The sequence below is a fragment of the Xylaria bambusicola genome (genome assembly GCF_022495145.1).
Source record: "Xylaria bambusicola strain CBS 139988 unplaced genomic scaffold F5B22scaffold_5, whole genome shotgun sequence".
NCBI classification, from domain to species: domain Eukaryota; kingdom Fungi; phylum Ascomycota; class Sordariomycetes; order Xylariales; family Xylariaceae; genus Xylaria; species Xylaria bambusicola.
Window position 1 is genome coordinate 768,962 of NW_025953558.1, and position 64,582 is coordinate 833,543.

Sequence of the window (64,582 nt, forward strand, 5' to 3'; positions counted from 1 at the left end):
ACAGCAGAAAGGTCTAGATATGACTGCTGACTCGCCAGGACGACTATGTGAGGTGGGACACATGCAGAGCCAGACTGCTTGTTTGTTACCTTGCCAGTTCTACCCAGAACCCGTGGGATATCCGGATGCTAGGATAGTATACTGTATGCGGACGTAGGTAACCTGGGATGGCAGATCCTTGGACTGTGCGTGCAGGCGTCTGGCCCCGGCATACAACGTTCATACCAAGTCGTATATCCAATTCGACGAAATACCTGCAAATCTCATAGTTATATATGTATTATGTATTACCTATGTACGTACATAGATAGTATATACCTATGCGAATCTAGAAACCATGTTAGGATTGAATGTATGTAGTTGAATGCAAGCTTCGGTATCTATTCATCTACCTACACATCCCCCGGGCTAGGATGTTGTAAGGATGTGCGTCCTCGACACTCAATCCTACGGATAATAATATGTCATCCCAACCAACCCTCGTCATGTCGAGCATGGCTTGCATGTCAGCAATGCACCTCTGATCACGAACGAGGGGAGGCGGTCAGACCGATTACCTACTAGTACTTACTTATCAACCCACGATGGAGTATCTGGGAAAGCTTCGGTGCAAGGACGTGAATTGCCTCATGTGGCGCAAGTCCATCAGCGGGGGCTTGTATATCACCAATGCTGAACCTGTGATAGATCGCAAATAGATAGACGATTGAGTATTTACCTATGATAGCGGTAAGAAAAATAGACCGCGAAAAGCTAGGTATGTAAAAGGAATCGACCGATCAACATTCCACCACAATAACTGGTCGACATGACAGCAGTTCCCATCACCCCACCAAACCAAACCCGAGTCTACTCACTCTGTAAGTACTCACCTTTGCCCTCTTCTACTCTATGTAATAGCCCATCACCTGCTTTTTCAAAGCCGATGCTCGCCAATGCCCTTGCGCCATTAGCCAATGCGCGTGCTCTCCCCTCGATAGAATACCCACAACCGGTGTCGCAGACGGGCCAGAGCCATTAATCATCATCCAATTGACCACTGGCCATCTCTGATCCATTCACACCGATCGTCACGGAGTGCAAGGGAGTGACGATCCCCTCCACGCGATTGATTCTCGCTACTGTCTCTGCCCGTCTCTGCCCGTCCTATGCTGATTGTGTCAGTGGTTGCACACCATCTCCTCTCCCTGCATCTGCCTGCAGCATCGTTGAGATCGCAGGCTTCGTGACGATCTCGACGTGTTCAACTGATCCATTTCAGCCAAGCTACCCTAGGTAACTCATATAGACAGCGAAGCCAGAGCTACGTGCGTAATAGCCCCCTTCGAAAAGGTCTGCTGATTACCATTAATTTAAGGTGTCTGGAAGAAATTCATCATTGATCTGAACGGATGATGTCACAGCCTGGGCCAAGCAACTGACCGGCGTCAAGGTCACTGAATCGAGACATCATGGTGTTACCTGTTGTGCCAGTGCCTGTACCTCAACCTTCACATACTTCGTAGATCGACATTCAATACAGTACTGTTACCCAGATAATCTGAGTTCCGGACGTCTCGATATCATAACGGAGTTCATGGTGACATTCGGGTTTAGCAGTAGACTTCTCGCAGCATAAAGCTGTGATGCCCCTCCTCTCGTCACACACGTGCCATTTAACTAGGTTAAATGGCTTGAGTTTTCCGATTGAACCACGAGACGTTCATTTCCTTTGATACCTTTCCCATTAGCTATCAACTGCATGAAAACTAGTAGGATTGGCCTGGACTTGATCCAAAATGGTGTGTGCACCACTCCAAGAACATCTGCAGTTCCTAGAAGTTGAACCAGTTTCCCCCATGTACCCCAGAGTTGTAGCAGCATGGTCTTTGCAGTAGGGTAGGTACATGGCTTGACTGCACCTTGAAGTGAGGTGCATAACCAAGTCACGGCATGAAAGGCGAACCGCGGCTTTAGGCAAAAAAAGAAACAGTGTGGTGTTGACCAATTGTAATGTCACCGGTACCGCTGAGTATTGCCAAGTTGACTTGGAAGCTTGTAGATAGGGCTCATACGACGTCTGGGTATGGAGTTTATCTCGTCCAATATGAGGAACGGCGTTCGCCTGTCGACGCAGCATCACATATCGTTGCAATCTCCCAAGCGGATTTCTCTTTGGGTCGCCACTTTATTCTCGCTTCCTTTGAGTCCATCCGACCCTACCATACATTGGTGTTGAAGCCCATATGCTGCCAAGTTACTCGTCTATTGTCGCAGATGGCTGGGACGCGGGCGCAAGGCCTGAGTGCGAACACGATATCCACGATTGACCTGGTATTGTTAGAAGCCAAGAGCATGTCTCGATGTAACACGTCCTTGGAAGGAGTCTGGTGGTAACCTGCAATCGCCCAGTCATCTTCCACACGTAAAAAGTCCTACGTATGGACAGCACAATTCTGACGACACTCATCGTTCATGAATAGAGATGTAGCCACTGTAGACGACTGTCCATCTTGCGCGATACGTCTTGCCTCTGAGTGGTTATTGAGGTGAGTTTGGTTGTTTCATTCACCAAAACCTCGTCGGCCTTATCCAATGTCAGGACGTACGTTCGCGACGCTCCCTATCCTCAGTATTCATGGGCTGGCGGTTTTCACCGTGAGGGAGACTCAGGAGCCTCGTCGAGTCACACAACTCATGTCCAAATGCCACCGTGGCTGCGTACCTATAGACACCGGCTAGCTGAGAAAAGGAGGAAATTTCTTGCGATCTCTTGGACACACCGGGAACGTAGAGGTCAACCAATGCGCCAGGCCTCAAAGCTGCAATAACGAATTAGTTTCGAGGTCGCGAGTATGCTCGGTTTAGCATTTCTCGATCGATACAAAACACACTAACCGTATTGTTCCAGATGTCAAATGTGACACTAACGAATGACTAGAGCGTCACTTTTCAGTGTATGCGAAGGCGCTTGCTGGCCTTGCCATTGTGAGGTATAATGCTGCCTGGCATGAAGGGCTCAATGAACCTGCGGGCACTTGGACATCAACTAGAGGTGATGGATACGCAATCAACCTTGCTTGATGAAGACCTACAGAAGTTCGATACTTCAACGAGACACTAAATCTTGTCAGTCACTATGAACGAACAAGATTAAGAATACGGGTGTAACAATCGAAACTTACATATAAGCTACCCAGTTGCTAAGATCTATTCGACACTCAATATGCATGATTACGCAGGAACGAAGGCGCAGCCACTACACCTACGCGTTCATCAGCAATCGACGAAGCGAAATCTCATGCCACAAACGAAAGAGGACCAGTTGGATATGTGAGAAAGAAGCGCATTTACTTACATCGTTCAGTCACCTGAGGCTTCGACTATGAGAGAGAGCTCGGAGAGAGCCTCTAGTCACCAGTAAGGAAAACATCAGGTAGTCAGCATTGTTGGTCACATCTCAATCATGTGTTTCCACTAGCCAGCACACTACATATGGTTCTAAAAGACATCTAAGCTGACGTTCGACGATCTGACCCCGAAAGCAATCATCAGTCACTTCTTATTGCTTCGCCTCTCTAACATGTTATGATTTGACCTCCCCCACTCACCTCAGCTGAACGCGCTTAGGCATCACTCCTCGAAGACAATGGGACGAAGAGTCAACATGCAATTCTCTAGAATACCGTCATTCCACGCAAGTCACGCAATCTATTATTACTCTACACCACTCGACTCGCGGGGGTTTGCTGACAGGTCGGCATTGTTGAAGAACCCCAATGTTCGGCACTCGCTAAGCCGCAGACGGTGTGTCGATCGCAACCTTAAACCCTCGCAGACTCGAAGTGCATGACAGGACTGGTGGTTTTTCTAGAAACGGCGGAGAAGGAAATTAATGCTACGACCCTGCGTCCGGCATTGAGCTGGAGTGTAGTGTACTCTCACTCTCACTCGCACTCCTCTTCAACCCCCGTAACCTTCCTTTCTCGGACTGAGCCAGGGTAATCATCGCGTGCTTACTCACCCAGCCCCAAATCTCTTCCTGCTTGTGTCCTTCTGTGCGTCTGTGGGCTGCGCCCAACAGGTGGAGATGCCCCGATAGCGCTTTGCTGTTTCCAGACCGTTGATCCCTTCAATGCGAATATGTAGAGCCCGGGTGCGGCATGCGTATCCGTGTTTCAGGATATTCTGGAAGGAAGCGCATGGATTGAACCTGATGTTGATTTTTAGCACAAACGTCCGTCCACCCCATCCGCGCGTTAGGTCAGCGTTGAGAGCCGGCACTACTGTACATCGCATCTTAGCTCTTCTACCTAGCTTCCCACACGCTTACTTATTGAGGGCCTACCAAAGAAGACTTGATAGACAGGGAGATGACTGTTTGCATACCGCCCTGCTCTGCCTACATCATGATAGTCTATTGGTGCATATCTGATAGGGCTCTGACAAGCCTTGACAAGCATTGACTACGGCTGTTGACAGTAGCCTAAAGGTCCATAAGTAGGCAGCTAAGGTAAATCATTCGCTAGTCTTTGTTGTTGTACCACGGTAAGGTAAGCCTACACTAGCAAATGCGTGCAGAGGACTGCCGATCACTTATTCTTAGTGGCTTGACGACGCTGTAATGTGTAGTGTACACGTACAGACCACGTACAGACACGTACTAAGGGAGAATGAGGTCTGTTTATGCCATACCTAGGTTTATGCCATAGGTATCTTGATCTACCCCGTGTCTGCCCGTGGGCAGTTTGGCACTCAAAATCAGGTGCCAGGTCTCACGATGGCTCGATATAGAAAACTACACTACACCTACTACGTAGGTAGAACAAGGTATTCGGGTGCTTCTAGGTAATCCCTGGAAGATGACAATTAGTTACAAGACGTTTTCCCGATCCAGCTATTGTTAGGAACAAACTTGGGGAGCCGATATGGACGGGCAGGACGGGTGGCCCGTCCACAGGCCAGGCAGGCCAATGCTCGGGGTTCAAGCTTCGCTTGACAGCTGGATCTATTCCTACCCTACTCTAGGTAGGTATTAGACGGTACCCGTTGCCAGTCGACGGCAGACGGGTGAGACGGGGGATCTCAAGGCTGTTAGCATCCCGATCGGGTACCCCTTGACTCTACCCTTGGATGATAAGCTAACATCGCAAATCACTAACCAGAAGGAGTCAGCGGCTAACCCAGGCTCCTTCGCCTGAACTGCCTCTGATTGGTGAGGTGGTGCTACGATGAGACTACGACGTAGTGCGTGTGCCATGAGTACGTACAGATCCGTACTAAGGGAAGGGAATTGGGCCTTGGATTCTTGCTTGGAGTCGCCTGGGGCCGCTTTAGACCGCTGGGTCGATTCTTACTACGCAGCCCTCCAGTCGGCCAATGGCAGAGCAGAAGCCTCAGCCCATCGAAGGGACCCTCTCTCGCCTCTCTCCCAGGCCACACGCAAAACAAACCCACGAGAGGTCGGGGAGCGCGTTGACTCGACACCTCGACACCCTCCGCATTACACTACACTTACATAGTACACTTGCATTTGCCAGGAACCAGATCTGGTCTCACCTGCTCTTACTACCGAATCCCCTTGTCGCTATCGAGCGAGCGAGCGAGCGAGTCGGAGAGCAAGCCATGTACGCCATGCTCGCATGAAGAGGATTGCCTCCCGCTACACTAAACACGCCAGGCAGTGAAACCCCTCGCTCTATCCTCCTCTATCCTGCTTTGTCCTGCTCTGAATCTCCAGACTACTGCTCATTCCGGTATGGCCGTTGGGTGTTGTTGTGCGCGAAAGGACAATACTAAGTAGCCCCATCCACATCAACCCACCCTTGGCAAACAAGTGATTTGAGTTATCTGTCATCGTATGTACATTGTCACCCTTCTTCTGGCAGTTCTGGTCTACTCCCGGTCAGCAGCACCGCCACCACCTCTCTGGTTAGGTTAAGTATTTGAAAGCTTAACCGCCCGCCGTTTCCTGTCTAGATTTTGCCCATATGTCTTCAGTTCGTTGTTCATCGTGCAATTTGTTTGTTCTTTGAGAAGGGGAAAAAATTAGTCACACATCTACACACACGCACGCACTCACTAGCAACAATGGCCACCATGACTGCTAACATCGGGCCCGCTGCCAGTTACCCTTCACCCCCACAATATTCACCCCCCTCAGATAAACAAATGATTGATGGCAGCTACGAGCCTAATTCAATGTCGTCTTCTTCATCTCCACATGCCACTCATGGCAACTCTAACGACAAGAGTCCTCTGTCGTCGCTGAACCTCAACTTTCTCAAGACACTCAGCGAAAAGAGGACGACGAGGGATGGCAACCCCCCGAAGAGACGGGGTCCTAAACCTGATAGCAAGCCAGCTTTGACCCGCCGTCAAGAGTTAAACCGTCAGGCACAAAGGTATGGGCAGATCAACATGACAATATTCAGGCTGGGTTGCTCTAACAGTCCTGGTTTATAGAACCCACCGTGAGCGTAAGGAGCTTTACATCAAGGCACTGGAAGATGAGGTGCTGCGATTAAAGGAGGTGTTCAGCAACGTATCACAGGATAAGGATAAGCTCGCCGAGGAGAACCGACATCTGCGAAGCCTCCTGCAGCAGAATGGCATTGCGGCGTCCGGCGTCGGAGCCATGGACGATGTCATCAGCAACCCTAGCATGGGATACACATCGAGCGGGAGCATCTCCGGCAGCTACGCACCCGGCTCCAGCTCCGCATTCACACCACCCATGACAGCCATCTCATCGCTCCCTTCGGTGGCCGGCTCCGCGCATATGATGGGTGCCCACATGGGCCAGCAGCACCCTGTTCAGAGCGTAGTGGACTACGACCAGGCTGGGATTGATTTCGTGTTAGCGTACGAGCTCCCCGTTGACCCCTCGAAGGCATACATGTCACCTCCGCATCAGTGAAAAAGGTAACCAAGTCCCGCACTTTCGACGAGAGGAAGGGCTGGTTTCTTTCTCGCTTGATGAACAAGGAGAGAGTTTTCCGGTGTTTTCCCATCGTGTGAACCAAAAATAAATATAAATCAAAAACCAATGGGAACAGTGTCGCTAATTAAAGCGGTCGCGTTGGACAATGTAGTCTCGAGAAACCCTGCATGGACCACCTACCGTGGTTGCTAGAGAAAGGCAGCGATAACCCCGGCGAGCCCTGCGGCCACGCGCTGATGGCCTCGTGCCCCCCTGAGCCATTCGCCGAGCTCAACAGCGAGATCCCCTTCGGCCATTCCCACAGTGCCGCTGCCGAAGGGGGCGAGGCCACGACGAAGAAAGGAGAGCAACAGCCTCTGAGGACTTGGGAGCTTTCCAAGGGAGACCTCACGACCCTCCTCGACCTGAGCAAGAGATTAGATCTCGACGGAGAGATCACCCCCGTCATGGCCTGGGGCATGATTCTAGGGCACCCCCGCCTCACAGAATTGACCCACAAGGACTTCAAGAAGATCACCGAGGACCTCAAGGACAAAGTCCGCTGCTACGGGTACGTCAATTGAATCAATACATCTTTGTTTTGCTCTATTCGACTAGATGCTAACCAAGACATGCAATAGATTCGGCGCCGTCATGGAAGAATTCGAAGTGCGTGACTCTCTCACCGCCGTCTTCTCCGCCAAGCCAGAGGCGACCATGGGTGCTTTCTAAGCAAAGCAAGAAGTGCAGCGCCGCCCTATACAATAGGGCTGGCCCGCGGCTCATCCAGCACACCCTTGTAACCTCTACGACTGTAATGACCCAAAAAAAATTGCAACCTTATCTGGGAGTGTAGACTGTATTCTCATTTTTTGAAGGATACGAGCGTAGCGAGTGTGCAGATGCTCCGACGCTCAGGCGAGAGATAGTACCGGAGTCGGAGCTATGGTGATATTATTATTTCAGGCGGCCCTTTCTCTGATTTATATACTTAATGGAAATACCATACCTACTGTAGTAGTCTTTTTGCCAATACAAATTTGATATTACTGCAGTTCTTCTAAGATGTGTACATTTTTCAAATTTTGTCTCTGGAATCATCAGCTCTCTATTGGTTTCCATTATTCGCCAATCTGGGGGATTTTTTAGTGATTTCGACATTAGACGTGATATCCAACCACTCGGATGTGTTGAATGGTGCATACTATCGCGACTGACTTGGCAGCGGCAGGGACAACCTGGTTTCGACAGTCCTGCATATAATACAGCCTTCCTACTGTGAGGATGGCAGACTACTGTATGTAATACCTACATTACACCGCATCTCTGGTGGTATATAAGTAAGTATCTTGTATATATGTATGACTGATCCCCGGTGTCTGGGTCCTTCACGACTTGCACATTAACTTAAGTACCTACTTAGTTTCTTACCTCAGCATTTCGCTCGCTCACGCTGCCATGCTATGCGAGCCGCGCAGATATATGTCTCATGTAAAGTAGTGTGAAGTGATACGCGTATTGTACGTGTATATGTAGTGTAGTGCAAGACGAGGCGCATATACCAGCCTACTTACTTAGGTAATTACTTACTTTCCCGAACCCATACACTGCAGCAGGCTTGCTTATTCTTCTTCAGCAGCGATGATCGTATTCGTACCTACATACATACATACATACATACATACAGACTAGGTAAGGCAAGGCAGCAAGTACATAGTAAGTAAGTAAGTAATTAAGTAAGTAATCCCCTACTGTAGCCCTCAGGCACAGCAGCCAGGTTTACTTACATAGGTAGATTAAACTACCAGTAGGTAGACTAAGGTGCACTACATATGTATGTCACCTCCCTACTGGTGCTAGTTTATTGTAGGTAGTACAGATAAAGTTTGCTGATTTGGAATTATTCGTACCGATGTATCTAGCGCTTTGGCCGGCCAATGAGGTGCGCGGTGCCGGGGATTCTACTTTGATGGGGCGGCTGGGCTGTGTTGATGTAGGTCTAAGGTACTCCCGTACACTACGCTACGCTGCGTAAGTAAGTAAGTAGGTGCTTCGATGAGACTGAGTATGGAGGGAGTGTGGTGGACGGACGAGTTACAATACCTTCTTTGAGGAATTTGGTCTGTGGGGATGGATATACCTATGGCGAGAGCCCTCTATTGAGGGGTTTTTTTTTTCATTGCTCTTGGACAAAGGCCACAACAGCAGGAATGCGTTTTTATCTTATCTTATTTTATCTATTCTTCCAATTTTTTTATTCTTATTTTTTCTCTTTACTCCTCTTCTCTAGGAATATATGGATTGGTGAGCAGGACTTGTTTCATGTGATGCTCACTTAATGCTCAATACCCGGAGGAATACCGAATGTTGTACAGTCTTGTGGCTGTGGGGGGGTTTTTTTTTGTTAAAGTCCCACAACTGCAATTCACATAGATCTGCCTAACATACATAGCGTATCGCTCTGGAGGCGTGATGCCGGTTCTCGGCATATCTGCTTGAATCTAGATCGTGGTGCCGAGATCCGCTGTTTGCCGGCAGGTATGGTAAGTAGCCCGTGTATGGAGTTATGAAGCAGTAGTCTTTTTGACGAGTGGCTTATGTATAATCATCCGTTGCCATTCAGCCTCATCCAGGTCTTTGCGTTGGCTTTTCAGTGATTTCTCCGATGTTCTGATTGAGCTTTGTTGGAGCAAGAGGGAACACAAATCGAGTCAATGCTGCTTCGATGGAAAGTTTGGAGTCATAGCAACTCCTGAGCTAGATTGTATGTCCATATCAATCTCCATGAGATGACTCTATTGCAAGACTCTTCTCGACATATGACATGTCAAAAACACACAAACTCTCTATATCCAGCTTCGATGCGTTCATAATATGAGCGGCTTGTAAGAATTCGGACGTCCATATAGTTCGTGGTTCGCTCTTCTCTGATGGCACTAATTTATCGAATTCTAATCACAGGCATATGGTGGAGAGTAGATGACCTGCCTCTCCACTTGATGATACTTCATTCATGCTAATTCATGATGTTACGGGTTGGTTACGTAGCACATAGTGAACAGAGATTAACATATATTCTTGATGAAGCATTATATGCCCTCCCAAGCTGCAGATATTGTGAATATTTGTCCTTGGCTACTTCAACATAGAATGTGCTAAGTATGTCTCTGTAGGCATATGTGATTACATCCAGGTCATACACACTTGTTGTTGAGTTTGACTGAAAGCTGTCTTTATGATATGGCCAGGGCGCATACAAACAAGTTAGATTCAAGCTTTCGTCGTTGGCGGAGGTTGTTAGGTATCACACCATATCTGCAATAGGCAGTATCTACAAATACATGCTTAACTTTGCTAAGAGTAGGTAGCAGCTTCTATCTGAAATGATGTACGGGAAAGTTGTGACTGTGATCACAGCATGGACCTGTACTCAATTCAGACCGTTAGTCTCTTACTTCTTCTCCCAACCTTTTGATCCAACCTTTCAGCAGATATCACTTCAGTTTTCTCAAGCTAACCAGGTACTGAGAAAGCCCTACAGTGCTTGGTTACAGTGTATGACCTGACGCACGGTGCCGCCTGAGCTTGCGACTGCCCCACACCCCACCAAATTGTACCAGGCCAAAATATCCAAGCGCACTCAAATTTCAACCCACGCCACCTTCAGATAGCGGCTTAAGGACAGCGCCAGCAGCGACAACACATAGCCCTCCCCAACCGCAACCTGTTGGCCATTATTATTGCCAGTCACAAGTTTTAACAATGGCTGAGAAATCCCTGGCCGACTTGATTGGCGCCCTCCCCGACGGAGATGGATGGGGCCCTCAGACTACAACCGAGACGACCTTGAACGGCGTCCCGTATGCGCCCTTTTCCAAAGGGGACAAACTTGGCCGCATGGCCGACTGGACTGCTGATGGAAAGGACGGCAGAGACGGCCGCGGTGGTCGACAGCAGTATAACCGCAATTATAGAGGTAAGCAGCAAAATATAGCTTTAATCTCCCCTCTTTTCAAATCCGAGGTGTGCAGGCTAGGCTCTATGTGCTGACAACGATATGGCTCTGTAGATCAGCAAATCTATGGTGCTGGCAGTGCCGCACTCTTTACCGCACCAATCGCCGAAGCCGACGAAAACACCTTCTCCGTTGTTAGCAGAGAGCCCACCAAGACGAGATACGGGCGGGGAGCCGTCTTCACCCGTGGACGTGGCCAAAGGGGTGCCAGCCAGGCTAGAGGTGGCCGCCAGACTCTCCAGCGCCCTGGACGAGGTGGTCAGCAAGGCTACGGCTATGACAGCCGTGGTGGACGCTACAACGCAGCTCGTGGCGGTCGTCGCTTCGGCTGGAAAGACTATGATAAGCCCGCTAGAAACCGGGATGCGTCTATCAACATCAAGCCGGAGTGGCAGCTTTTGGAAGAGATCGACTTCAACCGACTCGGAAAGCTAAATCTTGACGCGGACGAGGGAGAGGATCTCGACAGCTACGGTTTCCTTTATTACTATGACCGATCTTACGATAAGCAACCCGTCAAGTCGGCCGAGAGGCGGTTGACCGCTATTGACCGTGCCACCTATAATGTCACCACTTCGTCGGACCCTGTAATCCAGGAACTTGCAGAGAGAAACGAGGCGACCATATTTGCTACCGATAGCATTCTTTCTATGCTCATGTGCTCGACGAGGTCTGTCTACCCTTGGGATATTGTAATTGTCCGGCAAGGCAACAAGATCTTCCTTGACAAGCGCGATAACGCTACACTCGATATGGTGACGGTAAACGAAAATGCCGCGGATGCCCCTATGGAGTCTTCTGATGGTGCCAAAGATAGCATCAACAACCCTACTGCTCTCTCAGAGGAAGCCACATACATCAACCATAACTTTGCCAACCAGGTGGTCTTGGAGAGCGAGTCATCTAAGGTCCACATGAACCACGAAAACCCCTTCTATAATGAAGCTGAGGAGACCGAGCCACCTGCCAGCAAGACTTACAAATACCGCAAGTTTGATCTGTCTACGACCGAAGAGGAACCAGTGTACCTTGTGGTTCGAACTGAGATAGATGCTGTTCAGAAGAACGCCATCAGCGGTGATGATCAACAGCTCACGCTCAAGGCGCTCAACGAGTTTGACAGCAAGGCTCAAGGCAGCGGCGGAGCGCTAGACTGGAGGACTAAACTTGTCAGCCAGCGTGGTGCAGTAGTGGCCACCGAAATGAAGAATAATAGCGTTAAACTTGCCCGATGGACCGTACAGAGTATCCTGGCCAAGGCTGACGTGATGAAACTTGGGTTAGTATCCTTTTTTTTGAGAGTTGTTATTTTTGACAGCAGCTAACATAGATCTAGATTTGTGTCTCGGGCGAACCCTAAGACCAACGATAAGCATGTCATTCTGGGAGTAATTGGCTGGAAACCTAAAGACTTCGCCAACCAGATGAACCTGTCGGTGTCTAACGGCTGGGGTATTGTACGCACAATTTGTGACATGTGCTTGAAACGAGAGGAGGGCAAGTTCGTGCTCGTGAAGGACCCCAATAAGTCTATCCTCAGATTATACGAGGTCCCAGCTGGCAGCTTCGACGATGATGGCGAGGAGGAGACAATCCCAGAGACCGAAGGTGGAGACAACTAATTATCATTGCGTGCATGAGCACACTGGGCACCAGCGGAGTAGCTCTATCAGATGAGATGTGACGAAAGGTCACTCTGAGATTCGAGTTACGAAGTAGTAGCTATTAGTCAGCCGACGGATAGATAAAAGCGAATTCAAGCACAAGGACTTGACAACCTTGAATAAACTTTGAGACCTTCAATATCGTGATGTGTTATTGCTACTCTACTATTACTCATACATAACGGGGCCTAAGTTGGACTAGGGTGTAGATTACGGGTAAGCAACGTCTCAAAGTAGCTTGCGTCACAAGGCTCATCTCGATATTTGTTGATTCTACTTTCTCGCTCCCAGAAAACTTTCGTTTATATTCAATTCTTGAAACCTTTTTTCTCTACCTATTTCCCGTTCTTAAGCTCTCAAATATTTGTAGTCGAGCACCTCCAATTCAACCCCACCCCCACCCTGAGCGAAATAAGCTGTACCCCGCCATAATCAAGCAGTAACACCTGCTGTGACGTCTTGTCTCAAATCTTGCTTGCTACATTGGCTCTCCTCCAAGACATTTCCCGCACACCACACACCCTCTACTACTTACAATAGAGAAAAATATACAGAAAGGAGCAGAGAAACACAAAATGGCACCAAAGGCAATCATAGCTCCGTCGATCCTATCGGCCGACTTTGCGCAGCTCGGCGCCGACTGCGCGCGGACAATGGACCAGGGCGCCGACTGGCTCCATGTCGATATCATGTACGCCAAACCGAACTCCCCGTAACACTAGACTCGCGCAAGCCATTGTGGGCTATCGAAGGGATGGCTAGAGGATGGACAGTTTAGCTGATAGGCAGAGCGCAAAAGGGACGGCCATTTCGTGCCTAACATCACCTTCGGCGCCCCCGTGGTAGCCAAGATCCGGAAACACGTCGACAGGCCGACCGAGAACCACGGGCGCGGGACCTTCGACTGCCACATGATGATCGCCGAGGTATGCGTTGCCATTGGGCCTATCCTATCCTTCTCTCGTGTACAGACGATGCGGAAAAAGAAAAAAGAGAACACAGGCACCTTGCTAACGAAAGGAATTGTTGAAAAATAAATTGTAGCCGAAGAAATGGGTCAAGGAATTCCAAAAGGCCGGCTGCGACCTTTACTGCTTCCACTACGAGGCCGCCTTCTCGAGCGCCGCCGAGACCCCCGAGGGCAAGACCGACGAAAAGACTAACCCCAAGGACCTCATCCGGTATATCCACGACTGCGGCCTGCTGGCTGGTATCGCGCTGAAGCCCATGACGGGCGTCGAGGTGTTGACTGAGCTGCTCGAGAGCTCTGATCCGAAGGAGAGGCCTGATGTGCGTACCTTGGCTTTTTTCCCCCTATGCCTACAATAACTGCTTATTTGGCATGTTGCCACTGGTTTCGTCGTTTCTAACACTTAACTTTGCTGTAGATGGTCCTGATCATGACTGTCGAACCTGGCTTCGGCGGCCAGAAATTCATGGCCTCCGAGCTCCCCAAGGTCCAGGCCCTGCGCAAGAAGTACCCGGATTTGAACATCGAGGTGGACGGTGGGCTGGGACCCGGCACGATCGATCAGGCGGCCGAGGCCGGTGCTAATGTTATTGTCGCTGGGAGCGCTGTCTTCGGCGCGCAGGACCCGGCTGAAGTCATCTCGTTGCTGAGGACTACTGTGAATAAAGCGGCTTTGTAGCGCGGGAGTTGGAAAAATAAGTGGGATAGAAAAGAAATCATGTGGATCGTGTATGTATGTATGTTTGTGAAGTTGTTGTCTAGACTGAGGAGCGAGGCGTTTCATATCAGGAATACAACGTGCATAATCCATTTATTACTTGGGCTTGACGATTCTATGAAGTCGTAATTGGTTTGCTAAGAGTTGGATATATCGTAGTCTGAAATTGGTCACAGGCACAGATCTTGTCTTGCTTGTTATATAATCTGGTTCTCCCGCCTGTTCGCTTACAATTAACGTACGCACAAAGCTCTAACTCATATATTCTTTGCTTGTATACCACACAATAAGATCCTCTCAAACATCGGAGTATTATCTATCTAACCTATTCCTTCTGCGGAATATACTTCTCTAAAGCGTCGATGAAACCCTTTACTTCGTTGACTGTAGCGATTATAAGAAATGGCATTAGTTAATCCAGATTATCTACGGGAATGAATGCCTTCAAAGCTCTAAGCAAGAAAAGAGGACTAAAAGAAATGCATCTATCGCTTTTTTCATTTTCCGAAAGTCTCGCGTCGTTGAGAAGGAATGGTTTGTGGAATTGGAAAGGGGAAGATAGCGATACTAGATAGCGGACAGGAAAAACGATAGAACACAAGAAGTACGAAAGAACGAAAAGGGAAATTACTAACCGGTATTATAATGCGCCAGACTAACCCTCACCACGCCATCGTCCCCGAGACCGAGTAATCCGTGCACCAGGCGCGGCGAGTAGAAGTTGCCCCAGCGGAAGCCGAAGTTCGTGGCGGCCTCGACGGTCTCGACGACGGCCCGCGAGGACCAGCCCTTGAAACGGAAGGACACGGTCGACACCCGGACGTCTGGGGACCCCGTGGTGTCGCCGTAGATGGTGACGTCCGGGCGCGCGACGAGGTATGTCAGGAGCGTCCTTTGCAGCGCTTCTTCGTGTGCCTCGCGGCTTTCCCATGATTCTGCGGATTCGGGGAGATACGAGGTTATGCTGGGGAGCGTGTGCAGGAGCTCGTAGCTTGCGCCTGCTAGGCCGACTGTGGGGGTTAGGTGTTAGTGCGGGTACGTATGAGTTCACGTTAGATATTCTTCTCTGCCGTCTCACTTATGTATTTTATATTTTGTGGCCTTGTCATGGTGTATGTATGAAAGACTTGGACATTGGAGCGAGAATTGATCACGGGGGACAGAGATGAATGACAAAACATTGTACAGTTGTTGACTTAGAAGTTCACATGACCCAGCTACCTCCTCCTTTACCCTACCCTCGATGATCGAGATGGAATAGAAACAGGGCGATGAAGATGATAAGACTCGTAGGAAGATCGACACATAACATAGATAAGAAAAAGGTGTGAAAAAAACTTACTCTTCTCTTCCAGCGTATGCCCCTCCTTGAAATAATGTCCAAGAGACTTCATCTGGCCCTGAGCCCGCTGACTCGCGTACAGCATAGCGATATGCGGCCCATACACCTTATACCACGAAAAGGCATATACGTCGACACCAAGGGCGCGGACATCAACGGGTCTGTGCGGCGCCCACGAGACCCCGTCCACGACCACCAGGGCCTCCGGGGACGGACCCGCGCGCACGGCGGCCGCGACCTCGGCGATCGGGTTCGTGCTGCCGAGGACATTGCTCGCGTGCGTGCACGATACCAGACGCGTGCGCGACGTGAGGAGAGGGGCGAGGGAAGACGCCGTGAGAATCGGGTTGGGGTTAGCTGGGGGAGGGGAAGGGAGAGTCGGCGTCCACCATTTGATGCCCAGCTTCAGCCGAGATGCTAGATCGACCCAGGGCCCGATGTTCGCCTCGTGGTCGATGGTCGATATGATTATCTCGTCGCCTTCGGTGAAGGTGAGCGCGAACGAGAGGTTGCGGAGGAGTTGCGTTGTAGAGGAGCTGAAGACTTTTGTTTTCAGGCTTCGTGCGTTAGCAGACGAATTCTTTGTGTTTGAAGTATAGCGAGGGAGGAGAAATATATGTATTATGTTATGTTATATTATATTCAATATCTCTGATTCGCGAGAGTGTATGCGCCGTACCTATCTCAGACGTCTCGGCATTGATATATCGTGCCCCGGCCGCGAAGCCGGCATCATACCGCTCCGTCGCGAGCTTGCCCGTGCTATACGTTGCGCCCAGCTGGACGTTGGTCCGCGAGAGGTAATCGCGGATTCTGAGATCCGAGGCATCGTCGGGTGTCATTAGCCTCTCGGTCTACTAGTTTTGATAATGCTGCACTTACGCATCGATCACGCTGCCCAAGGTTTGGCTGCCGCCCGCGTTGTCGAAGAAGATTTGGTCTCCTGCAAGGGCTGGGAATCGGGACCGCGCGTCCTCGATATCGAACTTGCTCATCTTGGATTATACTAACTACCCTTTGTGTATTTATTTATTTTAGATATGGTTGGCTGTATGCTATGTGGAGATTCACATGTTAGTGTTTATCTGAGCATGAAAGTGAGGAGGGGGGGCGGATCTACCCCGTACCTCCAGTACGGGTAGTAGTCTGTTGATTTAGCCTTTGCAGATTCTCCTCTCTTCGATATGCACTAACCTAACGCTGGATTATAGCCAATTTTGTCTTATTTCTAGATCAGGGAGACTCTTGGACACAGCAGTTCTTTAGAAATGTATGGGTTGAAATTTGTGTAGGTTGTTTAAGGTGATGCCCGAAGCAGGTATTTTGGGTAGGTAGTAGTTCGTGATCGCCCCCTCATCTACTCGTGTGCGCGACTACGACGATGGGGTCTCCACACCTCTTTTAGCCATTATCGTGTTCTTCTGACGAGAATTCAGCGGACACTGGCTTCTCTCGCAGGTAGTAGAACAGTGTCAGAGGCTATATGTTTGGACCTTGAATACAAGTAGCTTCATAGAGGTGTACGCAGGCTAATATACCTGACGTCATCAAGCTTAGCTGGCATTCAATGGTTCAGGCGTATTATAGACATATTAATGTGAGAGTCATAGTATGTTGGTCTGCCTGAGCTTCAAGATATTCTAAGTATATACGTCGAACTTCCCATTCCGCGACGAGTATGAGGACAATGGCCCGAGACGCAGCCAAAGGAAGGCCGCAAAGTTGAGTGTCCAAAAAGCCCAGGTATCTTTCGCTTGACTAGACCGTAGGCCCGGGGAACTCGCATCGTATCAGAAGTAGGTGTAACTAAATGATATAGGGGTATCGCTACAAGTATATATGTATGTAAGAATATAACGTCCCGCTTTGTTGTACAAATATGTCGGCGAAATACCGGAACACTGTCAGCCTCCTATCTTACTTGGTGATCCAAATATCCTTGACATTGTCGCAAAACTCATCAAGCCAATACACGTATCCTGGAATCCTATCCATAATCCAGCCGGACCGGACGATATCGCCATCCTCTCCCGTAGTCGTAGCCTCTTTGACGCACTTTCCGGCGGCGTTCGAGTATTCAAGGCACTGTGTGTCCGAAGCGCGTCCCAGTCGCAATTCGTCCGAGACCGAGCATTGACCCGGGACGAAGGAGAACTGTATACATCTAGGTTGTTGTTCGCATGCAGCCTTGCACATCTCAAAGGAGTTGTGGGCGTTTTGTTCTACGAGCGATAGGTTATCCACATTGTTCTGCGACATCTTGGCGAGCACTTCCTCGCTGTACTCGGTCCCTATGGACATGTTATCCCAGCCCTCGCGCTCCTCTCGAAGCCGGTGTCGCACAAGATTGTTGAAGATGTCGCGGAAACGCAGGGGAGCCCCGTTTGGGTTCCTGCGCTGCCAGGTCTGTTCGAACTGCCACAGCGTTGTGATCTCTTCTGGGCTCATGTGATGAAATGTCGTGGCGGCGTAACACCAAGTTTGTCTTTCGAGTTTCTCCACGGACCAGTCGAGGGCTGTCAAACTATCGCCTTGCATATGTGGATATGCCCAGAACATATTGACGCCGACATCTTTCAATGCCTTGCCTAGGATCATGTCCCCAGCCCACCCTTTCAGTGTCGCTTGTTCAATTTCATTTTTCTTCTCTTTCCAGTGCTTTGTGACTTTCCGCATGGCGGGATTAGAGAGTGCGAAACCCGATCCTCCGTGGGCGAAAAGAACTCCGCTCGCATACATGTGCTTCCCAATGTAATAGGGCTTACTGGCGTCGAATAGACTCAAATATTGGAGCAGATTCGACCACATCACATATGTATCCGGTTCAATAAAGATAAACCATTTTGTTTTCGGTCTCTCGTATAGTGCCTTCTCAACCATGGGGAGAAACTTCCATTTGTCAAGCTTCCATCCGGGGTTGTCTACGGCGCCTGCTGGCCCACTTCCGAATATGGTCTGATAGTCTAGTCCATCCCGTCCTCTGGTGAGAAGGTGATTGTACAACTGGAATTCCGGGGCTGTTTTCTTAATCGTCGCGTTTACTTCGGTGAGAATGTCGTGGACCTGATGACCGTCCACGATTTCGTCCATGTCTGAATAGATGATGAAGTCTGGGACACACGTAAGGATGGTTTTGAAATGTACAGGAAGCTTTTCCTGGGCTTCGGTTGCCCCCGTTCGAATGACCACGAAGACATCTTTCATCAATGGTGACCTGGGGCACGTGACTCCATTCTCATCATTTTGAACTGAAGCAATGGCATGAGGGCGGTGTCGATATGTGGGTATTGAATCCGGTCGGAAGTAAAGAAACAAGCTCAATATTATTATAGACAGGAGCAATGCAGGCCGCAGCTTTCGCATCCTCGATTTTGACGGCTTAAAGGATTTGAAAGCCATCTTGCTTATTGTACACAGTCAATGCCCCCGTGTATGAAGGTCATGTATTACATAAGCTAGAGCGAGACTAGATGGTCAGATCAGGTGTAGCACCTTGACACGGGATGCTCTGGACGGTCTGTGTGCGATGTGTGTGTTCCGAGTGAGCGAGCTGTGAGGCTGTGTTTCGTAGAATTTCCGGAGCGCTTCACATCAGCCAGCGAGGTAAAGCCAATGAAACACCCTTATCTCGCTGTTGACATTGCGGGTTGCAGTCCGCAGAGTGCCTTCCTCACATTCACCAGGGCAAAGGAGAGGTTATTGATCTAGGCAGAGTTGTCGTCATTATCGTCAGTCTGCGCGAGTATGTATCAGCTGCAGAAGCAGGCCAGCCTCGAGCCTTGTTCAGTAGTGAACTATTGTCTTAATGAGTGATAGCTGACCTCAGCTGAGTATAAAAGTTCAGCCTGGTAGCGTACGAAGTAAGTAGCAGTTTGTGGAGGTGGATTACTACGGGTATAATTGGATAGGGGTTCACTTTTCTTGAGTACACGTACTTAGTACTCGTTAGTCCTTGCTCATCCCTCCAGCCCATTCCTAAAAAGGGCATCACGGATTTGATGAAACAGTGGCTCTTATTATACCGCTCAGCCAATCGCGATGTGAGCAGCCGGCTGGCCTTGCCGCATCAGTCTAACAGGGTCTCCCTAGATCACACCCTAGCATCTGCTAGGATAAAGTCTGGATGAACATTCCAACGCGCGTTTGCTTCGTATACTTACAGGGTTTAATTCCATCTTGAAGCAAGAGTGCCTCAATGTTACGCTTCTAAAGCTTCTACATACGCCTGTATAGGTAGCTTAATCACTGCGTCGTTCTTATCCTGCGATGAAATTCCGCTTTGTAGATAGTACCAGCCCTAATTTCTCCGGGTGCAGGCTAGCATCTTCGATTTGCCTACATAGAATCATCCCGGTCTCCCGACTAGAGCCGATGATCCTCTGGCATCGCGGCCGCCTCAATCTGCGCCGGTAAGTGTACATCGCCAAAGATTTCCTGCATGATCATGGCATCTTCAAACGCCATCGCAACGCCGAAACCTTGCCACGGAGTCATAGCGTGAGTCGCATCGCCCATTAAACATACCGTGCCCTTCCAGTAGCGAGGTGTCTCTTTGTGCTCCCACTGGGAGTATCTATATAGATCATCTTGTTCGAGTGCAAGCTGGCATGATACTAGCTAAGTACTAGAGCTGGTTCGTTTGAAAGTTAACTTACTTCAATCATGCCCTTGGCAATGGCGCCGTCAAGCCAGTTGCGGAATGTCTGTATTAGTATCTCCCTGTTCAGGGGACCTTTTCGATCATGCGTCGGTGAATGCTCGATAGCGGATATGACGCATCGCACCATTGTTCTGTTCTCTAGGACGTCGTGCATCAGGAATCCACCATCACCAACCCATCCGCATTGGCGGTCTACTCCGAACAGGCCCTCTCCTAACACCTCCTTGGCTTTCTCCATCGACACCAGGCTTCGGCAGTCCCAGAAACTCGCCGGCGTCGCAGCATAATTGACGGCTTCGCTTTGAAGCACATACGAACGGACTACTTACATGGACTTATCAAGCCTTCCCAGTCGAGCTAGAGCATCCCCCATTTGATAGATTACAACGGCGGTTTGAAAATGATCTCCTTGGTTCTTCTTGCGAGCTTCTAGAGCGGCCATGCAGTGCTAGTCTAGATGACAGGCTGAAATCTAGCCCGTCCACGAAGGCCGGGGCCTCAGATGTCAGAAGAGACCTCGAGAAGTCCTCCGATCTATCAATCAACACCAACAACATTTGGAACATAAAAGACCTAGTCCTAGCCTGGAGTGGAGCATCAACCAAGTATACAGAGTCAGATTCATGAGAGAGAACCTACCCACTAGGACCGTCATTAAGGAGAGCAAATATGAACATGAGTCTATGTCAGTCAAACACGGTGTATGCATATCATATTTGTGAAGTTGAAAAGGAACAACCCATGTAGGAAAGTCATAGGGCGGGCCCCGGAAATAACGCCCACAAGCACATCAAGATCAGGGTATTACTGTACGAATTCCTGTGAAGGCATGAGCGCCAAGCTATATTTGGCAGTAGTCCATCGTTCACCGACCAGGAGCTTTTTTTCTAACTCGCTTATGAATTCAACACATCTTCGGTTCCTCAACAGAAGCCATATTTCAGTCTAGCATAGCTGGAGATAACATCGCGGCTCAGATCGGAGGTTTGCGCTCATACTCCGATACAATGCACGCGCTGTTGGCCCTGATGGCCATCAGCCTCATCTTGCCCCCTTCGGCATTAGCCTCCCATCACCAGAAGCGCCCGAACATTGTCTTCATTCTATCGGATGACCAGGACCTCGAGATGGGCTCCATCGATTACATGCCTCTTCTTGGGAAGCATCTGAGAGCGAAGGGTACAACCTACGAGAGACACTACTGCACGACTGCGCTCTGCTGTCCAGCACGGGCGAGCATCTTAACAGGCAAGATGGCTCACAATCATAACGTAACAGACGTTGTTATGCCTTTCGGTAGGTGCTCCATTCTTGACAGGGCGGGCAGCACTTATACTAATCGTAGTAAAGGTGGCTACACCAAGGTTGTAAAAGAAGGTATTAATGATGACTACCTTCCTCTTTGGCTTCAAGAAGCTGGATGGGATACGTACTATGTTGGAAAGCTATGGAATTCTCATAGCATCGACAACTACAATAGCCCCAGAGCCCGTGGTTGGAACGGGAGTGTAAGTCTCATATCTTTAGAATGACATGTTTGTTGCGAAGACTGAATCCTCGTGATAGGACTTCTTGCTTGACCCGTACATGTACGATTACTACAACCTAACTTTCGTACGGAACTATGACGAACCAATTCATCATGAAAATGAGTATTCCACGGACCTTGTGTCTGAAAAAGCTCTTGCCTTCTTAGATGATGCCTCAAAGAACGCACGTCCATTCTTTCTCGGCGTTGCCCCGACTGCACCACACAGTACTACAGAGTACGTAACCGTTAACGGAACGACAAAAACGGTCACAAGCGCGCCAAAGCCAGCTAAACGACACGAGAATCTGTTTGAAGACGTCGTGGTGCCCAGGACACCACACTTTAATCCCGAAACAGTAAGTAACAAATCAAGTTGGCGAGAAAAAAAAAAAACAGAACTGATGATAACATACTAGCCTTCGGGTGTCTACTGGGTCCGTGACCTGCCCAAGTTGAACCAGACACATATCGATGCAAATGATCTCTTTTACCGGCAACGTCTCCGGTCCTTACAGGCCATTGATGAGATGATAGAGGCCATCGTGCTAAAATTGGAAGAGCATAACATGCTCGACCACACATACATCATGGTATAGATGAACCTTTCCCTTACATTCTTCTTCTTGTCTAAAATATTTCCGGAACGCAGTTTACATCAGATAACGGTTTCCACGTGGGGCAGCACCGCTTAGAGCCTGGGAAGTTTTGCCCCTTTGAAGAAGATGTTCATGTTCCGTTGTTCATACGCGGACCGGGCGTTCCGGAGGGCCAGCAGGCGCCCGTTGTAACGACTCATACGGACCTGGTGCCTACTTTTCTTTCCATAGTAGGAGCGCCAATGCGGGAAGACCTGGACGGAGAGGCGATTCCCCTTACGAAACAGAGCATCGATGCGTCTCTTGGAAACCGATACGAGCATGTCCAGGTTGAATACTGGGGTTATGCGGTATCTGAGGGAGATTACGCTTATCAAGGTACGATATTACATGTACCTGCACAGCTTACGATTCTAAAAGCCTCCTTATTCAGGATACTTGATTCCCAACAATACGTATAAAGCTCTTCGCATCGTGAGTGACGAGTATAGTTTCTACTACTCCGTCTGGTGCAATAATGAGCACGAGTTCTACGACATGAAGGTACCCATCAATTAAACCGCTCAACGATCTGAACTTCACTTTAGTAACGCCTTAGTCTAGGATGACCCATATCAGTTGAAGAACCTCTATTCAGCTCAGGCCGTATTTAGTGATGAAGGTTTCTTCTTTGGCCGGCCCCTATCGCAAGTTCTCTCCCGCCTCGATGCGCTGACACTGGTTCTCAAGACATGCAAGTCACAGGCCTGCGTGAAGCCGTGGAAATCGCTCCATCCAGCAGGAGACGTGGCGAATCTGAGAGATGCCGTCGATCCCAAGTTCGACGGGTTCTACGAGAATGATGTGCCAAAGGTGAAGTATGATCATTGTGCGCAAGGTTTCTTTCTGGAATTAGAGCAGCCGGTATACGATCAATCTATCGCGTTTCTTTCTGCCTGATGAGGGACAAGCATGTTGTAAGGAGAATCTGTAACAAGACAATAGATACTAGACGGCTTAGAGTTACTCGATGGCTCGGATGGCCCTCTAGATGCCCTGGCCCTCCCCCTAGTCCTGCCGGAAGATCCATTTGGACTTTCTTCGCTATGGGGAGCCCTGCATTGAAGCGTCGAAAAATACATAAGACTAGCTTGGTTTCCGTAGATCGTCGGCTTATTATTACGATATTTCATCTTTACGTTGTAAGACTTGTTATCAGATGCTGCTGCCTTTTCAAGTGGAATTCGAGCTTTTAGTATTGGTAAGCTGCTCGCAAATTCTTTTATTCTTTCTATATGAATAGTCAATAAGTAAATATAAAGTTTATCTTTAACAGATTAAAATAAAAGCTATAAGGGCTGCCTGAACTGGAGAGACAACCATCTCTCCACCATCGCTCTTCAAAGAGAACAAAACTTAACCCACATCCCAGTACTCGTTCACAGAACATTTGTCCCAGGACTGTACTTGTACTGTAGAAGACACTGTCCAGGGGACAAACAATATAGGGGGGCGTTATCCCAGGATGGCGTCCGTAGAGAGTACTTGGAGAATTCATCAACTTCAGATCTTACTATCTGACCACCTTACAGAGATGGCATGGTTAGGAAGGGTTTTTTATAGGAACAATACCTCGGGGAGGAAGTTTCTGCTATCCTCTTAGAGTATTTAGACGACTTGACTTTGATCACACGCCTGCACTACTTATATCGCAACTTTGGCCCAATAGGGGCATATCTGAAACCGACATCCATAGAGCGTAGAGCACTGCTCGGGGGCCAAACTAACACTTACACCAATTACAGCGTGATGTATAGTGAACCCGATTTGGAACTACTAATTTGCCGACGACGACCTGTCATTTACAATACAAACCGGAACGGTCCCAGCTCCCGAGGAATCAGCGCATTGATGGGCGGCTCGGGAGCATGCGGTCGACCGGGAAGAGATGTGATTAGTGCGACAAAGCGTGGTACTATCTTACTAGGACACAAGAGGTCTTAATTGATACCATAGCGATGCGTGGGCCGATAACCTGTCAAAACGGATGGTCTCCGGTGTAGACGCTCGCTTCGCGCGGGTGAGGTCTATAGTTGGCGGACGAAGGCAAATCAGAGATGCAGGAAAGGGGCTATGGGAGGCCTTTTGTTGTGAGGAATAGGACGAATGGAGTACAATGCCGCCGCATAGACGCCTGTGATCCGTCTTTCGTCCGACGCAGGACAACCACAGTAGGTAGGACGCATTAAGGTGAGTTTGTAGGGACGTCATTCTTTCCAGGGTAGGCTGCACCTACTCAGCTGCCGTGTGGGTGTAGGTATGTCTCGGTCCTTGGGTCAAACCCAGACCGTCATGCGATCCTCTCGTTCTCGCCTGGCGGTTCCGAAGCTCGGGCTGGCATTATTGATGCGGCATAACTGGATGAGGCTAGTTTCCCGCCCGAAATAGGATCAGACCGCTACCTACATTTCACTGCCCGCAGGAACTGGTAGACTTCAACGTCCACCCATCTAGTCGCCATAATGCTTCTCACGAAACGCTTGACGGTGGTGACGGGGGCGGAATGGGCCCGATCATAAAGCTAGGACCCAACCACCTACATACAGTAGATACCTATTTAGTATAGCAACACAAGACACAGTAGACACAACGGCTCTCGTTGCCGTCATGGGAAATAGGCAATCGACCAGTCACTCAGTCGACCTGTGTGATTGGGGTGGCACATTTTCTGCAAGGAGATGGCGACGGGCGCTTGGGGGTTATGCAGCACAGGAGACGAAGCCGAAAACTGTCTGAAGCGGCGATCGATTGGGTCCCGGGCCATTTGGGGGGGTGATGCAAAGATCATTACTGAGGATGTGCTCAGCGGGAGCGAGCTGACGGTGCGGGTGCGGGGTGGAGGAGGAGGAGAGGGAATGAGAGGGAGGAAAGGGAGGGAGGGAGGGATGACAAACCTTTTGGTGTACCGCTTGAAGCCAAGCCTGAGACCCCTTATTCTTTCTCTTCTCTCCTCTCCTCTCTCCTATTTGCTTGAAGGTATAAATAGAGAGAGGTTGATCGCTTGGGTGCGGTGAAGAGGAGGCTCTTGTTCGAGATGTTAATCTATACTATGTAACTAGATATTCATACATATCTTCACCACATCTGGCTTCAACATAAGTGGAATCCTTCATCTATCCGTACCTGAATACCTACTCTAGTAGGTACATAAGTACTGAATCTATTTACTTACATAAATAGCGTGATATCTAACTATAAACTGCCTGGTGTTCAAGCTAGCCCACCGCCTTCGCCGCTACGGCAGAGACAAGTCTTACACTAAAAAAGAGGCGTGAGTGGAGGTGCCCCATTTTTTCTAAGCTCGAAATCGCAGCTTTATCGTTCGATATTAGAAAATATTCGAGAAAGCTGATCTGGGATTGATCAGACCACCAAAAACAGCTACCAACTCTCCCGCCTAACGTGGGTATATTACTTACTGCTGCATTGCCCAAGCTAGGAGTCAATTCTGGTAGCTGTTCTCTTTGCACAGTCCAGGGCATACCAATTATCTGAGATTGAGAGCTACATCATCATGCCGAAAGCGAAGCGCAAAGCAGAGGAGCCGCATGCTGTGGACCAGAAACCCTCTAAGAAGAAAGCTAAGACCAGTCAGCCTACCTACCTTTCCCCTTGCCGCGACGGGATCCAAGATACAAGAGCCAGGGAAAAGCCCAGCACAAAGCTAATACTACCCAACAGCTCCAAGCAACGAAGATGCCCAAGCCCGCTTTAGGAAGGGGCTCTTCGACAAGAAGGTCCTCGACCAGTACACCGGGGAGTACTCCGAGTCGGCGCCGTACAAGCATGCCGTCATTCACGAGCTGATTGACGACAAGCTCCTGCGTGCCGTGCGGGACGAGATCAAAGACAATGTCTCTTTCACCCCCAAGGAAACCGACATTTACAAGATCCACCAGTCGGGCGACCTCGCAAACCTCGACGGGCTAGGCGACGAAGCCCTGGCCAAGCTGCCCTCCCTTCTCGCCCTCCGTGACGCCATGTACTCCCAGGCCTTCCGCGACTACGTCGCCCACGTTACCGGCTGTGGACCCCTTAGCGGCCGCAAGACGGACATGGCCATTAACGTCTACACCCCCGGCTGCTATCTGCTGTGCCACGACGATGTCATCGGTAGTCGCAGGGTCAGCTACATCCTCTACCTGACCGACCCGGACATCCCCTGGAAGCCCGAATGGGGCGGCGCTCTCCGCCTATTCCCCGTCAAGGAGCTCGAGGGCAAGGACGGGCAGGTGGCGCACACGCCAACCCCCGACGTCAGTAAAGTCATACCGCCTGCGTGGAACCAGCTGAGCTTTTTCGCTGTGCAACCAGGAAGGAGTTTCCACGACGTCGAGGAGGTATATCATGCCGAATCCAAGGAGCAGCTAGTGCGCGAGGGTGGCCGCGTGCGTATGGCTATCTCGGGCTGGTTCCACATTCCCCAGATCGGCGAGCCTGGCTATGTCGAAGGTGCTGAGGAGCGGAATACCAAGAACAGCGGGCTCATGCAGCTGCAGGGCAATCCAGATCAGTACGACGAGCCGCGGCCGCAACCGGTCCCTGCCAAGGCGAAGGGGGAAGAGAGCGAGGATTTTGACGAGGCCGACCTCGAATTCCTTCTTCGTTTCATGGCCCCGACTTATTTAACGCCAGACACGATTGAGCAAGTCTCGGAGCATTTCGGCGACAGCTCAAGTATTACGCTACCAAATCTACTTGGAAAGAAGTTCGCGGCAAGGCTGCGCACGTATATATTAGCGCAGGAAAAGGCGAGCAAAGATCTACCTGAAGACAGCGCCAAGATCGAGAAAGAGACTCCCTGGCGTGTCGCGAAGCCACCCCATAAACACCGATATCTATATCAACAGTCCTCATTACCATCATCGTCGTCGAAAGACAACAAGAGCAAAGGAAAAGGCAAAAAGGCACGAGAAGAAAGCGACGAATCCGACTCCCCGATTCGCGAACTCCTCGACGAATTCCTCCCCAGCCCGCAATTCCGCCACTGGCTCCAGATGGCGACGGGCTGCACGATCGAAAGCCACGACTTCCTGGCGCGCCGCTTCCGGCGCGGCAAAGACTACACGCTCGCCACAGGCCACGAGGGCAAGCCGCGCCTCGAGCTCAACCTGGGCATCACGCCCACGAAAGGATGGGGTGATGACGACGACGACGGACAGGTTGACGAGAACGAGGAAGAGAACGAAACAAGCAGTAAGAAGAAAGCGAAGAAGGATAAAAAAGGAAAATCCAAGGGCAGTAATTCCTCAGCAGTAGAAGCGGTAGTTGAAAAAGAAGAAGATAAAGAAGAAGGAGAAGGCGAAGTAGGCGGTCACGAAGTCTACATGGCAGGCGACGAGGGCTCCGACAACGAGGACGCGGCGATCTACAAATCGAGCCATCACGCTGACGACGAGGACAACATCCTGTTCTTCCAGGCCGCGGCGTGGAACAGGCTTTCCCTCGTCCTCCGCGATAGCGGGGCCCTGAGGTTCGTGAAGTACGTCTCTCGGCGCGCGAAGGGCGACCGGTGGGATGTTAGTGGGACGATGGAGGTCGAGGAGGAAGATGGTGATGATGAGGGGGAAGGAGAAGAGGGGTATATAGATCCGTTGGCGGATGATACGGAGGAGGAGTGGAAGGGGTTTTCGCCTTCTGAGGATAGTGATTCGGATTGAGTGGTTGATTGAATTTTGGCTGTTGGTCGGTCTAGGGTAGGAAATTCGGGAGTGAAAATGTGTGTGTGTGTGTGTGTAGTGTTTTGATACCAAATCATGTCCAGAATGGATGGATACATGAACCAAACATTAATAAAATATAATATTCCTGTCATTCTCTTTCATTGCTTAAATTGCTAGTTAGAATCGCAGCTATTTCCCCTTCCTTTCTTCTCTTATAACAGAATATAAGTAAGTAAGTAGATATATATTGTATAACTTGTCTTCAACAGTACCATATACTCTTCTCCTCTTCTATTCTATCAGGTCTACATAGAATAATCTATACTCGTAGCCCCTGCGACGGCAAACCCCGAAATAACCCGAGTATTCATATCTCCCTCTCCCCAACCCCTCTCTCGCCATGTTTCTACGTATATACTCTTTAAAGCCCAACCAACCCCGTCTGTCCATATCTCATGATAACCATACCATACCATACCAATGCAACAATGCCCTACGCCATCGAATGCCATAAAACGCCTGGCTTGCTGAAAATATGCGATTGCCCAGTTCCCAAAGAACCAAAGATAAAACACGCCAAGAAAAATGACAATTCCCAAAATCTCATAAGACGTAGGAACTTCCCCGTCTGACAACTCCAATTCTGTCTATAAGTCTTCCAGCTCGTCTTTGCTCCAAGTACTGACGAACGCATGCATGAGGAAATGCAACCACGTCTTGCGGGCTTCCTTGTTCTTCTTATGCTTGTGTTTCTTGTTCTTGTGGTGCTTCTTCTTCTTGTTCTTGTTCATGACAAAGTCGAAGAAACTCCATGAATCAGAATTGCTATCAGTGTCTTCATCCTCGTAGTCTTCGACTTCATCGTCGTCGTCTGTAAAAGCGAGTTCGTCAAATTCGCTATCTGCGACCGACTTCGCTTTCTTCGAGGCCTGCCCTATGCGGTGCGCGAGACGCACGTAGTTCTTCACGGTGAGATCGTCGAGCTTGTACACCTTGTCGTCGAACGTGCTGTATTCGATTTCGAACTTGAACGCGTTGGGTTGTGGCTTGTCGTGCTTGGGAGTCTTGCCGTGGTGCTTTCCGGGATTCCACCCGTTAGGCGAAAGATCGGCAGCCTTGGGATCTACGATGTCGTTGTTGATATATGTGAGATTTGCAAAGTATTGCGTGTACCCCAGTAAGGTCAATGTTTGGGGACTGTATGCCGGGCCAGGCGGAGTACCCTTTGCCGGAGGGTCAGGGATATTTAGATGGGGTGGCTTTTGGCCTTTTTTACCCTTGTTCTTCTTCTTCTTCTTTTCGATCTCGAACTCAGGGGTCTCGCGTCTCTTCAGCTCACCAACCTCGGGTACCTCATCGTGATTGGGAAGTGTTTCGTCAAGGTATGCTGCTCTTGTGGCTTCTGCCCACGTACGAGTATTTTCGATACCAGTGATGTTGTATTCGAATACTCTAAGGCCGGGGAAATAGTTTGGCACAACACTCGGGGATATAAGAGTAAGTTGGAATCGCTCTGCCCATTTGCCACCGAGTTTGTCTTTCCCCTTCTTGCTCTTGCGCCGTTGTTGGTTGCTCTCGTCAACACCGTTTTCTAGAGCCACTGGACTCGGCAGCTTAGCCCATCCATCACGAAGCTCTTTCAGGTAATCAGTACTTGACGCAATGGAGAAATCATCTTCCATGGCTTCACGACGGAAGGCCTGGACGGAATCTTGGCCTTGAATTATTGCGAGGTCGATTTCTTTTGTGTCTTGCAACAGAAAGTGATCAATGTTCATGTGCCCATACATGGAGCCTACAATGACGTCACGGTACTGTTGCAGCCACAAGGTATACTTCTGCCAGCATGTCTCCTCCCACAATTGCTTGCCGGGAGTCCTCGCAGGAGGGACATGTCCCATGAGAATCGCCTTCATGCCGCGACCACGTAAGAAATCGAGCTGAACACGTAGCCATTCGAAATGCTTGTATCCAGGTTCCGAAGGATGTATGCAGTCGTCAATACCGGCGTTCCGATCGAAAAAATACATTGTGTTGAGTGAGAATACGGCGAGTTTGTTTGGTATGACCTCAACATAAAACCAACCTCCATATTCGAACGAGTGCCGTTGGGCTTCGGGGATAAATGGCCTCCAAATGGTGGTGTAGCGTTGTAGGATATCGTTGGGCCCAGGCAGCAGGATATTGTGAGGATAGATATCATTATTGCCGAACGTTGGCACCACGGGAATAATCAGGCCCGTATCATCAGAGAAGGCGTCGACAAAGCTGTCGGCGATGCGACGGTTCATTGCTAGGATGTCCTTGTTGTGGCGGGGTAGCTGTTCATCACTGTCATGGCGGGCAGAATCGCCGGTCCAGACAACGAAGTCAACCTCATCCCTCAGATGCTCTTTCACCCAGGCCAATGTCGCATCCACAAGCGACAGTGGAGAGTCGCAATCGGACGTCTCGGCGCCATAGATACCGGCAGGGCCATCGCCTCGGTGGCATGCGATGTTCTCCTGGGTTGAAGTGTGGGGTTTGTAGTGCTCATCGGGGTGTAGATCTGGATGGTAGCAGTGGTTAAAGACTGTTGAATACTGGATACAGGCACACAGGTGGGATCGCGCCGGGCACTAGGATGATGATGGTGTAGTGAGACAGACAGACGAGACAGACAGACAAGATAGACATACCTGTGATGTGAAGGAACCTGCCACGAAGACGGCGTTGAGAGGTGTCAGGGGCATCTCGTGGTGGCTGCAAGACATGCTGAGCTTCTTCTGTTGGAGCGGCACTGGCATGCACATGTGCCAGCAGATTGGGGACCACCAGTGCCGCCCATTGGAGGGCCTTAAGGGTCTTCAGGGGGGGCATGCTGCATAGCATACACAGTACCTAAGGTAGGCGAGGGTAGGTAAGAAGGGTTCTGTGAGCTGAATGCCTACAGCAGCGCAAAAAAGGGCTTGGGGCATGCAGCAGTCTATAAAAGACACAGAGACGGACAGTTGGCAAATCAAAAGAGAATAAGTAGTAGGTATGAGCAGTCAACGGCCAAAAAGAGAAAAGAAAAAGAAGAAAAAAAAGACGCAGAACCGCCCAAGTCAGGTAGGTAGATGATATCAGATGCCTTCCAAGTAACAAGGCTTTGTTTCGACTTAGTCACAAGAAAAGACTGCCTGCAATACCTACTTAAAACAAGTCAGACACTTCAGTCAAGCAAGCTATGAAAGTCCCATTCATTCCTCATTCCTCATTCCTCATTCCTCTCTCGGCACAGCTTGGGTTAGGGTAAAATTGGAACGCCGTACCTACAGTACATGCACTACCTACTTAGAGTATATAGCGCGATGGGGACCGTTCGTACGTCACAGGTTTTGCCGATCTACTCATCCGTTCGGTATTCTTGCCGTCTTCCTTTGGAACCAACAGAGAGAAAGTGGACAAGTTTTCCAATCCGTTCGAACCCCGGGGGGTCTGCGAGGTTCATATTTCCATTCCAATCTTTCCCACATACTCCCTCCCTCCTTTCTAATCACCTCGGCGGCCACAGAGGTCCTCGAGCCCGAGAAGTGGCACCCACCAAGAGGGCGAGACGTCGTGCGATGGGGAGCGAATCATGGGCCCGCATTTCGCACGTGTAGAACAGCTCAAACCTCGAAACCATGACATCGTGAGCACATGGGTGTGTTCTGGTGAGTGTGTGGCACGCAAGAGAAACCCATTGTGCCTCAGTCAGCGGTGGCGGTGGGTCAGCAGAGCGAATACCGCCGTCAGAAGACCCAATCAATTCCTTCGGCCACGATGGTCCAGACTACTTACTTACTGCCTGCCTGTGTTGGTTTGTGTATATTTTAGGTAGTTGATCCTACCCTATCCAGCTCAATACTTCTCTCGTTGTTGTCTTTTTCGAGGCGGGCGAGACAGGAAAAGTAAGCGTTGTTGGTGACACTTGTCGCCTGTGACGATCTTGTTACTGTATGTAGGTATTCTGCCTCGAGTCATCAAGGCCACCAAAACCCATGCAGGCGATGACGTGCGGTAGGACAGCGTCAGCTGAGGTCTCTCATCCGAGCCCTATCCGACTTTTGGTGTGTCTTGGTCTGCTTGGGGCTTGCTTCGTCAGTGGCTGGCTTGTCGCATCATCCTCCTGGGATAAAATGCCGGTTCCGAGGGAATACAGCATATGGGCAGATATGGGCTAGGATGAATATGACTTAGCTTTGGCATTTATCGATAAGACTCCATGAACAGGGTCTTTTGGTCCACTCAACCGCGACTTTTTTTTTTTTGGAGTTCTTCTTCTCTTCACATTCGACAGCACTCTCAATTCACAATCATTTCTTTTGGTTGTTTTCGAAAGGCCAATTTCCTCTACAGTCTCTCGAGTTGAATCTAGTGCGAGACTGACTTAGCCGTTCGTTTGAGGGAAGCCAGTTTTATTTTGCCACCAAGCTGGTTTCCTATGGTTTATCTCGGCTACATGAATAATGATAACACAGCTGAGTCGTGAAAGTAGGTTGTGCGTGTATCTTGAGTTTAGATCATAAGTCAAATATCTTTCGTCGTAATATTAGTAGTATACGCTGCCTTCTTGCGCTCTCTTCTGCATACTCCAGGGGAATAGCAGGTCGAAGGGCTTGGCTTTGAGTAAGTTTACTATGCTGAACCAGAGCAACTCATGATTTTCTTGCTGGTATATCCTTGCTCAGTGCTTCCAACTGAACCAAGACAACCTCGCCCGGACCATTCTTCTCTATCTGGTAGGTTCGGTATTCGACATTCCTGAACCTTGGACCTTCTACCAGTCTGTTCAGAAACCCTGAGTGGGTGACAACAACGATACATTGGTCCGATTGCTCAGCAAGCCACTGTCTCGCAACCGCTGCTCTCTTCCGAATCGTCTCCTCTGCCGGCCCATATAAGCCCGTCTTCTGGGGGTAGACTGGATCTAGCTGCGAGAAATCGAAGCTCGGCCAGGCCTTTTCGAGCTCAGATCGCTCGGTGCCAACATCACACGGGTTGGCTGTGTCTTCCTAAACGGTCAAGAGATTCGAGTTAAAACTCAATGGTGCCCAGTATCCCGCCTGCTAGGATAGGAGCGGCTTACCTGCCATTCTGCACGCGCCTCGACACGTACACCTCAATCTAGTAGCCATCCGAGCGAGTGCTGAACCGTCTGCAGTGTTCGCGTCAACGGACTCACTATGATGCGGCAGCCTTCTATGGCGTAGGGGAAGTCGGCTTCGAGTTGGCCCGCAAGAGTCTTGCACTGGTTAATGCCCAGGTCGGTCAACTGGGGATCGAATATCGACCAGTCACGTAGCCCAACAGTCAGCTCTCATACAGTCCCAGGTTGGTTTCATAGACGTAGGGTAACTTATTATCGACATCTAGAACCATTAGATACTGTTCCTGAGAAGAGTTGAGCGGGGTCTATTTACTGTGTAAAGCCTGCGCATGGCGTATAAGAACCACAGTGGGTGCCATATCGACTACTGATCAGATCTGAGGAGTTCCAGCAACAAGGGGGTCTGCTTGGATAAGTTGTCGGATTCTTCTTTAGTAGATGTTAGCTGATAGGGTGTTCGATCCAGCAAGGTACATGAACAGGGAACGTACAGCATCAATCCTGTTTATGGGCTGTTGAAGATGGCATATGTATTCATATATGAACCACCTCTTCTTATTCGTTACTTCATCTGACAGGCCGTTTGGCGGAGTCGGTGCCTACTTACTGTCAACTGTAGAGGGGCAAGGTCGGACAGCTTCCGATTTGGCACTTATAGTCTTACAGTACACTATCTCGACTATCACTCGTTCGAAAGTCACCCGAGACAATACAGGCGGCTAACCCTTGCTTAGATCTACCAAGGTATCTAGTGCTTCAGTAACTAAGACAATCTTATATGGATTTCTAGTATATTGCTACTAATCATAGCAATTCATTGTGAATAATGAGCGCACTTGGTGATACGGAATGCAGGGATTAAGGGCTGTGCTGCCTAAGTATTGCCCCGCCGTACCTCGCTCAGTATTTGCCGCTGGGGCAAATCAATCCATCCCGCTTTAGACTCACCGGAACCTCTGAATTAATCAGCCCTTTGTATTCCTGACTCACGCACATAGAACACCGAGGCTCGATGCCCTCTAACTAGGTAGCTATGCTAACTTTCCTCATGATCAAAAATGAGCCTCAGGTCGATATTGGGGGGCTCGGGGCGGGTTAAGAAGAAATCCCCGTCGACATTATCGAGCCGACCCAGCGCAGCGAAGCGGTCGTCATCCTCCAGCGCATCGCCTTCTCCGTCATGGACCTCCTCGCTACCCCGTCGCAAACCGGGAGCGACGTCGTCGTCGAAAAGAGTCGGAGGTGACGACGACGACGACTGGTTCGACGACAAGCTCGACGACCTGGGTCTCGTCGCGGCCCTCGCCACCGACCTCAACCTCCGCGATACGCCCCAGGCTATCCAGTACATCCGCGCGCGCATGTTCGCCCCGATCCCGGAGACCGCGGCCGGCATGACGTCCACCCGGATCTCCGAGGTCCTGAATTACCGCCGGAACCTCCCGCCCATCATCAGCATCGCGCACGTGCAGGCGCTGCTGGCGTCGCCCAGCGCCGTCGAGAGAGAGGTCGCCGAGCTTGCGCGACGGGGGTTCCTGCGGCGCATCGTTGTGCCGCGGCGGGGTGCCGTGGGCGAATTCATCGTGCTGTCATCTGACTACGAGGCCTCGATTAAGCGTACAACGCGGCTTGGCGAGAATACTCGGGAAACCCTATTGCAATACCTTGCGTCGAACCCGGATGTCCAGGTCTTGGGGAGAGACGCGCTGAAACCGGCTGAGATAGCGGAGCTCGTGCACGCAGGTTTCCTGACCGCGCATCACTCCGGTGGCGTCGTGAGCCACGACGCTATTTCCGGCACCATGCGGTCGTATGCGCGCCCCGAGGACAAGATTACCCTGACATCCCTGGAGACGATATCGCGGCAAGCGGCGGGATCGCTCGGCACAGTGGGTGGGCAGGGCGCGCTGCGCAATGCCGGCGGCAGTGGCGGAGGCTCGCTGTCCGTCGTGACGCCCACGACGTCCCCTGGCACAGAGTACAGACTTGCCGCGCCGGGGGCAGGCTCGTTCCTCAAGCTTGTCTCTGCGGCGCTAGATCACCTCGTCTCGCTGCTGGGAAAGTCCAGGTTCCGCGAGGTACCCGAGTCGGTGCTGAGAGAGCGGTGGGACGGCGGCATCGCCAGGGTCGAAGACGCCCGCCATGCTGCTGCTGCGGCGGCGAAGAAGGCCCGCGGCGAATTCGCTGGCGTGCTCCCTGGGCAGACGAGGAAGTGGCGCCAGTTCTACGGGCTCGCTTTCGATTGGGTGCTGCAGGAGGCCGTGGGCGCGGGGCTCGTGGAAGTCTTCGAGACAGGGAGTGTTGGGCGGGGTGTCCGTGCCATCAGATAGATAACGTGCTTGGATTTCTTCTGTTTCACTGTGCGAACATCATGATGGAACGATCCTAGAGGGTAGTGCCCTGGAATATGCGCGGCTATTGGATGTTGGGCAGGTTTCCTAATACCGACCTGTGATCTAAAACACCCCTACAAAATTGCTCTGTATAATACTCCTAGACTATGCAATGTCACGGATTCTAGAAGGCATTCATTCTATTACCAACGGACTATATAGTATAGAATACTATGGCATAGCATAGCATACCAAGCAAACTCGAATGCGCTGCGTTACATATGCACGATAAATGGGTTATTGTATGGGCAGCGCATAATGCGCCCTATGTACGAAGTCGTGAATGCGTGTTTCGTGCCAGCGAAACTGGGCCGTAGTAGCAAGGATATCCCTCGTTTCAACTACGATGTGGTGGCGGCAAAGCGTCTGTTCTGTCTTGTCTCCCTTAAGTACAGTAAGTACCGGTATCCTTTTTTTCGCGGCAATTAACTCGCGAGAACTGGCCTGCCGGGTTTTCATCCCCGCGGCACAGCGTCGCTCGCTTATGTTTGAAAGACACGATATGACGAGTTGTTTCATGTGATCTGCTTGCTTGCTTGCTTGCTTGTCTTGTGCGCTTCTGGCATTCCCGACGTACCTTGTGTTGCATTGACGGCATCGGCCGTTGGTTGGTAGAGAGGTCTAGATTTACGATTGGTGAACATAAGCAGGGAGAGGTATGGTCATGGTGATTGGAATGTCATGCGATTTCGTAGTTCTGTCATTTTTTTGGTTCTCGTGGAATTTCCTGTTTGTGGCGATGTGAATCTATGTGATACAGAAACATGCACCTTGCTTCAATTAGAAGGATGGCAGGAGAAAGTAGTTTTGCTCATGATCAAATTGAATAGGGTTGCTTGCTCGCACGAGTTGTGGCACAGCATGGCACAACATACCTACACAGATCCGGGTGTATCCAAGATAGATGCTACCTACTATATATAGAGAGAGTTGTATAACCCTATACGGCAAGAATCAGCCCTTCGCTATCATGGTTGACGACAGCTAATACATTTCCCTAGTAGAATGCGATACAGCACGCACCCCGATGACATGCGCCGGCATCTTTACCCATTCGGTGTCGTCGCCCCGGCAAACGTTCCGGAGGAAGAAGTGACCTGCTCTTCTACCCCCGGTCTTGTTTCACCGATGACACTTGATTGACACCTCCGGCGAAACCCGTACCCGAGCAGGAAGCGCGCTCCCGGAGATAACAACCAATTGGATGCACTAGGTGAGCAGCTGGTTGATTGATTGATTGATTGCTTTATGTGTGCGATAGGATCCATGAACCTGGGTGATATTAAGGAATTGGACTACAGTATCTGGGGTGCCGGTATATAGATTATGTTGATACCAATAGTTTGTAGGTACTTTAATGTTCCGCAAGAGCAATGTTATATATACATCATGGCATGTTCGTGAAGCCTTACACGATAGATGTTTGCTATTGTTTCATATTAGCTGGCTGGGATTCATCATGGTAAGCTCTGCGATAATGCTCTAGGATGCTACTTTCGTCCCTAGAGAACGGAGATTCATCTGAGTTGGAGGGCCAGATAGGTGCATGTACGGCGATATTTGTTTGACTTCGCCTGGCTGTAGAGTAACTTGAGACGCATTTAGCCTTCTCAGTGGCTGGTATCACCTCTATCACTAGGTGATACAGCCTCATCTACTCTTACCACTCCGGACGGACTGGACGGACATGGGATGTCCAGCGTTCCTCCATACTGTATGTGCAGCTCATACAGGTTGGGAGATACCTTTTATCGCATGTCCTCGTTGCTCATTTGTGTACCACAACCGGCACCCAAGCCCCGATAGACATCGCCGGGGCTTTCTCGAGTTTGATATAGATTGCTAGCAAGATCATGAACGATCCAGGATCTCAATGTTACCTATGTAGGTGGCCACTGGAATAGGAGTGTTGCGACGTTGCTTTTATTGTCCCGTTTCTGAATTTCGCCTACGGGTTAAGTAGCTTATATACCATAGATCTGCTGCTAAGGTCACTTACCACATTGATTATATCGGCTGCTTTTAGAACATTCCTAACAGCCTAAAACAAATGTACTAATATTCAATAGCGGCAGGCGCTTAAGGGAGACGATGCTGATGCGGGATAACGGCTTCGTCCCGAATATACCGCTCCCGTTGTTTCTATCCCTAGCTGTTTCATCCTGTGCTACACCGAGGCGCGGTTTAGTTCTGATAGAAAGTCAAAGTCGTCGCTCAATAGGACCTCTGTATCCTACAAAAAAGGGCTGAGTGATGTATCTAACGTATCCAGCCCGTACACCTGGCAAAGTTCCTGGTAAGTGATTGATTACCAGTATTAGGGAGAAAAGCTATTCTCGTTTAGTTATGCGGCTATGCGCATTTCCCCTGGTTAATTCTTAGATGGGTATCGTGAAGGCAGGTCGAATGCGCAGTGAGCTTCCCCGAAATAGGTATTATCGAGCGATCCCTTTATGTAGCTGTAGCATCCTCACTACGACAAATCCATGTAGGTATAATAGAAGCTCAGCATCATCAGAAAAGATCATGTCGTCCTCGTCGTCAAGCTTTCCTGGGGGATGACAATCGACAGCGGGGTAATGTAGCAATGGACTACTGTAGTGGCGTTGGGATGGGAAATTTGCAATGCGAAGTGACAGGGGACGCGTTCATCGCGAATCCCACCAACGCTAGCCGGTTACAGTACAGCAACAGGCGGATCTCCCGCCCAGCGCAGCAGCGCGGTGTGATGGAGGATCGAATTATAACAGCTCAAGTCACATAGCTAATGTGACTGAAAGGCTGGACTGCAGCGGCTGCTAGTGAAAGAATACTTAGATGGCCCAAGTCGCCGTTCATGCTTTATCAAAGGTCGCTCGTAAAAGTCAAGCATTCTGCTCCTATGACACCCTCGATCCCTGATAGCGTAGCAAGGTACTGCACTAGAGTCGACCATTCAAAGGTCCCCTGAACAGCACACTAGGTACCCTGAATACATATAACGAACTCTCGGGGACGCTGCCGAAGATATCAACCCACATGAAATGGGTGGCATTGCACCTGCGTTGAATGGTAGTATTTGCAACTGCAACGGCAGTGTTGTAGTGTCAATCCTACTGGTAGGTAGTGTATAATAGCAAAGCCGGCACTCGACCACGACCAACGAATATTAGCGAATATCAAGAAGGCATAAAGGCGTGTGTGGCGCGTCACATCGCGGGGAACCAACCAAATGCTTGATGCTACCCGTTATCGGAGTTATTGATGCAAAATAGGTACTGGAAGGCATACCTACATACGATAGGTATGCATGGAAGAAGAAGCAACGGTTTATTTAAATCGAGGCTGGCATGACGGATGACCTGCAGCTCGACGTGTTCGTCTAGAAGCCTGACTAAACTGTTCGACAGCAACCCAGGTCCCCTTGTGTCTTGAAATCCGTGCCGAACTTCTCTCGCCTTTTTTTTTTTTTTTTTTTTTTTTTTTTTTTTTTTTTTTCCTCACCCTGATATTTTGATATTTTAGTGCGAGGAAATGGCTTGTAGTGGCGCCGGACATCACTCAGCTTGCGCTTGGTTCACCCTTTGATTTCCCCAGGAATGGAAAATCAATCATTCGCCACGTGGAGGACGACATGCACCTACCTACCTTAGACCAAGGTTTGGACACCATCTGTCTTCGTCTTTCGCGTATCCATCGAGATACGCGCGTTGCGGCGATGGCACGGTTGATGATATTATCAGATTCGCTCGGTTGCATCGAGACTCAAGACAAGATTATCGTCCATTGTTTAAACCCGGTCGAATCTGTTTAGTGAAGATATTATACATCCAGTTTGCGGCCTAGCGTGGGGTTCACGCCCCAGCCATTGGCTGTTGGTCCAAGTCTGTCCAAGGTCGGCCGATACTTTGTGCAGGGGGACGAGAACAGGGTTCAAGGGCGGAAATTGGCTGAGCGAGGGGACGTTAGGCCGCGGTTGAAAAATGAACCTGGTCAGGGGTTGGGTGATCTGGATATCAAATTGACCATCCCCGGCTACCATAGTAGTAGAAAGTAAATATATCTGGTATTATCAAGATGGTGTTTCTTGAGATAAGTGTTAGATAACTAGTGTAGTGGAAGGCTGGTGCGGATTATCACGATACAGCTTAAGAGTGAACCGAAATGTGAGGGTTAGAAATGATAGGAAAAGAGAACTCCCACTCGACCCAGCCTCGAGTAAGAACAGACCATGGCTACCTACCTACTATGTAGGTACCTACTCTACCTATTTCAAGGCTGGTGTACCTCAGATACAGTAGCGCACCTACCTCTCCAAGTGCTGAGTGACACCCCTCCTATACACGTGTACAAAGAGATATGTAGGTCACAATATAACCCGAGTTAGTCTCTTTCTTCTAGTATATGTATACACTGCTTGAACATCGCGAGTTGGCCCGGCGATACTGGAGCCTTCTACCTGATATCGTCACCTCGAATGATGCCATGGCGAGATGGCTTCCTTCTATCAGATGCTACTACTCGCTAGGTCTGCTAGGTCTGCTAGGTCTTGTAGCTTAGCTCTATACGCATGCGCTAAGTACCTAGGTAAGGGACTTAAGTACCGTAGCGTGCCCCCTGCTAGCCCGCAAGGGGTCTAATAAGCGCCCTAGCATCGCCACAGCACCTACACTACCCACGCTATCCACGCTACCTACGCCTGAAGGTGCCGGTCCCGTTAGGTCCTTGTCATACCCGTCCCATGATTCGTGGTACTTTTCAAGATTGCTCGGGTACTTTCCCAGGTACTTACTTACAGTAGATTGCATCTTACATTTGGAGCATAAACCCCGACTCCAACCAAGTTCTCTCAGCCCCTAAACTGGCCACTCCAAGACCAGGTTGCATGTGTGCGGGCAGACGACTGGTAGTAAGTAGATCCTGAGCGCTAAGCTACTAGGGAAGTAGGTAGAGGTACGGTAGTGGTCATAGGTAATGAGGGACGAGGGACGGAGGTAGGTAGGTAGGTAGGTATCGTATCGTGCGCTCTCCTTGCTCGACCAGAGCATCTGCATCCGTAGTCTCTTGTTCCCATCCTGTCCAAAGATCTTGAGTTTGGGTAGACTACCTACGCTGTCTTCCATACCTATCTACTAGTTGGCTACATGTAGGTGGTGAGAAATACTTACCCTCGTTCCTATTGCCGCTGTGCATGGTTATTGTCTATCTCTACCTTATCTTTCGATATTCGCCAACCCAAGTACTCCGTACAGCTTCGTGCTATCATCACCACGCGTACTACCTACCCACGGTCTAACCTGCCACTCGCCACTATCGTGATCTCAGGTTGTTCATCTAGATTTCGCATTTTCTCGCGCAGGATCCTCCTACCGTGGTGGCCAGTGTCCCTAGGTATCGCTACTGGCAGCGACATCTTACGCCTTCAGCTCCAGCTTCCAAGTCCTGTATAGGCCCGGCCTTCTAAGCGGCTTCGACAGCTGCAGCCCGCTCGTTCTTTCCCCAGCATCGGCTACCTGCCTGCCTGCCCATCCATTTCCGACGCCACCTCGACTTGACGGCATGGTAACATCTACGACTTCCTACCGACAACAATAACGATACAAGTCATCGACCATAGCACACTGCTGTTCAGATCCCTTCTTTACATCGCGCCATCGCGGAAACCCCTCGGCCGGCATAGAATAGGTCTTTGGGTTGAAGGAGATATATCTGCATCCCATACCATCCACTGAGACTAATTGCCCTTTGTCTTACGAAAAAAAGGCCCAACACCCGACACGCCTGTCTTTGTAGGGAGCTCAACCCAGACTTATGCGTTGTGTAGCTCCAACTAGCTTGTGCCTCTTTGGTTGTCACTCGTTGTCTCAGAACGGCCACGACATTGTACGCCCGCCTTAACTTTGCATACCTTCGCTTCCTGTGAGTTTCCCCAAGCTCTCCCTTGGCCTTTAGTATACGCAGCTATTTCATTACACATCTTCCAATTAGCGCATCACCAGATCATCTAACCTAATGCTTTCCGTAGGACTTCATTTGGTGCTGCCTTGGTCCCGCGCTTGTTGTTCCATGTTCTGCCCAAATCTTACTGCCCAGCTCAACGAACATTGCCCTTTACGGGCCAATCAGCGCCGTGGTCAATTGTATTTGACCCTTTTGCAATAAAGCCGTCGATCGAATCCAACTAATTTGAGTTTATGAGAACCTCGATCCCTAGTGTCTGGGCTATGATTGTTAACCGAGAAGTCTCATTCGGTCCCTAATCGTGTGCTTGATCTCCCTGTTTAGCATTTTAACAGTTCATTCTGCACAAATCTTCATTTTGCGTCAGCACTCACATGGAGACGTGAATCCCATAACGTATCCTCGCGAATTCATCGACTCGAGTGCTTCGGGCCTCCAATTCTTTTTAAACCACCATGGCAACTGCACTACCGCGATTACGAGGGCCTAATGACCCCCCGGCGAATTCTCTGCCGGCTTTGCCCATGTCAAAAAGTCGGAAGAGCACTGGCGGAATCGTAAGCCCGACCAGAACACCGAGAAGTGGACTACGGGCGCCATCCGCAGCGTCCATACATAGCGGGCCTCCTCTGTCCCCAGCGCCCACTGGCGCACTTCCAATTCCGAAAGGTGCTGGAATTAATAATGCTGGGAGGTCCATCCGAAAAACTGTTAGCATTAATTCATTCCCTCAGCCCCCAAGTCGGGCAGGAAGTCTCCCCCCGAGCCCGCTGTCCGGGTCCATCACACCAGTCAGAAGAGCTCGGACCCCTCAGGCGACGACCAAAGCTGGGCTTCAATCTGGTGGAACGCCAAGCCTGCTGAATGGAGGTGGAGAGGGCAAATCACTGCTAGGCGGGGCGGGCACGAGACACTCGGACGGATTGATTAGTATAGCCTCTCCGCCCCAAAGTCGTAGCTCTTCGGCGCAAGATTCCTATTCAACGTCGGCGACTACGTACGACGATCCTTCGGAAATGAATGGGACCAGCACCAAAGACCGGCGTGCTTCTAAGGGTTTAGATGGTAAAGGCAATGTTCTGGTCAGCGTTCGCGTAAGACCAGATGCTGGTGGCAGTAATGGTCAAACGGAGGGGGAATGGATGGTTGATGGTCGAAAGTCATTGGTCGCGTATCGCGGGCGCGAAGGGGGAGATAATTACTACGGTTTGTTTTCGCACTTCCCAACTTTTGACCCTGCTAACCGCTTGAAGATAATGTTTTTACGACTCACGACGACAACAGCCGTGTATATGACCACATTGCGAAGCGCCTAGTCCGCCGAGTCATGGAAGGTTATCATGGAACGGTATTTGCATATGGTATGACGGGAACAGGCAAGACATTCTCCATGCAAGGCACTGCCTCATCACCCGGTGTGATCCCACTCGCTATCACCGACATATTTTCATACATTCGTGAGACACCGTCTAGAGAGTTCTTGCTTCGGGTGAGCTACCTCGAAATTTACAATGAGAGGATACACGATCTTCTTAGTATGCCAACAGCCAATGCCACTGGGACTGGCAGTGCTCAAGAAGAGATTAAGCTGAGAGAAGACAGCAAACGAGGTGTCTATGCGACCCCCCTGAAAGAAGAAATCGTGCAAAGCCCCACGCAGCTGCTACGTGTGATTGCTCGTGGTGACCAAGCCCGACGGACTGCAAGCACACAGTTCAACGCCAGAAGTTCTCGAAGTCATGCAGTTGTGCAGATTGTGGTAGAAAGTAGAGAGCGGTTACCAGGAATCGCGGGGGCCGATGGGAAACGATCGGGAATGGTTCCAGGCGGTGTTCGTGTTTCCACATTAAGTCTGATCGATCTAGCTGGCTCGGAAAAAGCCGCCGAATCGAAGGAACGCCGGCAAGAAGGGTCTCATATCAACAAGAGCCTGCTCACTTTGGGAACAGTTATCTCAAAGCTATCAGAAAATAAAGAAAAAGACGGAAAGGGCGGAGACAAGGATGGCAAGCATCTGCCTTACAGAGATAGCAAGCTAACCAGATTGTTGCAAGGCGCGCTCTCTGGAAATTCGCTTGTGAGCATTCTTTGCACCATTCAAACTGGTGCCGCTGGAAGTACGGCTTCAGCAAATAGCCATGCAACCGAAACCCTTAACACCCTGAAATTTGCTTCCCGGGCGAAGAATAGCATAGTGAGCCACGCTAAACGAGCTGAGGAAGCCCTGGGTGCCGGTGGTGAAGGTGGCGCGAGAGTGCTTCTCGAGCGTTACCGAATGGAGATTCTCGAATTGAAGCAACAGCTTGACACCCAAGCCAAGGCTAATAATGCCAAGGCTGAAGAAGAAGAGAATGAGAAAGACGCAGAAGAGGAGCTCGCACGAGAGAAGGAAGCGGAAGCAAGGCATGAAGAACAGATTCTAGAAATGCAGCTAGCGCGCACGGCTCTAAAGGAACGAATCGACCATTTGAACAGGCTGATTCTGAGTTCAAAATCAATAGGCGTTAATTCCAATGGGACCTACAGTGCATTAGGGGTACACAATCGTTTCTCGCAAAGCTCAATTCGCACCTCACTGACGACACCGAATGGTCTCGAAAGAACCGCATCGAGAGGCTCGTCAGCGTCGACAATTGGGCGTAGGTCAATAGGCGCACGGCATTCTAGCGGCGAGGAAGGGACTATGAACGAAGAGGAGGATCATGCGGGCGAATATGGTGACGGTATGGCTTCGTTGCAAGCTCAAAATCAATCTCTGCAAGCCGACCTTACCGACAAAAATCGATACATTGCAACTTTGGAGAAGAGGCTTCTCCAAGCTCGCCGAGCAAGCTCTTCGCGGACGTCGGCAGGCTTCTCCACTCCGAACAAGGGTATCATGGTTGGCGAGGATCATAGTGTGTCCGCACTCATCAAAGAAAAAGATGCCGAAATCGCGGAGCTTCGGGCAAGGTTGGACGACAAGGACAGAATGTTGACAGCACTTCGTAGCGCAGCTCGCTCGAGGGATGTTGCTGAAGGACTCGATAACCAGAGGAGTGAAACGCGCTCCTCGCTTCTCCTAGAGTCTGTCAGTCCCCCGCCGCAGGATGCTCTACCAGATCCTCCTGTTGCCAAGGCCAAGAGGTACTCGCCCATACGGAAACGAAGTGTGGATGAAATGAGTAAAATGTTAGATGAAATGATTCAAGACCGTGTCGAATCCGGCCAGCTTGTTAGGGGCGTTCGTGGCAGCGTTCGTCTTGCCCAAGATCGCAAATCGGCAGGTATTACGGACCTCAGCCATCCCGGTCTCGAGCTACCGCGAGCCGACCGCACGGCAGGAGAAGACCATCCATCGACGTGAGAAGTATAAAAACTTTTTTTTTGAAATCGGCTTCGATGATGATTAGAGCAGCTGTTCCATCTCTTTCAATTTTTGGTAGCAGGCCGGCGTTCGGGTCCATACTCTTTCTATTTTGCCTCTACTTATAATATACCCCTTATCATTTCCCTTTATATCTGTTTGCTACGATCTTGGCTGGCTCCGTGGAATGCGAATGTTCTGAATGAGGAAACAAAAAGGAGAACTGGTAGTTGCTCGATTCTGTTTGATTGTATTGACATCCCGCGGGGACCACAATTTGCCTATGTGTTATTTAGCAGTTTATATTTCCAAATGCCATGGAAGGAGAGGGGACCACGGGGTGACGGAAACTTGTAATTGGTCTTTTGGAAGGTCCGGTTATGGGAGAACGGAAGAGGGCAGCATTTTCTCCTTTTTTTATCACTTCTCTACGCAGATTCATTTAAAACTGGTAGAAAAGTGAAGCTCGTTTTCGTTTTTCATCCACCATTCATCTTGTATATTATTTCGAGCAAGTTAAGCCAGTCAGTCAATCGCGACGCAAACGGACGGGAGATTTACCGTATTACTGTAATATTCGTGCTAGCTGGCTGTGCTTGCCTGCCTGTCTGTCTGTGTGTGTGATTTGCTTTTCTTGGTGCGAGGATCTGTAGGTAGGTGGTAGATGAAGTTGGGAAGATGGGGAAAGAAAGAAGACGAAAGACGAAGAAAAAAGTAATGAACGGGGTCAATGAATGTTGAGATTTGATCTGATGTATTAATGGTGGTAGTATGTATATATGTATGTATGATTTGCTTATGTGCCTTGCTACCTACCTACCTATGTATCATTTTCCCTCTTACGTACCTAGGGGAGGAGGAGGACTTTTGATATTATTTTTTTTTCTGTTTGTATCACGCCTGCATGCATGCATGGATGCGTGCATATACATAGATAGTAGTGCCTTGCCTTATTTTAGATAGATAAGTAGGTAGGTAGGTAGTATGCATTGAAGTTAGCTGCCTTTATTAAGAGAAGGAAGGGAGCGTTCAGCTCGGCACTGGCTGGGTCCGATTGATTACCTTTTGTAGGTAGGTAGGTAACCATCGAGCCTCGTGGAGGGAGGTAAGGATTTATGTATGTATGTATGTATGTAATCTGTAAGTTCATGCCGTCTCTCTCTCTCCTCCCTTGTACTGGTATATGGCACGTATACTTTGTCCTTTTTTTTCTTGATGCGTGGGTGTAGTGATGCGTGCGTGTTTCGTTATTGGTACTGAGAATCTATGTAGAATTGGAATGTACATACCTTCTTAGTAAGGAAGTATGGAACTAAATGAGGTATGTTAGGGTGTTTATTAGTTGGTAGGTAGCATGGGAGATGTCAATTTACGCTCCTGGGTATATCCCGATTGTCGATTCGTTTGGGAGGGAATCCGGATCTGGATCTGTGGTGCCTGCCTGATGGAGAGAGATCTTGGGGTCCTTTCTTTGCTTTTTCTTTTCTTTGCTTTTTCTTTTGGGACTGGTGTTTGGGATTGCGTGACTGTTGTGGTTAATTTCTTCTTCTCTGCCTTACGCATTGTTCTTAATGACTAGTATTATTATTTCTTCTTCTTTTACTTTTAGAATTTTCTTTCGGTTCTTTGCTTCTCACCCCGCTTCCTAGGTAGCTTTTTAAGACTCTTATCAGGCTATATCTTGCGAGTACGCTGTCATCTACGCATGTCAGCTGTACACGGGTAGTAGATGAGCTGATGTGTAGGTAGTCGTGCCTGCGTATATGGAACGCGACGCCAATATTATGCAGTGTTTTCAGGTTAATGCGGGATGATTATTGTGGATGGATGGATACTCACGAGAGAAGAGGCATATGTCGGTAATGTAATGTAATGTAATAGCAACGTGGTATTGATTTGATGGAGCTATCGATCATTGCATGCTGCACTGCTTCTCGAAACTTCTTTCGTTTAAATTGACTTTGATGGTGAAGGGATGTCAAGTGATGAGTAGGTATGTATGTTTGTTAGCCTCACTCTCCTCGATCATCGTCGTCTCTTTCGGATCTTTCCTTTTTAGAGCATGTTGTGTAAGGTACGCACATATGCGCATGTAAAGAGTTAACTGTCTATCTCCTCCCCTCTGCTCTTTGGGTAACGAAGTTTGGTAATGTCTGCCTACCTACCGTAGATAACGATACTACCGCTTGCGCAGGACTGCTAATTATCTCATCATATCATACATGGTTATTGGTAGGTAGTTGATTCTGCCTACATACTATTACATGTATTGATCACGCCACAGATGCATCTACGCCGCCCACCGAAAATCAATCAGCCTTGGATCTCCCCATGCTTGGTGTTTTTGGGTCTTCCGAGAGGCGTCGACAAGATCTGGCTGCGAGGGCCTTGCGGGATGAAACGGAGTCCGAAGAGTGCGCGAATAACCTCGATGGTTGAGCCTGGTGTTGTTTTAATGTATCTAGTTGTGCGCATTTAGAGATGACGGCGAGTCCACCGAAGCAACCGAGATTTGACGAGTTGGATCCGTGGAAGAACCCAGGTTGAATCTCGCATACAATATTTTATGGGGAACGTTACCCTCCCCGATAAGAGGTATAATGAAGATCATGGTGCGCGCGCTCGCGAGGTGTTGGAGCAGAGTTTTCAGTGGGCAGAGCCTGAATTCACTTTAATGACTGTTGGCCGGCTGCAAAATTACGTTGCTGTGGCAGGCGCGGTCGCGTTTGCTGTTTTGGTGTTGACGGGGGAACCGCGAGGCATGGGGAACCCGCGACGGCGACGTTGAATCTGTGAAGCAGCAGGACAGCCCGGCAAGGTCTGAATAGCTTCAAAAAAAACAGTCAGAGGAAGCCAGAGGGCTCATAACCTGATGCACGTGGGTGTGTGGCAAAAAAAAAAAAGTCGCGTATAAGGCATGGTGTGCTGCTGCAGCTGCCAGAGCTGAGAAGCCTATCTACATCTATCTACCAATCTACGGTGGTATCCATGGGATACCGCCTATTAACTAGAACTGAATCTGAAGTGTGCCGGCATTGGATACATTTTTGGGAATAGCCAAGGCTCACAACGACGAGAGGCTGGCTTATTGGAGTAATCCGGTCATCCAAGCTACTTAGTTGTTCTCTTGTCGTCTGTTGCATCCACGATAAGTATTGGGTTGATCTGTATAATAATGACCAAAACTTACTGATGACCACATTGATGGCAATAATAAATCACAGTTGTTCCCTCATCTGCACCTCTTAATTGTAAGGTGGTATAGCTTGTTTCCTTCGCGGTACACTTTTCACAAGGCTCGTTGATAACAGGCCACCCCAACTTAGAGGTCACTTGTTTTGACCCAATTAGAGATAGCTGAGAGCGAAGCTTCGATGGGAAAGCAGAGGATGTGGTGACTGTCGTTTTGTTAAGAATTAGGTCTGTTTCACAAAAATGTCAGCTTTGCATGGATTCAACTTGACGGAAAAGGCTGACTTGGATTTGTCTTGCCGCAACAGTCACATGGGACTTCTCTCTTGACGGAGATCGGAAGCGTATCCCCACAGTCTTCGCAGAACTGAATGGCCATTACTTTGTTTTTCGACCTTTGGGAAAATAGGAAGTATTGTAAAGTGTGAATGAATAAATGAATTAAGTGGGTGAGTACTATGCTGCTAGGTTACGCCACTTATAGTTTGGGGGCTTTGTGTGAACATATAGGTATCTTAATAAATAGCAAAAACTCGTTGGGGGACTATTATAGCTGAGACTGTCTTAATATTTCCAGCTTTTATCTTTGTATAAAATAATGTATAAATGAGCACAGGTATATGACTGAGAACAAGGTGAGCTGAGCCTGAGAAAAAGCAGCAAGTGTGCTAAGCCCAGTTTGTTGCATTCTTGGCATTTTGTAAAACCTACAACACTGGCTCATTGGACCCCCGGGCGATCGGTGAGTGTGTGCAGCATGGAGGCCGATTGGACCTGAGAAGAGAATTTCGTAGAAGCAGAAAAGCCGCTTTCTTGTTTCATCTGTCGACCAGGACAGGATCCTAGCCACCATGGGGTTTTCTGTCTGATAGGAGGCATCGATCAATGGGACTAAGGCGATAATGTACTACATATGGGTGAAGAAAAGTATACCTAGAGTAAGACAGGATACTTAGGGGGACACATCGTGAATCATGTTATGTTCAACTTGCAGAACGGGACCAAGACGTTGTCTCTAGGTATCGCGATGACCTTGGGAATGCCTGATTACACAGAAACTGCTTGTCGGCGCACACAAACCATTGGCATCGTTTTGCAGGATTTTGGTATCACGATTCTCGGGGTTCGAGGTTAAACCGTTTGTCTTTCCTTCCCGAACACCAAGCACGTCAAACGAGTTCAGAAACACATGCATTAGCCGAGAGGCGTGGAGGGAGGCGGGAGAGGACTGATCATGCAGAAGGCAGAGGACAGTAGTCTTACGCTATCAGCCGAGTGGTAGGTCCAAGGAACATGCCGAGTTCTATGGATGGATTTGCGGGATCGCAGCCATCGCTCTTCCATCACCCCCGAGGCCGTTGATGATGATACCACCTAGTGAGTCGGACGAACAGCAAGACAACACGTCGTCAGCGGCTCTCGGTGGCTGACTGAGATTGTTCCGTGATTACCTTCCTCCACCTACCTACCTATCTACCTACCTGCCTGGTATGTAGTGTGTGTGACGAGATGGCCAGCGCCCCAATCACGCAGTCTATTGTCGTCGAGGCACACCAGTAAAGCGTGGCTGCAGTATCTATTCAGCTTTTTACAGAGTGGGATTAGGGCTAGATGTGGTCGAGGAACTGCACAATAAGTAAGCATCTACGTACATGCTGTAGTAGAGAGCCGGTCGGTCCTACGCTACCACCCCACTAGAGCAGCTTTGTTGGACAAATCAGGTTCGACATTCACGATGGTGGTGACTGTTGGCTGACAGCTGGAGGGGGCTGAGGGGAGGAAGCAAAATGCGTGGGCGGAATGAAAAACGTGCATAAAAAGAAAGGGACATTTCCATAGCTCCAAACCCAGCAGCCAAGCAAGTCGCATGGATGCTTTTTTAGCCTGTTTCATCTTTGTCAGGGGTCCAGAGGAGCAAGGAGCTTCGGACCATGTCAAGAACCAGTACTGACCAGTGATATAGCCAATGGAAATAGATCAGCCGTGGGGCAGCATTCTTGGAGCTCGGGCTGGGAATGGAGACTTGATGGGGATTCATTTTCACTAAGAGATTGCCTAGGAGCTGTGGGATATTGCTCGGCTTGAGTGAGCACTTTGTGTATACGATACGATGAAGAACGGAGTGAATATTGAGGCAAGTTGATGGGATGCCTAGATATAGCTGCCATCGAAGGAATCTTTGTTATGGAGCCTACATTATGATGTTCTGTTGTTACTATACTGTAGGTATCCCATGGATGAATTCCTGCCGAGGACAGAAATAGATACGCAAAGGAAGAATCGCATCTGCGAGTGATGGGCGGGACCCTGAGTCTGCCTGGGTATTGGTACCCACTGCTAGGTGCTGTTAGTGGCAGACACCAGTTGGCAGTAGTGCACATTTTAGTATCTGTACCTACCTACATGGACAGACGAGCAGGCATGGGTAGACCTCGCAAAGGCGGCCCAGGCCGAGGGTTCCTGGTTGTCTGAACGAAGAGGAACGAGAGGAACGTTTACGTGTTCACACACGAAGGCATAGTGAGGCGTTGGTATTCGCTACCAAATCACTAACAGGACCGAACCTTGTGCTGGAAACGATGATGGCCTACGTGATTGATGTCTCGGATTCTGTCTCGGTATGTGACATACTTTGCACTAGACAGCCACTATATCTGACGCTAAAAGAATATACACAGCTCTGTCTATCTATCTAGTCTTGCTAGTGTCTTGAACATGCTGTACCGGTACTTTACTGTAGAAGTGCCAGTGTCAGCTTATAATAAGTCCAGTAATAATAATATCTTTCGTAGGTATCTCTGTAATAGCTGGTAAAGATGTTCCAGGTATTGATCTGCCTTCTAGGTATCTCCACCAAAGAATTGTACCGTAAATGGCGTAGCAATGGTGCTGGCTTGGTACTGGCTGATACTGCCGGTGTAGTGGTACTGATCGTCGAGGCTGTGACATCACCTTGACCCCACAATCCCGAAAAATCAACTCTCAAACGTCAATCTGGTCAACCATCGTCAGACCTTTTCCCCACACCATGCAGGCTCAAACATGCAAATTAAGTCCTGTATGTAAGTAAAATTTGGAAATTCGGGAAGTCGACTAGTAATGATTCGCTTACCGAAAAAAGACGTGTTTTCAGAGCAGTGTCGAACGGCGCCAGTTTGTTTGCCAGGTTTCCCTGGTGAGCCCTGGCACAGATCTGGTAGAACCCCCAGAGAATTGTGCGTACATAGTACAATGAATAGAATCAAGAACCCTCCTACAGTAAGTGCTCCATGCAGGCCTCGTGGCACTTCCCGTCTGTTCTCCTCCCGGTAAAGCCCTGGCAGCCTAGACCCGGGTAGGTAGATCATACAAAAGACATGTTAACTCTTTATTCGTACTTAATATTCGCTTTCTGCTGCTGTGCGTCTGGGAACTGGACTGATTGAGTTTTAATGATTCTTCCCCATTGTCTTGTTAACTGCTTTTACCCAAGCTTGCTGTGATCGTCATCTGACAACAAGGGCTCCTCTAAATCACTGTCCAACAATCCCCCATTCCGCTGACCTTATCCGCTTTACATCATTTCGTCAGCTTGCAATATTATGTAAATCCATCCAAATTTATGAGTGAGTAAAGAGTACATGTTCTTCTGCCAAGACGGAGCCCACTTCGTAGAACACTAGAGAGATCATCGCCTTCTTCCTCCGCCTTCCGGTCCATCACCTACCCTTTTCGGTTGACGATCGTTTATTACTGCCCTCACTTTGTTGGTGCTGACCTACATTCCTCCGAGGTAGGGTGGGCGTTCTGTTGGCACCCAGCCTTGCCTGTTTCCGAAGCCGCTTCTATTTCTCCTCGCTTCTTGCCGCGAGCTGATTCCTTTCCTTTCCGTAGCCTCAACGGTTTAGTCCCATGCATTCTCCATACGCTTGAGACCCTTTCTTGGAATGACATCCACCTACTGGCTGTAATGGCCAAGTTCGATATCCTCACTACCTGCCGTTCCTTCATTTGTTAAATTCTTTGTCGTATCACTTCTACTCGTCACGCGTTCACATTCTAGTCGCTCCTTCTATTCTTACCACCACCGCATTGGATCACCATCAACTCAATCTCGCCATCTGTCGTAGTTCGGGACAAGAGCACATGCAGTAACACACATCGCCGCGATCATGGCTCCTCCCATTGGCCAAGGCAGTCATCCGAAGGTGATGATTGCGCCTCCGCGGCTGAATCTTCGCAGAGCTGCCTCGTATCAAGGAGAAAAGGCTCCTTTATCGTCTACTTCATCACGATTCAATTTCAACCATCTCATATTTTCTTCGCCGCCACCCTCACCTGGCCTACCAGCGTTAGTTCCGCGGCCACGCAAGTCATCGTCAGCGCCGAGACCAAGTCGAGTTCTGAGGGTGTTCATTTGGATAACGGGGTTAGCAATCTTTGTCCTATTTGCAAGCTCACTTACACAAGGGGGGAAACGGATACCGGTGGTTGGGTGGACTTTCGAGGGCGATGCACGCTATGAGTTGGTTGGGCATACCGATCTACCGAAATACCCAACCCCGATTGTTCTTACCAACGGGCACGGGAAATCGAAATGGACCGTCTCTATACCTCCAACTCACGATTTCCCTCTCTCCATGAAAGAATATTCAAGCATATGTACCAAATGCCAAGAAGTCGCTGCTCATGCTAGGGAGCTCCGTCGCCAATCACCATTACAACAAGCACCGCAGGATTACTATTATGAGGATCCGTATTTCATAGACGTCCGAGATGCTGAGAAGAAAGGAATCTTCTCGGATTTCGAGAAGAAGAGGGCTACCTCGGAAACGCACGATGGCCACCTGGTGGGACAAAGAAATGATGGAATAGCAGATATAGAAACATGCAGGACGTCCTTGACCTTCGTACTTGAAACAGCCGACGCGGGATTAGGACCTTCTTTGATGATGTTATGGACGGCCTACGGCCTTGCCCAGAAGGAAAAGCGGGCGTTCTTCATCGAAGACTCACGATGGGCTTACGGCAAGTATACCAACATATTCCAGCCGTCTCCCGTACAAAACTGCAAGCCACCACCAAGGCACCAAATGCTTCCATGTCCCCGAAGCGCAAAGCATCTTGTTGTGTCCGCCGCTACAGCTCAGGAGATTTTCGGAAGTAGCTTCAATGCGGAATACGAAAACACAAAGCGGACCGATATCAACCGAGAGCGGGCAATTTATGATCTCGCTCGTATAGGATACGAAGCATTATTCCATCTCAACAACGACGACAAACCCTATGTGAGGGATCGCGTCAAGCAACTAAAGGCACAGGCCGTCGTGCCACAAGGGAACTACAACGATGGGACAATCATCGGGATACACGTCCGACAGGGAGACCTACACCCATTCGAATACCAGTACAATGGCGCATACATGCCTCTAGACCAATACGCGCAGAAGTTCCGAGATCTCATCGACGAACGCCACAACTTCAGCACGCCGCTAGGCGGCGAGGACATAGTGGCGAAGCAGCACTCGTTCATGGTGATCGCATCGGACAACCCGGACGTATACGAGGCGGACGAGTTCAAGGGCGCCTTCCGCGCCCAAGAACAGATCAAACTAGCGGGGAAGCAACATGCCGAAGAAAGCGCTCAGCACGAGAAATGGGTCATGCACAAGTTCGAGGAAGAAGCGTTCGGTTGGGAGGGCGGGTTCTTCGCGAGCATGTTTAAACATCTGGGACACACGACTTTACATAATAATCTCGAGGAGAAAGACGACGACGACTCTAAGGGAGAAGGGGAAGAGTTTGATAGTACCTCGGAGGACACGGTCCGGCTTCGCGAGCTCGTCGGCCGCGCGTATGTCATGGATCTCGCGGTCCTCAGCGAAGTGAGCGACTCCGTCATCTGCACTATGAGCGCGATGGGATGTCGACTGCTTGCTGTCATGATGGGCTGGGATAAGGCCATGACGAGAGGGAACTGGGTTAATATTGACGGGGGGTTCTCGTGGACTGGGATTACGGTGTAGTGGAAGTGGTCTGGTTGGGGTGAAAAGAAAGAAAGAAAGAAAGGAAAAATAGGAGTTGAATGGGAGCTTGTTTATGCATGGTAGGCGTTTGGGAGATAGAGCTGGACTGAACTGGCAGGGTAAGGCATGGCATGGCATGGCATTAGTCGTTTATATGTCGTTTATGAGTACTTGTGTGTGAAACTCATTGGATGGTGGCGTTTTATTTACTAGGTAGTTTGTATTAGGCGACGAGCACGATTCTTTTGAGAGGTTGTCTTTGGTGATTGGAATTCTTATTTCGTAAAGTGTGAAGATGGTTAAAAGTCCCGTGAGCACGGGTTGGAGAGCGTGTGCTTGACTGTTCAAATACTGTACCTGTTGGCGAGTATGTAGAGATGTAGAGAGATGTTGAGAATCCCGTGGCTGTGACTTGTAGCCTCGAATCTGTATGTTAATTAGTAGGTATAATTTGCTTCCACATCACCTTCTGGTAGTAGTCTGCGTGTTGCGATTCGGAGCACTGGTGTTTTGGCTACATGTTGGCATATGAACCATTGCTGAGTAGGAGGTAGGGAAGTAAATATTTCTAGGCTAGAGGCTCCCTGGCAAAACAAATTCGAAGAATTGATGATAATTTCTGAAATAGCGGGATTACTCTCAGTTTCACTTGTCATTCATAGACTGTGTTTAGTATCTTCTATACTACCTACCTCATGGCCATGACTTGTGGTAGGATGAAAGTTGGATACACGTAGTCCGAACCAGCGGTGTAATGTCTGTATCGCACCATTGCTCGTAGGTATCATGCGTCGTTCTGGGCTACATCGCACGAGGACAAGATTATCAATTAATGAATTTTTTTTTTCTCACAGGGGATCTTTTGACAGTACCAACAACTACGAAAAGTGTCTACAAATTACAGCCAATTCATTGCTAAGATCGTTATGGCATGATTGCTATATGAGACGATTTTACAATTGTTAAGTCGGCGTGCGGATATAAGGATGCATCTCTTAAACTAGCTAAGAGAGCAGGAAAATGCCATTAAGCGGACAAAACGCGTTCGTATTCGTATTTCCAGTGCGAAGGGTCTTGCCAGTGTTTTCGGATTGGAAACGGACACATGCGATTGGCCCTCACTGTTGTGCACTTCCCCGCAAAACCCCCTATCCTCCTATCGCTATGGCACCACGCCATTGGGCAATGTTAGGGGGCCTCAAAAGAGTCCAAGATCATCCATGTCTTCTTCTGCGTGCGCTGAGAAACGCTATTAATTTTATAAAATCCACCGCCGTCCTTGATTCCTACATAACATCTGCGTCGCCTGCCTATGTCACCCCCCCTCTTCCTCCTCCAGGTACGCCAGGGACATTCCAGACTGGGAATCGGAGGACAACTATTCTGCTAGAATGGGTCTTTTACAAGAAATCTCGGGACCTTTGTCCCAGCAGCTATCAGAGCTGTCCATCGTGTCGCAAGTTGGAGCCGTCGTTGCTGGTCTCCTATTTATCTCCGTCTTCCTCAACGTCTTGAGGCAGATATTGTTCAGGAATCCCAATGAGCCGCCCGTCGTCTTCCACTGGTTTCCCCTGATCGGGAGCACTATCACATATGGCATGGACCCTCCGCGATTCTTCAAGGAGAACCGTGCCAAGGTATGCTACACTCCCACCCACCTCGTGACCGCTCTTCGCTGATCACACCGTTTTAGTATGGCGATATCTTCACTTTCATTCTCCTCGGCAAGAAAACAACCGTCTACGTTGGACCCGCGGGCAACGAGTTTATTTTGAACGGCAAGCTCAAGGACGTCAACGCCGAGGAAATCTACACAGTCCTTACAACACCCGTCTTCGGAAAGGATGTAGTTTACGACTGCCCTAACTCGAAGCTCATGGAGCAGAAGAAGGTAAGTTGCCTGCTTTTCTCGACATCCCTTCGAGCCAGCTACTGACAAGCAGCGAAATAGTTCATGAAGATCGCCCTTACCACTCAAGCTTTCCAATCCTACGTACCTATCATCGCCGACGAGGTCACCAACTACTTCAAGAGGAGCCCAGACTTCAAGGGCAAGTCTGGCATCGTCAACATTCCGAAGAGCATGGCTCAGATTACGATTTTCACTGCCTCTCACTCCCTCCAGGGTGCCGAGATCCGAAACAAGTTCGACGAGTCCTTGGCCGACCTGTACCACGATCTTGACATGGGCTTCAGCCCCGTCAACTTCATGCTCCACTGGGCGCCGCTCCCTTGGAACAAGCGTAGAGACCATGCCCAGAAAACCATTGCTAAAATCTACATGGACACCATCCAGGAGCGCCGCGCTGCTGGCCAATCGGACTCTCAGGATATCATGTGGCACCTCATGAACTCGACATACAAGAACGGCGTCCAGATCCCCGACCACGAGGTCGCACACATGATGATTGCCCTACTCATGGCTGGACAACATTCTTCATCGTCCACCAGCTCCTGGATTATGCTGCGACTAGCTTCTCGACCAGACATCCACGAGGCGCTTTACCGTGAACAGGTCGAGGCTTTGGGTGCTGACTTGCCACCGCTCACCTACGAGGATCTTGCGAAGCTTCCATTGAACCAGGCCATCATTAAGGAGACACTCCGTCTACATGCCCCCATCCACTCGATCCTCCGCGCCGTCAAATCCCCCATGCCTGTACCCGGAACCAAATATGTCGTTCCCACTAGCCACCAGTTGCTCGCGGCTGCCGGCGTGAGTGCTTCTGACCCCAACTATTTCCCCGAGCCAGACCTATGGGAGCCGACGCGATGGAACAAGGACTCTCATCTCGCGCCTCGACTTCCCGCCACGTCTGAAGACGAAGAGAAGATCGACTACGGCTATGGCTTGGTCAGCAAGGGTGCCAACTCACCGTATCTGCCGTTTGGCGCGGGACGACACCGATGCATTGGTGAGCAATTCGCCAACGTGCAGCTCCAGACTATTGTAGCCATGGTCGTTCGTGAATTCAAGCTTCGCAACGTCGATGGCAGCGACAAGGTCATCGGCACAGATTACGCGTCGTTGTTTTCGCGGCCTCTGGAACCCGCCAATATTCACTGGGAGAGACGGAAGTAAATCAACGCTATTCAAGTTAACCTAATTTCAGCGACGAGATACGCTTTGTAAATTTAAGAAGAAGAAGAAACAAAAAGACTACCTGTATTAGCACAGGTCGCTTGGGAGTAGATGGCAATTCCCCCCAGGCATGTTACGAGAACATGGCATAGACATACAATATTGTAGTACCTAATAAGACAACGATTATGAACAAATCGTTTTATACTAACTAAATATTTGAGTATTTCATGGTGGTAGTTACCATTGAGCTAGACTGATGAGAAGAAATCTCAACATATTTGAGATGATCTGATTGTGTACCTATCACTGATTGGATGTAACCTTGACCAACCACAAAAGTAGTTGGAAAGTTTCAATCAAACCAGGATTGTTTTGCTGGCGTATGCATGCATAATGATTCCATATTGCTTGAGGAGCCTGCCAATAGGAGTGTAGCCGAGAGGAAGAGCCCGTAGCCCCGGCCAGGGATCATAGGACGACTGTGTAAGTAAGTAGTGTACGAAGTAAGACTTGATGCATCCCGCCTCCGTTATTGGGACCTTGCGTCCTTGCCTAGCTTAGGTGGGTTAGCAAAGGAAGGAGCTCCCTGGACCTGCGTCTGACCATATAAAACCAATTCCATACCAAATCCGTACTTCTGTTGTAACTCTTCATATCACATACCCATCTTACATGGTATTCCCAAATGCCATAGGTGTTTTCTCTACTCTACCTCGTCCTCACCTGTGTACCTCTCTCTCTATATCTTTCCCCTAATGACTTGTATTTATTAAGCTGTATATTTAACGAGCCCGTGTTAAGGATACGCCTGTGTCACCTGCCACCGCGATCCTGCGAAGCTAGACGACATTCTCTTTTTGGTTCCAGTCCTTCAACAGCAATTCGACCGGCCTCTGTTTAGAAGTTCGCCTTCCTTCCTTCATTAAGCATATCATTGTCGGTCAGATCTCCTGAGAGATTCCCCATAGATTCATTGGCTGCGCCGACAGGCAGTCTTGTTTAATAGACGAAATACCTTCTGCCACTTCTACATTCGCACTCGAGTGTGCTAATTACAATGTCATCAACAACAACTGAACTAGGACCACTGGTGCGTCGTTGGGGTCTGCCTGTGAAACAGCTTCCCTCAGCCACAGCCGGGCCAGACGAGCTAAAGCCCTTCTTCGCGTCAATCCTGAAGGAAGCTCTTCCCTTCATCGACTCCGCGGCCCCGAAGACGTCGTCGGACGCCAAGAAACTCTGGAAATCAAAGGGTGCCAAGTCCAGCCCGGACTCGGATGCCAGTGTCGACGTCTTGGAACGTCGCATCTCTGCCAAGGAGCTACAGGCCATCGCCTCCAAGCATGGCATCAAGGCCGATATCGAGGAGGAGACATGGGCCACCCGTTTGAGCGTACATGAAGATGCGGCGAAAAAGGGCACGGCGTCCTGGGATGAATTCGAACATTCTTTCCGTCTGGAGCACGCTAAGACCGAGATGGCTTTCACGCCCAACGTGATTGCTGCGAACGAGGCCCAGCGATGGGACTGCGCTGGTATCGAGCTGGAAGAAGGCGGTCAGTCGTGGGATAGGTTTCAGCTCGTCGTCGAGGAGATGCGCCACAAGGTCGGTCGACCGTTCCTCAAGGACCGCACATTCCCCGTGCTCCAACTCTCGTGTGCCGTGAAAGACGGCACCGGCGCATCACCCGAATTCGTCATCGTCAGCATCCCCGTGCCAGACTTCGCGACAAGCGACAAAGCCAACCTCTCGAAAGAGAAAGGCGCCTTGATCGCGTTCTACGTCAGCATCGAGCGCATCCGCAAGCTTGACAACGGGAAGATCGAGTGGCTGCTTGGAACGGCTAGCGATGCTGCTGGTGTCCTGCCCCTGTGGATCCAGGATATAGCCCTGCTGGGCATCGTGTGGAAGGATGTGCCTATGTTCCTGGGCTGGATCGCGAAGGAGAGAGGGAAATCGGATGGAAAGGCTATGACTTCTGATGCCAAGGAGACGGAACAGACGCCCCAGGTCACGACTGGTGTTGAAACGGGCCCTACCCCGGCGGTCACTGGGCCTGGTGCTGAGACTACGACGGGCAGCGAAGCTGTGGTGGAGGAATCGAACGCCGAAGCAACGACCGAGGGTACCGAGACGACTACGAAGGCGTGAGCGTTGTCACCTCCGTACTGATGGATTGATGGACTGGTTGGTGGCTATCTACGCTCCATGCAATAGAAGTTGGTATGGTTCATGTCGAGACATTGTATGTCGTCGCCGACTCGTCATGGGATTTACTTCTTCCCCCCCGGGGAAGATCCATCCTCATACATACATACATACATACATAACGGAACGACGCAGATTTAATTTTCTTTGTGCTTCTTTCGAGGAAAGGAAAAGATTCGGATTTGAACCGACTGCCTGTTTTTAATTGGTTGGTTGCATTCACTTTTCGTAAATTTTGTTTTTGGGGGAGGGGGTGGGGACTTTTTGATACCCGTTTGTACCGTTTCGCAGACAGATTGAGGACTGGGGAGTTGTTTGGGATAGGCAGTGTGCTGTGGTGTACTGTTGAATTACTACTTGCGTACCTACTTAATGCTGGATTTACATAATTAATTGATGATAATTTACCATAATGTGACCTAGCTACTATATTTTTTTTAATATAATTTTGATTTTGGTTCTAATTAAGAGTTTACAAAAGTAGATATAAAGGATGAGCCATGAAGTTACTATAATAGTAAAACTACATAGGGAGGCGTGTATGCTACCCCGGAAGACTGACCAGCCCCTCCTCGCTTTCAATGACGTAGTACTCCGGAACAATACATACCTACATATATACATATGAACTTCGACAGCATGCTCATTCAATTACCTATCTATCTATCTGTTTTTAATATTCGTATCTGATATTGAACTATTTGAATGGAATACATCTGAGGATTACTTCTTACTTGAAATCTTTGATATTCCTTCAAGTCCTTTACCTAGGGATTGACAGCAAGCACAATGGCGTTGAACAGTCACGATATGCGCGTCCGTATGTAGACGATCTTTCTCTTTATCTCCTCTTTTTCTCTGTCTCTCTCTGTCTCTCTCTCTCTCTCTCTTGCCTTGCATTGATGACATTACACATGCACGTTTTCTTCCCTCCCGCTGCCTCCTCCCTCCCCCCCTCTTTCCTCAAAGCCGTAAAACAGACAGGTAGTATAACAATTCATATCACCATACTTCACACAAATCTTCAAAAGTATTACAAACACAACTAAAAAAATAAAAATAAAAATAATCTACAAGTATGAAAATTCCCAAGGGTCATAAAAATATTCAAAGAGCCAGTTCAAATTAAACCAAAAGATGAGCCCAACTTACGCCGAGACATGGATAGCTCCCCCACCGGTCCCCGACGACGTCAAACGCGCCGTGGCAGACGAGGCCGAGACCGCGGCCGCCGGCGTGCATGTCGCCGGCCAGGAACCCGGGTACCTTGCGCAGCAATCGCGGGCGAGTTCGACGCCGCAGGGTCCCGAGGTTAAATCTAAGACTCAGGATAGGGATGGGGATGGGGGGGAAGGTATGTGGATTTTTCGTATTTTGCTATAGCTTTCTCTTCATCCTCCTTCTCTCTTCACCCCCTTTTCTCTCCTTTTCTCGCTCTTATTATTGTTCCTGCCATTTTTATTATAGAGGTGGTTGTGGTTGTGGTTATGGTGATAGATGTATCATATCGTTCCCTTCTGAATCAAGCTCGTATCTATCTGTATGAAAAAGCAAGAAGGAAGTTTTGCTAACGCACTCAACTCTCTCACAGCAGGCAAGGAATCGAATGCAGCAAAGGAAGCTTAGCTACTTAGCGCAGTCGGGTTTTACACCCTGACAGGGTCTTGAGCTTTGCCTGGTGGAATGGGGAGGAATTATGACAAAGGAAAGACGAATGAACGGACCCTTCGGGTTTATTCCCTGCGGCGTCATGTCGTACGACGAGCGAATACGAAAATTTGAGGATAATGCTTGAATGAATGGGGAGGATATCAAGAGGAAAAGCGAAAGGGAGACTTCACCTCTCTTTGTGTGTCTGTGTGCGTGTATGTGTTTAAGACGGTTAAGCGATTTTATCCTTTCAGCACATATCACTTCCCTTACAAGTCTAATTGAACAAATTCACGCGGTTCTATTTATTGCAAAATTAGGTTTTGCTGTAAAAACATATAGACAATCCATATAACGCTGAAGATATGTATGCATGTATGTACAAATGGCAGTGACGTAAAACCAATGCCGCTGCTGATCCTGATGCTGACGCTGGAGATGTTGCATAGTAGAAAGAGAACTTCTGCTAATGGATAAGATATTTTGAAAGAGGCGTCATGCTGTGTCGTATCTCGGTGTAAAATGTGAGCTGTGAAAGTAACTGTAGACGCAAGAGTAGGAGCCTCGGGCAGCTAAACCCCTACCCGTGTTTCTTACCCTCGTTGAGTCATTACAGTACTGATTTTTTAGCATGGAGGATTCTTTCCCGGGAGGAAAAATAGGATTAGATAACAGAGAGCTCATCAGTACTATTGTTGCGGCCCACCTCGTATGCCAGTATCCTGTGATCGTAATATTGTATGATAATACGGTAACGACGGGCACCGAGAGTCAGTCCAGGTATGGGTCCGACGGCAATGCCGAGTAAAGGAGAGATAGGCCGCAGCCATCGTTCCTCGTCTGTCTTCAACGGCAGGATGGCCTCGACTTTGAAGCCTCGTTTAAAGGAGTAATTCGAATCAAGTGGTCTTGTCAGCGTTATCAACGCCACCCTACCACACATCGAGCCCGCGACTACGAGAGAGAGTTCGGGTACGTGTATAGTATGAGCGAGCCTAGCGCTTGGAAAGTGAAGGCCTTGAACTGAGCCCTCCCGCGGCTTGATTTGGTCGATGGCGTTGGCGAACATGATGCCAACATCACGGTCGGTGCCTACAAATTCAATGGAGGTTTCATAAGTCCTCATGACTGGTATTTAGAAGTTAGTGGGGTATCTAGTAACTGAAGCGTTGGCCTCTTTTCGGTTTGGGATGATAAGAGAAGCAACGGGTTGCAGCCATTACTTACCGGTACTGCCATCACTTAGGCTGGCTTTTTGGAACTTCGATGTTATATCATCAGTATCGTGTTGATAGAGAAAAGCGGGTTCCAAACTACTGTCAGCCACGCTATCATAGGTGGCATTCCAACCTTGCCGTCTATCTTTAACTGCGTCGTACCATTTGTCCCGTGAACTAGGCATGTGCGGCCATATATGAGGCAAGTGTTCTGCTTGAAGTCCGTTTTTGACCCATGGGTGGATACTAGAATTATTCTTGATGTGTGTGGCAGCGTTTTCGATCCCAATATAACGGCCATACTCTTCGTGATACACGTAGTTAGCTTCTTTTGGATCCAAGCCGAGAGAATCCCGGAAACCGTTTGTCGGTAGGAAGCTACTTTGAGGGAGCACGAGGACACCCCACCCTCTAGGTATGGTCCTCGATTCAGTATTAGATGATGAGAAAAGTAAAAGGTCCGAATGTAGCTAACTTACAGTTGTGCCCAGGTAAACGCAGCAGGGTTTCGAATCTGATCTGACAACGCGTACGTCTCGTACAATCCTTTGATGCACTCGCAACGGGAGGACCAGATATCTAATATCCAGAGTTGACCTCTTATATCGATAGCGAGGACCTTGTCAGCATTGCCGTCAGCGTCGCCACTGAAGGCTACATTTGGTATATTATCTCCTTCTGGAATTTCGAAGACTATATGATGATAGAGATCCCTTCGGTTTTGTTGAGCGTCCAAGTCCCGATCCAAGACGCCTGGCGTAGTTTCTAGTTTGTTACGGAGGCTGCGATGGAATTTGTCCTCACCCGGTGTCAAGAGCTCGCTAGGCGTTTCGTGATTTGTGAGTGCGAAAGCAAACAGATGTACTTCGTTTCGATTATTACCAGCTGCGATCAGCCGCGACTGTGCATGAATTGCAAGCCCCCAGGTCGAGATCCCTGTATTCTGATGAAAGAATGGCTTCATTGATGTCGATTCTTTGAGAGCATCACCAGATTCGATACGTAGAAGAGCCTGTTCGATTTGAAAATTGTAATAGCCAATAACGTCGCCATCATCAAAGGCAAGCAGCAGAATCTCTTCATTACCCAGATCACCCATAATCAAATGATTCATCTGATGAGGCATCTGTGGGTTGATGTACCCACCTACGTTCAAGGCCTCTGGGCTTGCTGGAGGTTCTAATACCAAATCTATAAACGGGGAAAGAGTCATTATTTATTGATCTTTGAAATCATATGAAAGTGATCAGGAGAGGTTCCGAGGGAAAGCATGTCAGGGGAAGCTCTCATCATCTCGTAAGAGGCTGACTCACCAGGGCGCGTATGTACAATATGGTCGACACAGCTGTGAATGCGAGTTATATGGACTTTGTTTTTGTAGGCTACGGCATACATATTGTATCGCTGAGACAAGGCGGTAAGATTGAGTCGCCAAGGGGCAATACGGGGGATGACGCCATCTTCACTGTCGCTGTCATCTGTAACGTCGTCTTCATCAACGTCGTCACTATCGTCGTCGTCCTCCTCCTCGACGTCGGTATCGTCTTGTGAAAAATCCAGTGCATCACCGTGTAGAAGATTTTCCAAAGGTCCCGCGTCATCCATGGCCAAGTCAGGACTAAGACTGGAAGGAGAAGCGAGAGATGATGAATGCATAGGGGGAGCCGGTAATGGCTCCGGCCCACCTCGCCACGGTATAGCAGCGGAATACTTGGTACCATACTGACCGAGGTTCATTAACGCGACGGCCGGCTATAACTAGGGGTGTTAGGAGCCACTCACCCTTTGGCGGCCAGACATGCAATAGCATTGCCCGATTTTGAGGTTGTTTCGCGATGCCATGACGAGGATCAGGAGTTCCTCACCCAACTTGTACAGATCAATAAATGATTGAGCGACGGTTGGGGGTTGGAGGGATCATCAGAATATAAGAGCTCTCCAATGCCTAGATAAGTTTTTGATAAATGGTTTCTTTTTATTTAAGAAATATTCTGAAAACCCGGTTGAAAGGAATCGATTGATGATTAGCTGTTTGTTGTTTCCATGTTAAGAGCTGTGCAGACAGTTCAAACGTCAGGCGAATGAGCTCTGGTCGGTTGGACATATGCCAGACAACTAGTCTACTGCTTTAGAAGATTGGTCGAGAATAGGCCAGAGTCTCACAGACGATGCCATGAGCTGACGACGACCACGTCGGGTGTTTGCCCTGGTAGCATTCATTCAAAGTTTTGGGGGATGGCGAAGTCGTCGAGTGTAGTGGAGACAGCTCCTCCTCTAAGCTTCTCGTGCTCGGCGACTGCTGCCGCCCTGATGGCCCTATTTGTGAGTCGAGA

General features: G+C 49.3%; 18 protein-coding genes across 18 annotated transcripts; 11 read left to right on the forward strand and 7 right to left on the reverse strand.

The window, feature by feature from the left end:
* The first annotated feature begins 5,814 nt into the window (after positions 1–5,814).
* On the forward strand, positions 5,815–7,968 carry F5B22DRAFT_592205 (uncharacterized protein). Its single transcript, XM_047973898.1, has 3 exons — positions 5,815–6,383; positions 6,445–6,843; positions 7,074–7,968. The coding sequence occupies exons 1-3, from the start codon at positions 6,070–6,072 to the stop codon at positions 7,483–7,485; spliced, it is 1,125 nt and encodes a 374-aa protein (XP_047834545.1). The 5' UTR covers positions 5,815–6,069; the 3' UTR covers positions 7,486–7,968.
* A 2,584-nt stretch (positions 7,969–10,552) lies between these two features.
* Positions 10,553–12,719, forward strand: F5B22DRAFT_592208 (eukaryotic translation initiation factor 3 subunit D). Its single transcript, XM_047973899.1, has 3 exons — positions 10,553–10,877; positions 10,971–12,195; positions 12,253–12,719. Exons 1-3 carry the CDS (start codon positions 10,664–10,666, stop codon positions 12,536–12,538), a joined length of 1,725 nt encoding a protein of 574 aa, XP_047834546.1. The 5' UTR covers positions 10,553–10,663; the 3' UTR covers positions 12,539–12,719.
* A 122-nt stretch (positions 12,720–12,841) lies between these two features.
* F5B22DRAFT_592212 (ribulose-phosphate 3-epimerase) lies at positions 12,842–14,369 on the forward strand. The gene is made up of 4 exons (XM_047973900.1): positions 12,842–13,271; positions 13,380–13,506; positions 13,625–13,870; positions 13,969–14,369. Exons 1-4 carry the CDS (start codon positions 13,156–13,158, stop codon positions 14,227–14,229), a joined length of 750 nt encoding a protein of 249 aa, XP_047834547.1. The 5' UTR covers positions 12,842–13,155; the 3' UTR covers positions 14,230–14,369.
* Positions 14,370–14,382: 13 nt separating this feature from the next.
* On the reverse strand, positions 14,383–17,193 carry F5B22DRAFT_419942 (aminotransferase class-V). The gene is made up of 6 exons (XM_047971628.1): positions 16,805–17,193; positions 16,493–16,665; positions 16,290–16,423; positions 15,611–16,153; positions 14,904–15,278; positions 14,383–14,652 (listed from the first exon to the last, which is right to left on the reverse strand). The coding sequence occupies exons 2-6, from the start codon at positions 16,603–16,605 to the stop codon at positions 14,594–14,596; spliced, it is 1,224 nt and encodes a 407-aa protein (XP_047834548.1). The 5' UTR covers positions 16,606–16,665; positions 16,805–17,193; the 3' UTR covers positions 14,383–14,593.
* F5B22DRAFT_419875 (glycosyltransferase family 31 protein) lies at positions 17,136–19,210 on the reverse strand. The gene has a single exon (XM_047971627.1). It carries the CDS (start codon positions 19,007–19,009, stop codon positions 17,528–17,530), a length of 1,482 nt encoding a protein of 493 aa, XP_047834549.1. The 5' UTR covers positions 19,010–19,210; the 3' UTR covers positions 17,136–17,527.
* A 512-nt stretch (positions 19,211–19,722) lies between these two features.
* F5B22DRAFT_659573 (uncharacterized protein) lies at positions 19,723–20,508 on the reverse strand (the record flags this gene model as incomplete). The annotated part of the gene is made up of 2 exons (XM_047980212.1): positions 19,723–20,212; positions 20,266–20,508. 2 exons carry the CDS (start codon positions 20,506–20,508, stop codon positions 19,973–19,975), a joined length of 483 nt encoding a protein of 160 aa, XP_047834550.1. The 3' UTR covers positions 19,723–19,972.
* Positions 20,509–21,057: 549 nt separating this feature from the next.
* F5B22DRAFT_419983 (Arylsulphatase) lies at positions 21,058–23,508 on the forward strand. The gene is made up of 7 exons (XM_047971629.1): positions 21,058–21,566; positions 21,621–21,778; positions 21,837–22,157; positions 22,218–22,391; positions 22,451–22,775; positions 22,831–22,940; positions 23,001–23,508. Exons 1-7 carry the CDS (start codon positions 21,278–21,280, stop codon positions 23,334–23,336), a joined length of 1,713 nt encoding a protein of 570 aa, XP_047834551.1. The 5' UTR covers positions 21,058–21,277; the 3' UTR covers positions 23,337–23,508.
* A 2,144-nt stretch (positions 23,509–25,652) lies between these two features.
* Positions 25,653–28,421, forward strand: F5B22DRAFT_420042 (Oxoglutarate and iron-dependent oxygenase degradation C-term-domain-containing protein). The gene is made up of 3 exons (XM_047971631.1): positions 25,653–25,707; positions 25,804–26,026; positions 26,118–28,421. Exons 2-3 carry the CDS (start codon positions 25,951–25,953, stop codon positions 28,094–28,096), a joined length of 2,055 nt encoding a protein of 684 aa, XP_047834552.1. The 5' UTR covers positions 25,653–25,707; positions 25,804–25,950; the 3' UTR covers positions 28,097–28,421.
* Positions 28,422–28,647: 226 nt separating this feature from the next.
* Positions 28,648–31,083, reverse strand: F5B22DRAFT_420022 (Metallo-dependent phosphatase-like protein). The gene is made up of 2 exons (XM_047971630.1): positions 30,778–31,083; positions 28,648–30,647 (listed from the first exon to the last, which is right to left on the reverse strand). Exons 1-2 carry the CDS (start codon positions 30,968–30,970, stop codon positions 28,747–28,749), a joined length of 2,094 nt encoding a protein of 697 aa, XP_047834553.1. The 5' UTR covers positions 30,971–31,083; the 3' UTR covers positions 28,648–28,746.
* A 1,677-nt stretch (positions 31,084–32,760) lies between these two features.
* Positions 32,761–33,198, reverse strand: F5B22DRAFT_642950 (uncharacterized protein; the record flags this gene model as incomplete). The annotated part of the gene is made up of 2 exons (XM_047978200.1): positions 32,761–33,113; positions 33,192–33,198. 2 exons carry the CDS (start codon positions 33,196–33,198, stop codon positions 32,761–32,763), a joined length of 360 nt encoding a protein of 119 aa, XP_047834554.1.
* Positions 33,199–34,270: 1,072 nt separating this feature from the next.
* F5B22DRAFT_633927 (serine-threonine protein kinase 19-domain-containing protein) lies at positions 34,271–35,542 on the forward strand (the record flags this gene model as incomplete). Its single annotated transcript, XM_047976909.1, has 1 exon — positions 34,271–35,542. The coding sequence occupies one exon, from the start codon at positions 34,271–34,273 to the stop codon at positions 35,540–35,542; it is 1,272 nt and encodes a 423-aa protein (XP_047834555.1).
* Positions 35,543–41,919: 6,377 nt separating this feature from the next.
* F5B22DRAFT_592272 (kinesin-domain-containing protein) lies at positions 41,920–45,622 on the forward strand. Its single transcript, XM_047973901.1, has 3 exons — positions 41,920–42,751; positions 42,799–45,403; positions 45,453–45,622. Exons 1-2 carry the CDS (start codon positions 42,001–42,003, stop codon positions 44,889–44,891), a joined length of 2,844 nt encoding a protein of 947 aa, XP_047834556.1. The 5' UTR covers positions 41,920–42,000; the 3' UTR covers positions 44,892–45,403; positions 45,453–45,622.
* On the forward strand, positions 44,993–45,539 carry F5B22DRAFT_420596 (uncharacterized protein). The gene is made up of 2 exons (XM_047971632.1): positions 44,993–45,390; positions 45,453–45,539. Exon 1 carries the CDS (start codon positions 45,094–45,096, stop codon positions 45,352–45,354), a length of 261 nt encoding a protein of 86 aa, XP_047834557.1. The 5' UTR covers positions 44,993–45,093; the 3' UTR covers positions 45,355–45,390; positions 45,453–45,539.
* Positions 45,623–47,842: 2,220 nt separating the features above from the next.
* F5B22DRAFT_420664 (uncharacterized protein) lies at positions 47,843–48,562 on the reverse strand. Its single transcript, XM_047971633.1, has 3 exons — positions 48,369–48,562; positions 48,082–48,313; positions 47,843–48,025 (listed from the first exon to the last, which is right to left on the reverse strand). The coding sequence occupies exons 1-3, from the start codon at positions 48,460–48,462 to the stop codon at positions 48,007–48,009; spliced, it is 345 nt and encodes a 114-aa protein (XP_047834558.1). The 5' UTR covers positions 48,463–48,562; the 3' UTR covers positions 47,843–48,006.
* A 3,253-nt stretch (positions 48,563–51,815) lies between these two features.
* F5B22DRAFT_420835 (uncharacterized protein) lies at positions 51,816–54,307 on the forward strand. Its single transcript, XM_047971634.1, has one exon. It carries the CDS (start codon positions 52,235–52,237, stop codon positions 54,086–54,088), a length of 1,854 nt encoding a protein of 617 aa, XP_047834559.1. The 5' UTR covers positions 51,816–52,234; the 3' UTR covers positions 54,089–54,307.
* A 974-nt stretch (positions 54,308–55,281) lies between these two features.
* Positions 55,282–57,554, forward strand: F5B22DRAFT_592279 (cytochrome P450 51). Its single transcript, XM_047973902.1, has 3 exons — positions 55,282–55,725; positions 55,782–55,979; positions 56,040–57,554. The coding sequence occupies exons 1-3, from the start codon at positions 55,480–55,482 to the stop codon at positions 57,168–57,170; spliced, it is 1,575 nt and encodes a 524-aa protein (XP_047834560.1). The 5' UTR covers positions 55,282–55,479; the 3' UTR covers positions 57,171–57,554.
* Positions 57,555–57,825: 271 nt separating this feature from the next.
* On the forward strand, positions 57,826–59,846 carry F5B22DRAFT_592282 (uncharacterized protein). Its single transcript, XM_047973903.1, has one exon. The coding sequence runs from the start codon at positions 58,231–58,233 to the stop codon at positions 59,323–59,325; it is 1,095 nt and encodes a 364-aa protein (XP_047834561.1). The 5' UTR covers positions 57,826–58,230; the 3' UTR covers positions 59,326–59,846.
* A 1,695-nt stretch (positions 59,847–61,541) lies between these two features.
* Positions 61,542–64,287, reverse strand: F5B22DRAFT_420885 (uncharacterized protein). The gene is made up of 5 exons (XM_047971636.1): positions 64,032–64,287; positions 63,563–63,971; positions 62,729–63,440; positions 62,260–62,672; positions 61,542–62,160 (listed from the first exon to the last, which is right to left on the reverse strand). The coding sequence occupies exons 1-5, from the start codon at positions 64,089–64,091 to the stop codon at positions 61,697–61,699; spliced, it is 2,058 nt and encodes a 685-aa protein (XP_047834562.1). The 5' UTR covers positions 64,092–64,287; the 3' UTR covers positions 61,542–61,696.
* Between the last annotated feature and the right edge of the window lie 295 nt (positions 64,288–64,582).

Excerpts from the sequence above, each read along its gene's own strand:
- F5B22DRAFT_592205 (XM_047973898.1), top strand. The coding sequence starts at position 6,070 with ATGGCCACCATGACTGCTAACATCGGGCCCGCTGCCAGTTACCCTTCA. Across the intron at positions 6,384-6,444 it reads TTAAACCGTCAGGCACAAAG|AACCCACCGTGAGCGTAAGG; the intron begins GTATGGGCAGAT and ends CCTGGTTTATAG. Across the intron at positions 6,844-7,073 it reads GGGATTGATTTCGTGTTAGC|TCTCGAGAAACCCTGCATGG; the intron begins GTACGAGCTCCC and ends TGGACAATGTAG.
- F5B22DRAFT_592208 (XM_047973899.1), top strand. The coding sequence starts at position 10,664 with ATGGCTGAGAAATCCCTGGCCGACTTGATTGGCGCCCTCCCCGACGGA. Across the intron at positions 10,878-10,970 it reads GTATAACCGCAATTATAGAG|ATCAGCAAATCTATGGTGCT; the intron begins GTAAGCAGCAAA and ends ATGGCTCTGTAG. Across the intron at positions 12,196-12,252 it reads GCTGACGTGATGAAACTTGG|ATTTGTGTCTCGGGCGAACC; the intron begins GTTAGTATCCTT and ends ACATAGATCTAG.
- F5B22DRAFT_592212 (XM_047973900.1), top strand. The coding sequence starts at position 13,156 with ATGGCACCAAAGGCAATCATAGCTCCGTCGATCCTATCGGCCGACTTT. Across the intron at positions 13,272-13,379 it reads TGGCTCCATGTCGATATCAT|GGACGGCCATTTCGTGCCTA; the intron begins GTACGCCAAACC and ends AGAGCGCAAAAG. Across the intron at positions 13,871-13,968 it reads ATCCGAAGGAGAGGCCTGAT|ATGGTCCTGATCATGACTGT; the intron begins GTGCGTACCTTG and ends ACTTTGCTGTAG.
- F5B22DRAFT_419942 (XM_047971628.1), bottom strand. The coding sequence starts at position 16,605 with ATGAGCAAGTTCGATATCGAGGACGCGCGGTCCCGATTCCCAGCCCTT. Across the intron at positions 16,424-16,492 it reads TTGGGCAGCGTGATCGATGC|AATCCGCGATTACCTCTCGC; the intron begins GTAAGTGCAGCA and ends CTCGGATCTCAG. Across the intron at positions 16,154-16,289 it reads TGCCGAGACGTCTGAGATAG|TCTTCAGCTCCTCTACAACG; the intron begins GTACGGCGCATA and ends TGAAAACAAAAG.
- F5B22DRAFT_419875 (XM_047971627.1), bottom strand. The coding sequence starts at position 19,009 with ATGGCTTTCAAATCCTTTAAGCCGTCAAAATCGAGGATGCGAAAGCTG.
- F5B22DRAFT_419983 (XM_047971629.1), top strand. The coding sequence starts at position 21,278 with ATGCACGCGCTGTTGGCCCTGATGGCCATCAGCCTCATCTTGCCCCCT. Across the intron at positions 21,567-21,620 it reads AGACGTTGTTATGCCTTTCG|GTGGCTACACCAAGGTTGTA; the intron begins GTAGGTGCTCCA and ends ATCGTAGTAAAG. Across the intron at positions 22,776-22,830 it reads GGGAGATTACGCTTATCAAG|GATACTTGATTCCCAACAAT; the intron begins GTACGATATTAC and ends CTCCTTATTCAG.
- F5B22DRAFT_420042 (XM_047971631.1), top strand. The coding sequence starts at position 25,951 with ATGCCGAAAGCGAAGCGCAAAGCAGAGGAGCCGCATGCTGTGGACCAG. Across the intron at positions 26,027-26,117 it reads TAAGAAGAAAGCTAAGACCA|CTCCAAGCAACGAAGATGCC; the intron begins GTCAGCCTACCT and ends ACTACCCAACAG.
- F5B22DRAFT_420022 (XM_047971630.1), bottom strand. The coding sequence starts at position 30,970 with ATGCTATGCAGCATGCCCCCCCTGAAGACCCTTAAGGCCCTCCAATGG. Across the intron at positions 30,648-30,777 it reads CAGGTTCCTTCACATCACAG|ATCTACACCCCGATGAGCAC; the intron begins GTATGTCTATCT and ends GCTACCATCCAG.
- F5B22DRAFT_592272 (XM_047973901.1), top strand. The coding sequence starts at position 42,001 with ATGGCAACTGCACTACCGCGATTACGAGGGCCTAATGACCCCCCGGCG. Across the intron at positions 42,752-42,798 it reads AGGGGGAGATAATTACTACG|ATAATGTTTTTACGACTCAC; the intron begins GTTTGTTTTCGC and ends AACCGCTTGAAG.
- F5B22DRAFT_420596 (XM_047971632.1), top strand. The coding sequence starts at position 45,094 with ATGAGGAAACAAAAAGGAGAACTGGTAGTTGCTCGATTCTGTTTGATT.
- F5B22DRAFT_420664 (XM_047971633.1), bottom strand. The coding sequence starts at position 48,462 with ATGGCCATTCAGTTCTGCGAAGACTGTGGGGATACGCTTCCGATCTCC. Across the intron at positions 48,314-48,368 it reads TTGCGGCAAGACAAATCCAA|ACCTAATTCTTAACAAAACG; the intron begins GTCAGCCTTTTC and ends TTTGTGAAACAG.
- F5B22DRAFT_420835 (XM_047971634.1), top strand. The coding sequence starts at position 52,235 with ATGGCTCCTCCCATTGGCCAAGGCAGTCATCCGAAGGTGATGATTGCG.
- F5B22DRAFT_592279 (XM_047973902.1), top strand. The coding sequence starts at position 55,480 with ATGGGTCTTTTACAAGAAATCTCGGGACCTTTGTCCCAGCAGCTATCA. Across the intron at positions 55,726-55,781 it reads TCAAGGAGAACCGTGCCAAG|TATGGCGATATCTTCACTTT; the intron begins GTATGCTACACT and ends ACACCGTTTTAG. Across the intron at positions 55,980-56,039 it reads AGCTCATGGAGCAGAAGAAG|TTCATGAAGATCGCCCTTAC; the intron begins GTAAGTTGCCTG and ends GCAGCGAAATAG.
- F5B22DRAFT_592282 (XM_047973903.1), top strand. The coding sequence starts at position 58,231 with ATGTCATCAACAACAACTGAACTAGGACCACTGGTGCGTCGTTGGGGT.
- F5B22DRAFT_420885 (XM_047971636.1), bottom strand. The coding sequence starts at position 64,091 with ATGGCATCGCGAAACAACCTCAAAATCGGGCAATGCTATTGCATGTCT. Across the intron at positions 63,441-63,562 it reads TATTGTACATACGCGCCCTG|ATTTGGTATTAGAACCTCCA; the intron begins GTGAGTCAGCCT and ends CCCCGTTTATAG. Across the intron at positions 62,161-62,259 it reads CCTAAGTGATGGCAGTACCG|TCATGAGGACTTATGAAACC; the intron begins GTAAGTAATGGC and ends TCTAAATACCAG.